This window comes from Stegostoma tigrinum, chromosome 1 (assembly GCF_030684315.1).
Source record: "Stegostoma tigrinum isolate sSteTig4 chromosome 1, sSteTig4.hap1, whole genome shotgun sequence".
NCBI classification, from domain to species: Eukaryota; Metazoa; Chordata; class Chondrichthyes; order Orectolobiformes; family Stegostomatidae; genus Stegostoma; species Stegostoma tigrinum.
Window position 1 is genome coordinate 49,766,586 of NC_081354.1, and position 72,089 is coordinate 49,838,674.

Consider the following 72,089-nt stretch of genomic DNA (forward strand, 5'->3'; position numbering starts at 1 on the left):
GGGGGCTACACTGCTACAAGTAGGAAGGCTGCTGTATTGAGCACGGAAGCCTAGGGCATAGGTCTCAGTGGAGCCATCAAGGTGCAGATCTCAGCGGTAGTAACAAATATTCAAATAAGAACTTTGAAGGCCGAAGTGGAGGACTCCATGTGAACAGCAGTTGAACAAGGGTCAGTTGGCCCTAAGAGGTAGGCAAGTTCCATTCCGAAGGGACAAATGACGCCCTTAGCTGATCAGCCAAACTGTTCAAAGGACAGAACATATGATTTGATGTGTAGTCAATTCCTGAGTGTAGGACATACATAAGCAAGACTGCAGGAAGATAGAAACAGAACCAGTTGTGATTCTCAGCAAGGATCAAATTCACCAGCAGTATCCTATCAGACCAGAAGTAATATTTTAAGAAATCAGTTAAAGAACTAGGGAAGACAGAGTTTTGCAAGGGATAGTTTCCATGACCAATTCACCTTTTGCCACCTTCAGTGTTCCTCCAAGTGTTGATCAATGTGGATGAAGACTGAATCATTGGCTGACGGAGTATGGTACGTGGTCTTTCCTGTTTCATTCTTCGTTAAGATTTTGTAGTGATTGTTACAAGTGAAGAATATAATGAGCCAGATGGTTTTTCTGACGATTGATATTGGTTTCACAGTCATCAGTAGATTCTTTAATCCTGATTTTTTTAAAATGAATTCAAATTCCACAACTTGTCATTGCAGAATTCAAACATGGGACCCCAGAACATTAGCTGAGTTTCAGGATTAACACCCTAGCCAAAATTCCATCAGGTGATAGATGGAATCCTTGCAACAGTGAACCTGCCTTCCTACAAAAGCATGTCCCATTGTATATAGGTCATGTCCTGCTAGCATCTCAGACTGAAGGTGGACATTGAGGAACATTAATCATGGTGGCAAGAGAAGATAGGATTCAAAGTTAATCCTAACAAGATACAGTTTGGACAATCTGTGGACACACTGCTAACTAAGGGCGTTGGTCTATTTCAGACAATCAATGTGCCCTATGACCAGCTTGCCCCAACTGTGAAAGGCAGGAGAGTCAGGAAAGTTTAGGGACTTTTCAGTTGTTGTCAGTATTTCATCCTTAAATCTGCATCATTGATAGTGATCATACAGCACCTGGTGAAGGAAGAATTCATGCCCTTAGAGCTGGCATAAGGTAGAAGAGCAGAAAAAACTTACACAGAGCTTAAGCAAGTACCAGCCAAAAAGCACACCAAGTTTAAGATTGACAGATGTGGACAGACTTCTGCCTTTGTAGTTTGGAAATGATGGAGGTGCCACTTACCCATCCAAAGACTTGAAATCTTTAAAGAAATTACCCAAACACAGCAGCCAATGTCACAGGATGTGTCCTCTCTTCACCCAGCTCATGCTGTGTTCAACAATCTTTCCTTTGAAAACTACCATCACTACTACAGCAAGGTAAGAAGTCAGGTGAAAATGTGAAAAATGAATAAGGCGTACAAATCTTCATGGACAGCAGCAACATACCCAGATTTGACACCGACCAAATGATCTAGGTAAATGTTTCCAATAGGAATTCCTGAATGATTGTCTGCATTGGAAAATTCTGAATGTCATCATATGGGTGGTCACGGAGAGTGAATTAATCTTCAGAGGACTTTTTATATTTACTCACCACCAGGTTCCCACTCTGCTCATTCTTTGCCATGACATTGTGTCATTATTACTCCAAGACTCATGAGCAATTCCAAGTACTTAGAACATTTGCCTAACACAAAGCTTCATTTTCTCAGATCTTCCCACAACAGCAAATTCACACTTCTTCTGCCTTCATATGCTTTGAGCTATTTAACTATGGCAGACACAACTTGATTTGACTTACTGTTGATATCACATGTACTAAGATACAATGGAAAGTGTTGTTTTGTGTGCAATATAGGCTTATCATACCACATAGAGTGCATCAGGGAGCAGAACAGAGTAGAATACACTGTTACAGCTGCAGAGATGGGGCAGAGAGAGAGGTAGCAGAATTAACATTTGAGAGGTCCATTCAAAAGTCTGATAACAGCAGGGAAGAAATTGTTCTTGAATCTGTTCAAATGTGTATTCAAATGCTTATATCTTCTGTCCGACGGAAGAGGGTGGAAGAGATTATAACTGAGATGGAAGGGGTCTTTGATCATGTTGGTTGCTTTCTGAGGAAGGAAGAAGTATAAAAGGAGTAAATGGATGGAAGGCTGGTTTGCGTGATGGACTGGGCTGTGTTCAAAATTCTGTAGTTTCTTGCAGTCTTGGAAAGAGCAGTTGCCACACCATGCTGTTATGCATCCCAGATAGGATGCTTTCAATGGTATACCTATGTAGACATGTTGAATTTCTTTATTCTCCTGAGGAAAAAGAGATGTTGATGTGTTTTCTTGACCGTCATGTCGATATGGGTGTGCCAAGGCAGATTGTTAGTGATCATTACTCCCAGGTACCTGATGCTCTCAACCATCTCTACCTCAGCATCGTTTATGCAGACAGGGGCGTGCCCTCCACTCTGCTTCCTGAAATCAATAGCCAGCTCCTTCATTTTGCTGATGCTGATGGAGAGATAGCTTACCTAGCAGTCTGGTGTAAAGGTAACAATCTCTTTCCTGCTTTCTGTCACAGTGTTTTTTGAGATCCAACCTACAACAAGGTGTCATCAGCAAGCTTGCAAATGGAATTTGGGTCGAATTTGGCCACAAAGTCTTGAATATATAAGAAGTGTAGTAGGGGGCTGGGCCCACAGCCATACACAAGTGTGAAGGGCTATGGTGGTGGTGATGTTGTTGTCCATTCTTACTGATTATGGTCTATGTGTTAGGAACTCAAGGATCCAGTTACAGTGGGGAGCTGATGCCCAAATCTCGAAGTTTAGAGAGGAGTTTGTTTGGAATTATTGTGTTGAAGGCCGCGCTGTAGTCAATAAGTAGGAGCCTGATGCAGGTATCCTTTTTATCCAGATGTTCTAGGGATCAACACAGGGGCCCTTACAGTCTCTTCTGTATCCAGGTTTTCCAGCAATTAAGGACCATAAACCATTAGTTATCATCCCCAAATGCACTGATTGCCTGTTTTTGCTAAAGTCACTTGACTTTCTGTAGCTAGCAGATGGATCACAGTGCATATTTAACTGTTGACCTAATTTCCAAGAAATTTCAGATTCCCTTCACCATTGGTGAAAACTTTAGTTAATCCAGAATATTTCTAAACAGTTCTATATTTTACACTTTTATACATAGTCCTACATACAGATATGTAGTCCCAATGTGCCTCAACCCTTGTGAATTTAAATGCCACTTCCAATCATGTTACATAAAAACACAAAAATTTGCACTTACCTTTACTCATCCTCATTCACTCATTTTACAAAGTCTATACAGTATTTAATCAACTTTTTAAATTTCTAAACAATTCCAACATTATTACATTCCTGATAATTCATCAATGTTATTGTCTTTCCCTACAATATAAACAATTTTTGTTATGAGGCTGAATTAGCAAGATCTACCAAAATAGCTTGGCATTTTAATTCTTCAATCTTTCTACAATAGCTTGTGTTTTCTTTTTGGGCTATGGCATATATGAACTTCAAATAGTTCATCACCTTCCAGTTTTTTTTTCAAAACTTATATGTATAGCTATATAGTCCTAAAAATGTTTATACTTGCTGTGTCTTCTCTTCATTAGTTCTTGCAGTTTGTGATCGCTGAAAAAGCGGTCTACCTTGTTAACAAGGGTGCGAAATTCTAGCCAGTTCATCATCTAAGAGATGAAGATGGTCATCAAATATCATCATGTGATTCTGCTTGCACTATATTGTACTCACACATATCCTACAAAATATTATGCTGTACTTTCACTGGTCCATTTGGCTTGTATCTTCAATTCCATAAACATAATTGGTGATGCTTTTTTGGGTAATTTTTAAAAATACATTCACAATACATGGGAATCACTGGCTACACTAACATTTATTGCTGATCCCTAATTGCCCAGAGGGTAGTTAAGAGTCATATATATTGCTAGGGGTTCAGAGTCACATGTAGGCTAGACTAGGTAAGTATGGAAGATTTCCTTTCCTAAAGGACATTGATGAACCAGAATTTTTTTTAATGACAATCAACAATGGTTTCATGATTGCCATTCTTTTACTGAATTTAAATTTCTCCATTTGTCAGCCCTACCCCCAGAACTTTAACCTGAGACTCTGGATTTCTCGTGCAGTGATGTTATACAACAATCAAATTAATATTACACAATGCTGATTCAAATTATATGATACATGATCATCCCTGGTGGAATGGCTCATAGGAGTTTTATAGACCAGACCAGACCCCCTCAAAATATTTTAACAAGAACGTTTTCTTATTTTGAAGGCAACTGTAACGTGCTGTGTTCCAGATGCAATTCAGTTTGTCAAATTACTTGACTTTAAATGAACACAATTTATTTAATCACTATAGTTAAAACGTTACAAAACAAAGAAGAACTTGGAATAACAACCCTACCTGAAAACTTAACAGAATAATAGATACAGTAACTATCACTAATTAACTGTTCCATTATAGTAACATCCCATCAATACACCCCTGGGCAAAAGGGCAAATTCAGAAAAATAGATTTGTCTTACAGGTAACCTAGCAGCAAAAAGAAACCCAGATTCTCCCTGTGACTGAGAGAGTAAGAAGATAACTTTTACTTCTTCAAAACTCCAGTGGCTTCTGCCCTGTTGAGACTCCAAGAGTAGTTGCTTAAAGCTAAACATAAAAACCTCAAAAAAACTCCAAATCCTAGAGATAATAAGAATGCCAATGCTGGAGTCTGAGATAACACAGTGTGAAGCTGGAGGAACACAGAAGGCCAGGCAGCATTAGAGGAGCAGGAAAACTGATGTTTCAGATCGGGACCCTTCCTTGTTTTTCTGAAGAAGGGTCCCAACCCGAAATGTCAGTTTTCCTGCTCCTCTAAGACCGCCTGGCCTGCAGTGTTCCTCTAAATCCTGGTGACACCTGGCTGCACCCATTCAATTTTTAAAAAGCCCCAAATCCTCACAAGCTGTCAATGGCTTTTTCAAGTAGGTAGCTCAATACCTTCATCTTAAAATCTCTCTTTAGAATAAAAAAGGATGAAATAACCTTTTAAAGCCACTGCATCATCTCATAAGTCTATCACTCAGAGAGTGTCTTGCCAGTTACTATAAAAACATTTCAGTTCAAAAATCACTGCTAGTTGTCCATCATTCTGCTACAAAAATGCATTAAATCAGTCTGTTCATTAATGATGCATGATTATACATTAAAAAGGGATGACCTAAGTTCAAAAAACAAGAATATGGAATCAGTTTGGGTAGAGATCAGAAATGATAAAGACAAGGAGTCATTTTTGCAACTGGTGTGCAGGTCTCTTAAAAGTAAGCAATGATTTCAGTTAAATTTGGTTTTGATCATTATTTTTGTGGCTTTTACTTTTACCTGTGGACAAGTGGACACTTATGATCAATGACAAAGGAATGATAAGATTTAGGACTGTTGGTCATTACAGAAATGCGGGTTTGGTTACTGGTAATGCATTTGAAAGCATCCTCCATGGACAGCTCAAGGAGAAAAAGCAAACTAAATTGTTTCTTAATTTCCTCTTCATGCCTTTTAGCCACTCACAGTAAACTGGCAGACAGCTACTAACCAGTCATGCTGGTAATGTTGTACAACATGCAACAGACTAGCAAGCTCTTGACATCTGCTCTGTTAAGTACTGCAGTGCTCTTCTGAAGACATCCAGGCAGCAAAGCATTGTTTCAGTGCAATAATGATCTGCTCAATTACATTTTGCATGGCAATATGCCTTTTGCTGCACATATGAACACCACAATCATCAGCTATGTGGGCCTTGTAGCCCAGTTTGGTTAGCCAAGGAAACTCAAATGCAGTTGGCACAGACTACGTCCAGATGTGGGTATCATGACTGCAGATATCTTTAATGTGCATAATCCACTGCTTGTGGCCACACATCGGTTAGATGATATGTGCAAGTAATCACTCTCCATTTGATACATGGCAGAGTTGACAATTATGTGTGTGTAGCCAGTAGTACCCTGTATCATAGGGCAATGTGGCAAAGTTGTATGCCATATCTACCTGCACATCTCTGGCAAGAGGAAATGAATTGTAGTTTACTTCTCATTCGCTACAGCATATCTGTGACTGTCTTATCACAACAACAGATAGCGAATTGAGAGATACGGCAAACATCTCCAGCTCCAACCTGAAAGGAAGCAGAATCATTGAAGTTCATTGATGTGGTTGCCTTAATGGCCAGTGGGAAGACAGACTTTGGCCTGTTCTGGGTGTGGCAAGTGAAGATTTCAATTAGAATCTACCTACTGAAGCGCAGAGATCTCACACATCATTCATTGCAGAAGTCCAGAATGAACTTCTTCTTCACAGACCTGTGTATGGCCTCATGCTGAAAGCCTATTATTTCCTTCCTCCTTCCTCTTCCACTTGCATGACCTGCACTGCTCATTCTCTAAAGTCAGCTATATTTCAAAAGACTGAATACTAGTGCACCCCAGGTCTGGGAGGAAGTGATTTATGTAGCAAAATATCTTTCAACATAAGCAATAACAATAGACTTCAATGTGGGGAGTCAATTAATGTAAATTCAGTTGTGCACACTTGCACTGTAGGCACCAAACTCCAAAGCAGCAATATGCTCATCAAATCAATGTCATACACTGATTAATATCATTGTCTGCCTGCTCTGCTTGTTGCTGACAGACATCAGCTCCAACAGCTAGAGCAATATGGCCCTTCACACAATTCACAACAGAAAAGTTCACGTGAAAAACAGACTCATTTTTCATCCCTAAAGGACACCTGTTGCACCCAAATCACAAATATTACTGCGTGCAATCTCATGATCATAACCTGCCAGTACAGTGTATTAAAAACTGCGATCCTCATTTTGTTCATTTAAAGCTACCAGAAATAGGGAGTTCGCTAGAGACTGTGGAAGCATAAAATAAGCTATTGTTCACTCTCGCAATTTACTTCTGTCTAACTCTGGACTGCTTTATGTCCAAAGAACTTTACACAGCCCATTATTACAAAATATCACATTAACATTACTGGAACATAACTTCTGAAACTGGCTTTTATTTAAATAAGTTTGAAAACCAACTCTGTAGCAACTGCTAGAAGCTGGAGAGGTTTGTTCCAATAATTTAAATATCGAATGATTTGGTTCATGTGGGCAAAGGGAAGACAATTTTCATGTACAGACCTGCAGTAAATAATTCAGCTAATGAGTCACAGCTCACGTCAAAATAGATTCAAATCCAAAACCAGGCTTGCTGAAAAGTCAATGCCTTCACGACATGGAAGAGGTTGTTGCGATAATGTAGAGATGAATTGACCAAATCTTTTGTGTCTCCCTTTCTCCATGAGGCCTCTTTCTGACCAACTTTCCTCCACAGACAGTCTACTCAACAACTCAAACTCCCCTGCTAATTCCCTCCCTCACTGCCACCACCTGCTTCAGAAGGTTCTGTTAGATTTCGTTGCCCGAGATTCATGATCCCGGCAACTTCATATAGTACAGTGACTATTTACTAAGCAGTTGCGTTATCAGTAAGTTTGATTGTACCATCTGGCTACAATGTTCAGGTCATATTAGTAGCACATTCTCTTCTTACATCACTGATCTGGGAAAATGGATGGAGTTAGGATAATACCCAGCATTTGTACTGGCAATATCTACAGGATTCACCTCTACGGCAGATTAGACAGACTGGATCAAGGTCAGTCACTTTTCTAGGAGTCACAGGATTGGCACACTTGTCACTTCAGTTGCCGCTGCCCAGCAGATCACCCATTCACTGTCATGCAGGCAGGAGTAGGCCTCCAACCAATAGTGTACCTTCTGTATTCACAACACACAGGTCACTCCAGGATTCCTCATTGCTCTCTGACTCCACTACGCGTGAATCACTACAATGCTACATTTCAGGTTTTGCAATACCACTGTGTAAACTGTTTACGACCATCAGACATATGGCCTCAAGCAACTCCCCTCCCTGAACCATTTTTTGAAGCTGCCCCCTAGCTATCATTCAATGACAAAGGTGTGGCCACCTGCGTCCAACCATTTGATGACTGAGAGGTTCAGGATCCCAGGCATCCTGTATTTTGTTCCAACACAATATCCTAATTTCAGCTGTATATCCTTGTTCTGTCTGAAAGATCAGTGCTATCAGTCTTGCAATTGTTCAATGTTTCTCTTCTCAGCACTTCTATATCAGTCCTCTTGGATGCCACCTTAAACACCTGGCTTAGCAACATATGATGTTTGGCTATCCACTCATTGATGTAGCCATCCCCATCAGAAGGTGTGGTGAACTGAACAAAATGGTCCTAGGGAAAGATCAGGTCTCATTGAAAGACGAAAATATGGAGAATGGCCTATCATCTCTGATCTTAGGCCAACTGTGAATTTCGTAGTCTGAGGGAATGACTGCCCTCTGGAGCAAGGTGTCCAGGTAACTTACCCCTCCTCTGATGTGGTGCAATATCTGTAACTCAGGCTCCAGCTCCTCAACTCATCTCGGAAGTTCCTTGAGCTGCAAATGCAGACTATAGATGTGCTCACTCTCGATCACATTGGCATTCAGCAGCTTCCATGTGTTGCAACAGTAACACAACATCCATCCTGCCTTCATTATCATATTTGATTTAAGCAATAAATTAATTACTCACAATTCCCTGTGCTTTACACTTCACTGTAATGATATTACATTTCGTATAAACTAAAAAGAAAAAAAGTCATCAGCAATCTAGTACTTATGCAGTTATTTTTAAAAATGGGAAAAAACACTCTTGAACTAAACACAATCTGAACACCTTGCATTTACTTTAAAGACTATAAATATTCACCAATCCTACTCACTAACCAGACTGAAAACAGCAAAAGCTAGAGATCACGGCTGGTCAAACAGCATCCATAAAGACAGCAAGCTAATGTTTCACATCTTGATGACTCTTCAGCAGAGCTGAATGCATCCAGCATTTAAGATAATAAAATGTGAGGCTGGATGAACACAGCAGGCCAAGCAGCATCTCAGGAGCACAAAAGCTGACGTTTCGGGCCTAGACCCTTCATCAGAGAGGGGGATGGGGGGAGGGAACTGGAATAAATAGGGAGAGAGGGGGAGGCGGACCGAAGATGGAGAGTAAAGAAGATAGGTGGAGAAGGTGTGGGTGGGGAGGTAGGGAGGGGATAGGTCAGTCCAGGGAAGACGGACAGGTCAAGGAGGTGGGATGAGGTTAGTAGGTAGCTGGGGGTGCGGCTTGGGGTGGGAGGAAGGGATGGGTGAGAGGAAGAACCGGTTAGGGAGGCAGAGACAGGTTGGACTGGTTTTGGGATGCAGTGGGTGGGGGGGAAGAGCTGGGCTGGTTGTGTGGTGCAGTGGGGGGAGGGGATGAACTGGGCTGGTTTAGGGATGCAGTGGGGGAAGGGGAGATTTTGAAACTGGTGAAGTCCACATTGATACCATATGGCTGCAGGGTTCCCAGGCGGAATATGAGTTGCTGTTCCTGCAACCTTCGGGTGGCATCATTGTGGCAGTGCAGGAGGCCCATGATGGACATGTCATCAAGAGAATGGGAGGGGGAGTGGAAATGGTTTGCGACTGGGAGGTGCAGTTGTTTGTTGCGAACTGAGCGGAGGTGTTCTGCAAAGCGGTCCCCAAGCCTCCGCTTGGTTTCCCCAATGTAGAGAAAGCCGCACCGGGTACAGTGGATGCAGTATACCACATTGGCAGATGTGCAGGTGAACCTCTGCTTAATGTGGAATGTCATCTTGGGGCCTGGGATGGGGGTGAGGGAGGAGGTGTGGGGACAAGTGTAGCATTTCCTGCGGTTGCAGGGGAAGGTGCCGGGTGTGGTGGGGTTGGAGGGCAGTGTGGAGCGAACAAGGGAGTCACGGAGAGAGTGGTCTCTCCGGAAAGCAGACAGGGGTGGGGATGGAAAAATGTCTTGGGTGGTGGGGTCGGATTGTAAATGGCGGAAGTGTCGGAGGATAATGCGTTGTATCCGGAGGTTGGTAGGGTGGTGTGTGAGAACGAGGGGGATCCTCTTGGGGCGGTTGTGGCGGGGGCGGGGTGTGAGGGATGTCTCGCGGGAAATGCGGGAGACGCGGTCAAGGGCGTTCTCAATCACCGTGGGGGGGAAGTTGCGGTCCTTAAAGAACTTGGACATCTGGGATGTGCGGGAGTGGAATGTCTTATCGTGGGAGCAGATGCGGCGGAGGCGGAGGAATTGGGAATAGGGGATGGAATTTTTGCAGGAGGGTGGGTGGGAGGAGGTGTATTCTAGGTAGCTGTGGGAGTCGGTGGGCTTGAAATGGACATCAGTTACAAGCTGGTTGCCTGAGATGGAGACTGAGAGGTCCAGGAAGGTGAGGGATGTGCTGGAGATGGCCCAGGTGAACTGAAGGTTGGGGTGGAAGGTGTTGGTGAAGTGGATGAACTGTTCGAGCTCCTCTGGGGAGCAAGAGGCGGCGCCGATACAGTCATCAATGTACCGGAGGAAGAGGTGGGGTTTGGGGCCTGTGTAGGTGCGGAAGATGGACTGTTCCACGTAACCTACAAAGAGGCAGGCATAGCTGGGGCCCATGCGGGTGCCCATGGCCACCCCCTTAGTCTGTAGGAAGTGGGAGGAGTCAAAAGAGAAGTTGTTGAGTGTGAGGACGAGTTCCGCTAGGCGGATGAGAGTGTCGGTGGAGGGGGCCTGGTCGGGCCTGCGGGACAGGAAGAAGCGGAGGGCCTTGAGGCCATCTCCATGCGGAATGCAGGTGTACAGGGACTGGACGTCCATGGTGAATATGAGGTGTTGGGGGCCAGGGAATTGGAAGTCCTGGAGGAGGTGGAGGGCGTGGGTGGTGTCACGGACATAGGTGGGGAGTTCCTGGACCAAGGGGGCGAAAATGGAGTCCAGATAGGTGGAGATGAGTTCGGTGGGGCAGGAGCAGGCTGAGACGATGGGTCGACCAGGGCAGGCAGGTTTGTGGATTTTGGGAAGGAGATAGAAACGGGCCGTGCGGGGTTGGGGAACAATGAGGTTGGAGGCTGTGGGTGGGAGGTCCCCTGAGGTGATGAGGTCATGAATGGCGTTGGAGATGATGGTTTGGTGCTCGGGTGTGGGGTCATGATCGAGGAGGCGGTAGGAGGTGGTGTCGGAGAGTTGGCGTCTGGCCTCGGCGATGTAGAGGTCAGTACGCCATACTACCACTGCGCCACCCTTGTCTGCGGGTTTGATGGTGAGGTTGGGGTTGGAGCGGAGGGAGCGGAGGGCTGCCCGTTCTGCGGGGGAGAGGTTGGAGTGGGTGAGAGGGGTGGAGAGGTTGAGGCGGTTAATGTCTCGACGGCAGTTGGAGATGAAGAGGTCGAGGGAGGGTAGGAGGCCTGGGGGTGGTGTCCAGGAGGAGGACTTGTGTTGGAAGCGGGTGAAGGGGTCAGTGGAAGGAGGGTTGGGTTCCCGGTTGAAGAAGTAGGCATGCAGGCGAAGACGGCGGAAAAACTGCTCTGTGTCCGACCGTGACTGGTATTCGTTGATGTGTGGTTGTAGGGGGACAAAGGTGAGCCCCTTGCTCAGGACTGACCGTTCGTCCTCAGTCAGTGGGAGGTCTGGGGGGATGGTGAAGATTCGGCAGGGCTCAGGGTGGCTGTCTCCTCTGGGGTTGCAGGCTGTGGAGGTTGTGGGCGGAGCGATGATGTCGTCGGCTGTGGGCGGGGTTCCGTCGGGCGGGGTTCCGTCGGCCGTGGGCGGGGTTCCGTCGGCTGTGGGCGGGGTTCCGTCGGGCGGGGTTCCGTCGGCCGTGGGCGGGGTTCCGTCGGCGGTGGGAGGATCGGGGTGGGTGGCAGCAGCTGAGGTGAGGGTGGTGTGTGGGCTGTAGTACCTGGACGTGGAGGTGGTGACTGCAGCAGCGGTTCCGGAAGTTCTGTGGCCGGCGGAGGCCGATGTGACGTCATCGGTGGGAGACCACTCTCTCCGTGACTCCCTTGTTCGCTCCACACTGCCCTCCAACCCCACCACACCCGGCACCTTCCCCTGCAACCGCAGGAAATGCTACACTTGTCCCCACACCTCCTCCCTCACCCCCATCCCAGGCCCCAAGATGACATTCCACATTAAGCAGAGGTTCACCTGCACATCTGCCAATGTGGTATACTGCATCCACTGTACCCGGTGCGGCTTTCTCTACATTGGGGAAACCAAGCGGAGGCTTGGGGACCGCTTTGCAGAACACCTCCGCTCAGTTCGCAACAAACAACTGCACCTCCCAGTCGCAAACCATTTCCACTCCCCCTCCCATTCTCTTGATGACATGTCCATCATGGGCCTCCTGCACTGCCACAATGATGCCACCCGAAGGTTGCAGGAACAGCAACTCATATTCCGCCTGGGAACCCTGCAGCCATATGGTATCAATGTGGACTTCACCAGTTTCAAAATCTCCCCTTCCCCCACTGCATCCCTAAACCAGCCCAGTTCATCCCCTCCCCCCACTGCACCACACAACCAGCCCAGCTCTTCCCCCCCACCCACTGCATCCCAAAACCAGTCCAACCTGTCTCTGCCTCCCTAACCGGTTCTTCCTCTCACCCATCCCTTCCTCCCACCCCAAGCCGCACCCCCAGCTACCTACTAACCTCATCCCACCTCCTTGACCTGTCCGTCTTCCCTGGACTGACCTATCCCCTCCCTACCTCCCCACCCACACCTTCTCCACCTATCTTCTTTACTCTCCATCTTCGGTCCGCCTCCCCCTCTCTCCCTATTTATTCCAGTTCCCTCCCCCCATCCCCCTCTCTGATGAAGGGTCTAGGCCCGAAACGTCAGCTTTTGTGCTCCTGAGATGCTGCTTGGCCTGCTGTGTTCATCCAGCCTCACATTTTATTATCTTGGAATCTCCAGCATCTGCAGTTCCCATTATCTCTGCATCCAGCATTTGTTGTTTCCGGTACAGATTCTAGGATCTGCAGTAATTTGCTCCCACGCACTAACTAGCTTCTTTCCCTGAACTCATATCACACTGTTTGTGACATCACTCTGACACTGGTCTCACTGCAGGTCAGCATCTCAATCCACATCTTTTATCCTCTCCCACTTCCCTGTCATTCTGGTGAGTTCACTTCTTGCAGTAAACCCCAGTTAAAATACCTCTATTCCCCTTTGCACTGAATTTCCACTTTGAACCAAATTTCCAACAGTATAGTCAATGACTCACTCAGCCTTCATCTCACTCTGCTGTAATCCCACAGTTAAACCCAATAACTGATGATTAACAGGCACAAATTGGAAGATCTGCAGCAACATAAAGAAACTTTTACTGTCACAAGTAATTTACCTTACAAGACACGGGGAAAGTGTACAGCAGTCAGGCGAAGTTATATGGATTTGTGGGTGGAATGACCAGTCTGTTGTATACTCTGTTATTGTATAAAGGCAGTTGCCTGACAACAAATACATTTGACACCCTTTTAAATGTAACTAGAAGGCAGCAATTTCTTACCTGTGATGTTAGTAAAGCTTTTATTTTTCTGTCTGTTGCATTCATTTTTCCACTCATGCTAAAAGAAACAAACATTAAATACTAATTATGTGCATTACATTACATGTTTTATTCACTAGAACAGCTTTTTTCCTGTGTAGTTACATTTTTAAAGGAATAGTTACTAAGTACTGAATTATGGTATGTTTTCTCATTTCTAGAATCACGTGGCACAACATTAATAGTTGATTTTTATTGGTGAGATGCAATCTACTATGTCATGCTTTTTCAGAATATGTTTATAACTCTATATAACACACTTGTACAATTGTGTTCTTCCAAATGGCAAATCTCTGAATTGAGAAAAGTCACCCTTGTAAGAGGAAGGGACAGAACTGGTAGGGAGCTGCTACTCCAATCGCAGTCTGGTTCCCTCTCACATTGAAACTTTCTACAGTAAATGTGGAGAGACACAGCCTGTAATTGAAAGAGTAACAAGGAGTTAGTTAAGTAAAAACAGTGAGGCACACAATATGCCAGCTGTCATGCTGGAGGCTAAAAGGCTATTGCCAGTGGCATAGGGACCCCTAAGTCAGGACACCTTTGAGGGGCATGGAGAATAGGAGACAGGAAGGAAGCTCTGAGAGGAATAGGCAAGCAGCAGGCATCTCTTAAGTGGAGTGGGGTGAGGAGGAATTAGCTGTAATGGATGAGGAAGAAGGTCGCTCCAGGGACAAGTAGGGGAAGAGAAGCTGGCTGCAAGCAATGTGACTTTGCACTGAGTCGCAAGTCTCCCAAAGTTCCATTGGATTGTAAACTTTCTACTGTAACCTATTTGTTTACTTCTAAGGTGAAAGGTGATCGAAGACGGCTAATTAGTATTTATACCTGGATGTAAAGTTAATGTGCTTCACACTGCCATGCAAAAGACAAAGAGAAAACCTTTCTGAGATCAGACTACAGGCTTCCCGAAATGAATATCCCAAACAGGCTTCAAAAGTTCTGTGCAACCCGCAGAGAATAGGGTTGACTGGTGCAAGAAGGACACGGTCTCTAGCTCAAGTCATGCATCCTTTACCCTACAGTGGATCCCAGATCTCCTGAAGTATGATCAAAAAAGGAGGAGTCCTCAGGACAAGAGGGCAGTTAAGAGTCAGCAAAATTGCTGGGGTTTTGGACTCTCATATAGGCCCAATCAGATAAGAATGGTAGTTTCCTTTGAGATGTTAATGGGATAACATCCCATTGATTTCTATAATTCTATAAATTAAAGTCTTTTATCTGCCTTTGATTTCCAAACTTCTATAAATTAAAATCTTTTATCTGCCTATACATAGGTATGCAGGCACTGCCCTGAAGCTTCCTGCCCAGCTAGGAATTCAGTGTAAAACTTTTGTAACTGCTTATCTTCCCACACATCGGTATGCAGACACTGTCTTAAGCTTCCTGACTGAATAAAATTAGAATTAAACTGTTTCAAATAAGGTTTAGTAAGGAACATTTGTAAAGGTGTGAGACTTCTAAGGCATGTAACTTCTGTCGCTGACAAAGAGGCCAGGGCACTGACTTTGTTCTAGCCAGACACACTGGCAACTTGAAATCACAATCTATCCTGATTACAACATGAAATTGCCTCCTGCCATTAGCAGCCACTTCACTAGCAATCGATACTATATCCTGGTCTTTTATGCTCTTGATGTAATAATTGTTTGGTATCCTTGTAATAATTGTTTCATGTATCATGTCATTGTAAAATGTGAAATTGTTTTACGTATCATGTACTTTGTAAAGTACAAAAAGCGGGGACTGTCCGCTGCTTGGGAAGAATTACTTGCAAGACTCTGCGCTCTGTACCGGGTTAAGTACAGTGATTCTCCACAGCTTGTACTTGCTTGGTAGTAAAAGGATTTGTGTTTTTCTAAACAGGTCAGTGTCTTGTTATTGCAGCAAGTCCGTGAGGGTCTCCAAAAATGAACTTGACACCTTCCCTAAAGGAAATCAGTGAACTAGATTTTTTTTCCTCGACACTGGACAGTGGTTTTAAGGTTATCATTGTAATTTGTTATTGAACTCAATTCCACTATCTGCTTTGGCAGTATTCAAACCTGGGTGTCCAGAACATTAGTTCGGTCTCTGGATTAATACCACTAGGCTATTGCCTCCCCTTATTGATGAAAACCAAAAGTGCTTTGTCATTGATCGCCATTTATTACAGCAGAAGTTTTAATACAAGCGATTTTGCCATGTCATTCCTTTAGCCAATAAATTTAAAACTATTTCAAAACACAGCCACATAAAAAAGCATGAATATACCAGTCAACTCTTTGAGCCTGCTCCACCATAGAATAAGATTCTAGTTGATATTATTGTGAATTTAACTCCACCTTCCAGTCTACCATCCCCAGAATGACCCTCAACTCTGCTGTCAAGCAAAAATCTGTCTAACTCAACCTTGAGAATATTTAATAATCCAATCTCAACTGCTCTTTGGATAGAGAACTTCAAATATTAATGACTTTCTGAGAGAAGAAATTCCTTGATATCTCCATCTCAAATAGAATAAACCTGATTTTGAAACTGTTTTCCCTGCTTCTAAATGCCATAGCACTTCCCCCACCCCATGATCATCCCCCAGTTCCTAAGGGAATGTACTGTCAACATCTACAGCATTAAGCCCCCTCAAAGTCTTATATGTTTCAATAAGCTCACCATCCATTTTCTAAACGCCAATGAGCATTGGCCCAGCTGCTCAACTGTTGGTCATAACACAAACTCCTGTATGACTGGAATCAGCCTAGTGAATTTTTTGCTGAACTGCTTCTAATTCAACTATGTCTCTCATAAATAAGGTGACCAAAACTGTACAGCACTCTATGTGGTTTCACCAATGCCCTCTCTGGTTGCAGCAAAACTTTCCTACTTTTATACTATAAAGCCAAAAGAAGTGGGAGGAGAAGTCAGCCATTCAGCCCACTGTGTTTGCCCCACACAGATTATAGCTGATGTGATATTGCTCAACTCCACTTTCCTGCCTTTCCCCCATAATCCTTGATTCCCTGACAGATCTCAGCTTCGAATATGCTTAAAGACCCAGATCTCTTCAATAAGAATTCCACAGATTCAAAACCCGTGGAGCAGTAATTATGTTCACGTGCAAAACACTCAGGTCTATTTGTACCACAGCATTCTGTAGTCTCTCTCTATTTAAATAATTTTCCACTTTCTACTTTCCTGCCAAAGTGTTTCAATATTACTAGTCTTTATGGAGGTGAAAAGTAACCAGAGCTGGCATTTTTTTTTCTATTATCCTCCTTTCTCAGATGGTCATTGTGACATCTGCTATCTAATTTTCCTGTATTAGATTTAACTTGATGTAGTAATCAAATGCTGTTATTAGAACTAATTATCATTCAACTTGAGCTATATAATGGCAAATACTGAAGCATTCACCTTTAAAAAGGGATTTCAAGATAAATCTCAAAGTAATGACTAATCTGAAAATTTATTTGTTTGACTCCATCCCTATAGAATATTTAAGGTATACATTTAATTGTTCTTTTTAATTTGAGGACATTACCAAATCTAACGTTAAAAAGGAGTACTCTAGCATTAGAGAACAAAGCTTCTTTCTGAGTGTCTATCTCTGCAACTTTCCAATGCATCTCTTAACATGAACAGTACTCCCAACAAAAATATCTTCAGAAAAGAATGAGATAATTTTGCAATAACTGGATTTTTTTTTAATGAGGAAGACAGAGGAGTCACTCCAACATATAATTTTAACTTGGAAACTAGGGGCACCCAAGGTATTCATAACAACTCTTACATCAAAATGCTGTCTCTACCAGATAAGAGATACATTTGGACAAAATATTCAGGATTGTTCACATGCATGGATAAGTCCAAATAAGATATGGAAGGTACAGCAAGCAGATGAGTCAAATATATCAGGAATTACTGAATCTTCAACAGTGCTGCATCATTTCCCTCACCTGGAACTGCGACTGACTTTGGAATCCTGTTAGAAGAATATGATTTCTGTTTGATTTCATCTCTTCTGCTTCCAACTTCATTGCCATCACAGGATCTGTTGAGGAAGAAATGTCCTGATCCTGGAGTCTACCACTTTGGCAGCCTGAAGGAGGGCAAGCTGGCACTGCAGGATCAGGGTGCTTGGGAGATTCCAGACAATGTCATGGACCTTTTTTATTCATATGCTACACTTTTTAACGCATGAAGCCGTGGCATAAAGTATGAAATAGTTAGGAGCTGATTCAGCCAGTCTCAAATTTTCATTTGACTTCAGAATGTGTAGCTCACACCCCAAGCCCATTGCTCACAGTCTGACCTGACTGTAAACAACCTTATCAATCCTCCTTGGTTCTGCACTTGGTCAACTTTAAAGGTCAGAGCTTAATTGGTAGTCCTCTCATCTAAGATGTCCAATGTATCTCTTTTCTGGTAGAGACATCCAACTCCACAGTCATGACCGCAGAAACTAGTCTAACACTGCAGCCCTTTACATGGGACTGAGCTAGTGCTGAACTGTGATAAAACACTAAACAGAGAACAGAGAACCCGCTGGATTTTTGCAGAGACTTCTGTAAAACTGACCTACGCATTTTTGCATCTTTCGAAATGCACACCTTAGCCATATGAGACTTTATCCCAGATGTTTAGTTTTCAAGTGTGGTCGGGAGGGGGTAGAAAGAATATAATGGTAATAGGAGAAAGTATAGTGAGGGGGATTGATGGAAAAGGCTGAACATAACAGGAATTGAAAGGAACTCATGAAAAGCTTAACAATGGGCTGGTATATAAATGGAATTACTCTGAATCAGTCAGGTCTGCTAAGAGTTAAAATAGCAGCAAACCAGGAACTGCTGTCTCTACCAGATAAGACATACATTTGGACAAAACATTCAGGATTGCTCACATGCATGGTTAAGTCAAAATAAGATATGCATTTGGACAAAACGTTCAGGAATGGTCAAGTGCACACATAATTCCAAATTAGGCACACACTTGGCACAGAGACTTGTGTATAAACAGCCTGAGGAAATCCCTTTGTTCCACAATACTTCAAAGATTCACTTTGTCTAAGAAGTACCCTGTGTCAGGAGGTATGGCGAAGACATCGAACAGAGTTTCAGCCTGGCCACCTGCGATCTCACCCAGGTAGCAGTTCCCATTATCTCTAATAACATTTGGGTTTAGTTACAGAAATCAGGGTAGTGAAAGACAATGATTGGGATATCTCTAGTAGTTAAACGTGTGTGCTACTCGTTTAAGTACTTAATAAATAAATTGTTGTTTTGCAGAGCTCAGAGTATCTCTGCTGTATCTTCGTCTTTGTATTGTTGTCTCCCAGAGACAGGCAACATAACAGTGGCGTAACTGGGTGGGCATCAACAAGAAATAACTTTAAGTTACTCCAACGTTGGACAGGGTAACCTCTTAATTTTCCAAAACCCTGCCTCAGCCGGAAAGTAAGCGGGTAGTCGTACCACATTACGACCAGGATTAAGTGCCGGGTGCCGGGAAGTAGGAGGTGGAAATTTGGCAGTGAGAAAGACAAAAACAAAACAGCACACATACAAAGAAAGTTAGGGCTAACAGAGAATCGTGGGTCCAGGAGACTCAGACTGGAGGCGATTTCTCCAACAATATGTGGCTGGGAAATAGCCGAAGTATTATAAGTATACTGATGGAAACAGGAGAGCAACGCAATACTCTCCAGAGTATAACAAAAGATAGTATGGAAAAGGGCACTTTGGGAAAGTGCAGAAAGCTGTAGCAATAGGTTGTATGTTAGAAGACAGGGCAGAAAAGCAGTGGCGAGAGCTGAATCTGTGAACAGAGGTAGCCTAACTTAAAGTGATTAGTTTAGATTCCCTACAGTGTGGAAACAGGCCCTTTGGCCCAACAAATCCACACTGCCCCTTGAAGCATCCCACCCAGACCCATCCCCCTATAACCCACACACCCCTGAACACTACGGGCAATTTTGCATGGCCAATCCACCTAGCCTGCACATCTTTGGACTGTGGGAGGAAACCAGACAATCTGGATGAAACCCATGCAGACATGGGGAGAATGCGTAAACTCCACACAGACAGTCACCTGAGGTTGGAATTGAACCTGGGTCCCTGGTGCTGTGAGGCTGCAGTGCTAACCACTGAGCCACCATGCCGCCCCAAAGAAACTCACTGGGAAGATCAGGAATTTACAAAGGCAGAGATGTAGACCTCATGCACATGAACATGCATTAAATGCAATGTGAGAAATTGATAAGGGAAAAGGAAAAAAGTGAAGAAGAAACTATAAGGGCTCACACGCAGACAGAAGAGTTAAAGACAGTGACGCAATTTGAAAACAGCTATGAATATAATGCATAAGTCAGCACAGAATTGAAAGGGGACATCAGGTGATCATAAAAAATGAATGAACATAGAGAAGTTGCAGAGTCAGATACCTGCACAAAGGGATAATATGTTTGTTTGTGACCCCACTCTTTGAGAAGGGATGGGAGGAAGACGGTGACGTCAACTGGGGAGGGCTAGTAGATAAAGCAGCCAAATATGGACAGGAAGGAGGACATGGGGAAATCGAGTCCCCCTCTGGAGGAAGGGGCAGAGAAAGGGTCAATGTTCCTATGGCCCCTCGATCACTAGGAGACAACAGCCAGCAATGCTACGAGGGCAACAGCCACCCCACAATATTACATACACCATCACTTAAGATGCTCAACAGCGAAGAGATATAGCCAAGTGTATAGGGATTGTCAGCCTGTTATAACCTACCCACAAGCAGCGAACCATACACATTAGATAATGAGGAGGGGAAAAATCTAATACTGATGTGTCTCCATCCTACTATACATTCAGATTTTCCCAAGCCATAAAATTCAGGAGGGGAACATTACAGGAATTAAAGCAGGATGTACTGATGGTGATGGCAGCTATTAGTGGAGACCCAGTAGAAGAACTGAATAAGTGCTGACAGAGGAAAGGCGAGCACCCAACTGCGTTTGTCGCAAGGCTCTGGCTAGTGTTCCAAAGTGTATACAGCCCAGGGTTAGATCAGCAAAATTTAGCTGTACCTTTTGAGATGCGTCCATTCACTGGTGTCTCATGGGACACAGGAGTCGCAAAAGGAGTATGATATGTTTGACACCTCCTACAACACACACACTGAGGCACGAATGTTGAGGAAAATGGTCAGAGCTTGGCAGAAGGAGACGAGAGGACATGGGCCTCACGGAGGATGAATGGTACCTCTTAGAGAGCAAAGGGCAACATCGAGAAATGAGGGAAAGGGACCAGTCTCAAAGGGACCACCAACGTCCTATTAAATGGTAGGAAGTGGACGTGGGTGCAGATTAGGAGCCTGCCTGCAGCCACAGGAGGTGGTAGGACCCCTGGGTGCTCATGGAAATGTTTTAATTGTAGCAAAGAAGGGCACTATGCCAGAGATTGTCCAAACCCCAATAGGCAGGGCAAATCAGATGCGGATCCTACCCTTGCCCCAAGAGGATCCCACAGTTGGTACCACGTCTGAACACATCTATTGTAAATAGAAACGACTGGAAAATAGAAACAGACAACATCTTGAGTGGTTTAATGGGACAGTCTCAGGTAGGAAAGTGACTAGCCCTTTATACAAATTGGAGTGGGAGAGTTGATGCATCTGAGTGTATTAACAAAGATCTCAGCAAATCAAGAGTATATCCTGGGAAATGATTACATGGCCAGAGCTGGCATGTGCTCTGATCCAGTTAACTGTACAATATGGCAGATGCTAGGAATAAATGAGTAGCAATTTTTTTTGCTGAAATCCCTGCAAGACAGTATAAGCAGAGAGTGTGTATGGTGGGAGAAATGTGGATCAACCCTACTGACATGAGTGAGGATGTGACAGTGCAAGGAATTATTGAACAAAACTGGAAGTGTTTGCCAAACATTAGCATGACTGTGGACAGATGCATGGGCCCAGATCCAAAGCATCAAAAGCGGTACAGATTCTGCAAGCAGGCAGATGGTGATATAAAAAAGGTAGTGCAAAGTCTCGTAACACAACAGGTGTTAAGGCAAGTCGCCTCAATGAATAATTCACCAATTTGGCTGGTAAAGAACCTGGACAAGAGTTGGCGGCCGACTATTGATTATCAAGAACTAAATAAAGTAACATCCTTAACAGCATCTACAGTGGCTACTAGCCCCAAAACCGTGATAAAACAGAGTGAATCTGCACAGTGGTTTATGGTGCTGGATATAAATAATGGATTTTGGCCAATCTCTTTGTCCAAGGAGTGTGGGTTAAAAGTGAATCCAAAAAAGGCTCCGATAATGAGGCAGGAAGTGAGTTACTTAAGAGCAGTGTTAACACCAGGAAGAAGAGAGGTAGACAAACAAAGAATTGAAACAGCAGCTAGATTTCCTATACCAACAGATGTGAAGGGATTAAGATTGTTGTTGGGGGTGATAGGATATTGCAGAGACCATATTGATGCCACAAAGGCAGCACTACTAATGATGTTACTGAAGGAAAATACCCGATGGAATAGAAGCCAGAACACATGTCAGCAATAATAGCTTCAAAATAGGGTTTGGCGAGTGCTTCTGTCCTAAAAATCCCAAACCCAGCTGAACCTTTCTCCATGGAGGTGGCTGCAACAGACTCCACAATATCAATGGTCTCATTGCAAGAGGTGCATGGTCAGTTGAGACCAATAGCCTACGCTTCACGTGTGCTCACTCTATGTACAGCAGGGGTACATGGCATGTGAAAGGTATTTACTAGCAGTATTTTGGGTGATACAACATTTTATCTACATTGTAGGTTTGAAGCCATTGACAATTTTGGTGGAACAAGGGTCCCAACACGAAACACCGACTTTCCTGCCCCTCTGATGTTGCCTGGCCTGCTGTGCTCCTCCAGCTCCACACTGTGTTATCCCATTCAGATGTACTGGATGGACATATTAATGATGGCACAGTCAGCCAAAATAGAATTGCTAGATGGATGCTGTTAATACAAGGGAGAAACATAGAGGTAAAAAGGACTAAATGTACTACCATGTTAGCAGATAACTTAATTTACCAGGGGAAACCTCATGAGTGTCAAGTGGTGAAAGTAAATGATCCCACGGGACAATGTGTATCAATACCAAAAGGAGGCAATGCTGGAAAAGGGAATACAAGGAATATCCAAGACAAGGCACAGGCAAAGACAAAAACATGAGAACAGCAAGGGAATGCCAAATTACCCTTAAAAATTTTAGTTGATGGCTCTTTATCTGTACAGGATAGAGAATGAAGCACTCACCGTGGGATCTATATAGAAGATGAGCAAAGACGAGTAGTAGACATCATAGTCCTGAAGCTGCCTAAGACCAGGAGTGCTCACGCAGCTGAGCTGGCAGCAGTGGCATATATGGTGAACTACTCAGATAAGTAGCCCCCAGGATCTACTATCTATTCAGACAGTATGTATGTGTGCAACAGTCTGACGAATACCTACCCATACGGGAGGTGGGAAGCTTTCTGTCAGCAGATGGGAAGGTCCTCCCATCTGCCCCATTGCGGAGGTACATCTTTGAGAAGGCAAAAGGGAAAGAATATGGAGTGATGAACGTGAAAGCTCATTCTAAGTTATCACCAAAGAGAAATAGAAAGGCAGGTGAATTCGCCAAATGGGGGGTGATAGCAGGAGAAGAATGGCAGCCACAGATCGAGGAAACAAGAGTGCAGAAAGAGAAAGAAGTGGACCAATCGACTTAGCAGCAGAACAAAGAAAGGATAAAGAATTACAAGAAGTATCACAATGGAGGGAGTCAGAGGACTATAAGAAACGAAAAGGGTTACACATGAAGAAGGTGTGCTACTGTGTGAAGGGAAATTTGTAGTACTATACTGAGAAAGGAATCAGGTGATCAACTGGTACCATGATATTTACAGACAATAAAGTTTGGAAGACACCTTGGAAAGGTTGAAAGAGTGGCCACAATGAAAGGGGTTGTGGAACATTATGTGGAAAATTGTTTGATATCTGCCCAAAGTAACCCCGAAAAAAATGTGAAGGGAGCACTTAGACACACATGTCCAGTAAAGCGGCCCACTACAAATCAACAAATTGACTTTGTGGATCCCCTACACCAACTGCAAGAGAATATAAGTAAATCCTGGTGATAGTAGATAACTTCACAAAATGGGTACAGGCATTTCCCAGTCAAACTGATACTGCTAAAATCACAGCGAAGGTCCTGTTAGAAAAGGTTTTTACTCATCAGGGTTTACCAAGGAGTACTGAATCAGATCAAGGGCCACATTTTACAGTCCAGGTATTGCAAGATGTCATAACACTGCAAGGGATAAAAGAAAGGTTGCATACATCCAATAGGCCCCAATCCAGTGGGATAGTCAAAAAAATGAATGAACTTTGGAAAATATGTTGGCTAAAATGGTGCAGCAACACCAGACCACTTGGCTGACGGTGCTCCGTTTGGTCTTGATGATAATAAGCAGTGCAGTAGCTTTCTTTACAGGATTTACCTCTTATAGGTTGATGACGGGTCAAGAGGTGCGTGAGCTGGAGTCACTGCTAGGTTTAAACCAATTCCGAGCCAGAAGTAGACTGAGAAATGAAAAATAAATCGGTACAGCAGCTGGTTCACAGTGTAAAAGAAGCGAACTATGTGGCTGCAAATAGCCACATAGGAACAACAAAGTAAGGCCCACTCTGACTCCAAGACAAAGCCAATGGAGCTGCAGGTGGGGCAACAGGCACACCTGTACCTCAAGAAAACACCCTTTTTGGCCCCTAGTTTTGCAGGACCATATGAAGTGATAGACAAAGCAAGTCCATCAATTTGCAAGCTGCTAACAGCCTCTAACAAGACTGGTTGATATCATACTAACCAACTGGAACCATTTGGAGGGCGCCAGGATAATTATCATCATTTACACATAAATGTTGGGAGAGGTTTTACCCCAGAGTTAGGAAACTTAGAGGGGCACTGATTTTGGAACACAGACCAGGAGATTGTGCAACCAGAGCAACATGAACAAAATGGAGATCTGGCAGATGCACCAATATCTCCTAACTCCTTAGGGGTCAGATGGACTCTTCAGGCTCACCAATGGAAATGAAAACAAAGGAAAAAGATAAAGGGGAACAAATGGATGAAAAATCCACTCTCCAACAGAACTGAAAGAAAGGATGGGAAGGAAGCCTGCAACCAGCCCTTGATATACATGAATTGGCTGTGGAGGTGAAGAGATTAGCACTATAAGTACAATAAAAGGAATAAAATCAGATCAGAACAGAAACTACATTTGTTTTGTAGGAAGAAGAATAATCATGAGAACACGGAAGATCATTATCATCATTTTTCTTGGAATGGGGGTTCCTTCTGCAGTGAACACTTTGACTGGTATCTTTTGTGAAGGAGACAGAATAACATTGGTTGATTGCTAGCGATGCTTATTACATGTTCAAACAAATGTCACAGTAATGGTCCTGTGTCGGGAAGAAATGTGGGTTTTTGGGTCGTCGTGGCCTGTCTCTGGACAGTTCCAACCCTTCTTTCCAATGTTTGCCCCAGTGGCCAAGAAAGCAGAATTATCCGTTATATGGTCTGCAACAAAATTATCCTTAAGGGACTTGCATGCTTCAAGGTAAAATTTCCTAAAGGTCTGAAATTGTGTGTAATTAGGAGTCTGGTAGATTTATTCATGGTGGAATGTAAATCTGGGATTATCCCAAAGGTCAGACAGATTGAGCAAAATTTAGGTATGTGTTCAGCAACAAGATCATCTTTTATACTTTACAGGGATGATCCGCCCACTACTATACAGCTGAACTCACTATCACAATAACCACTGGAACTACCTCAGAGCTATGAGATACAGGGGAGTAGGATTAGTTCTGGAAGAAACAGAAGATATAGTTACTCTAATACCAGGATATGGATACGTACAGGTACTGTTTAACCTGATGGATACATAGCTGCTGTCCTGGTATGGCAGCACAATCCAGCAGCTCTTTGATCACCTACTCTAAAGATAACTTAGTCATAGTGAATTCGCATCTGAAAAAAACAGGAGGAAGGCAGGGTTGATAGAGAGTTAGCAGGAGCAGGCTATGTGTCTGGGTAGTAACTGTTAAAACCCTTGACATAGCAGATCTGAAGACTCCAATAAGTTCTCTCCAGGAAAAGATGAGGATTAACAGTAGATCTGGAATATTGGGATCAAGAAAAGGGTAGGATAGGACGGCAAGTGACCTATATTAAGAGGTCTTCAGAATATTACTAATGAGATGACAATCAGAATGGCTTAGGAAGCAACTCGTAATAACAAAGCAACATTTTGTTCAACATATTTTGCTGGCTTCTGTCTATGGTCAGTACAAATATGTTGAAATTAGATGCTTATACAGTACCAGACTGAGTGCCAGATGAGCAGCTGAAGACATGGGTGGGGGAGAAGATGCCCCATGTCACCTCAGAAGTCTCACTCTCATCAACCAGATCTTAAGCACCTGTGATGATAATAAAGGTCAGCTTTACATTATGCCGTGCTTCATATATCCAAATATGAGTACAATCTGATGCATGCCCTAAGGCGAGTTCATAATGTGGGTAAACACTGTAAAGGAACTTGGACATCATTAAATAAACCACCAACCTAAACCACAGTTGTAGAGGGATCTAAAAAGGGTTTGGATTTGTCCCAGTGCTATCAACTGGGAAACATTTGAGCACGTCCAAAAGAAATCATCAAAGAGCTAACTCATTGTGGTTTTGCCCATTATGGGAACTGTGCATTGTCTATCATGCCAGCGAATAAGCAAACTTTTCTTAAGTTGGCCTTAGTAGAAGAAATGACAATATGGCCATGGCAGCCTAATGATACAAAAAGGAAGGACATGGTGCACCTTGTGAATAGAATGTGACAATCAGCAATGTCTCTTCTGACTTAACCATTAACCATTAACAAAATTTTGTTTAAGCTAAAACCCAATGAGGAATTATGTATAACACTATCCGTCCAGCCAAATGCTACAGATGACGATTTGAGCCAATTATTAGCTACAGTACTAAACCTAGTCCATCCTTCAAAGCAGTGGCAAAAGAAGTTATCCATAAATGGGCGATGCACGGTAAGTTGATTAAAACTCAAGAAGAAGAGGCAAATAGAAACGTGCAGACTTCAACATTCTTAAGTAAAATTTGTAATTGGGGACTGAAACTCAGGTGCATCCGTGGATCAGAATTGTGCCTCGTGATTTTCGCACTACAATTTGTTATACTTATTGTTGTAATAGTCTTATTTTGTTTGTTAAAATGAAAAGTTAAGAAACTGAAGGGACTGACAACAGGGATTGATCTCAGATGCCAAGAGAAAGTTTGTATGGAAGAGGTTTTGTTATGACTTATTATAGGGAACCAATAATGTAAACATAGCTAGTTCATAGTATTTCTTATTATTCGTTCATTTGCCATTCATATTGATATTATGTGTATCTTACCATATGCGAAAAGTGTACAACGATGTATTTGCAACAGAATGAGACTGATTTGTAACTTTTTTTATGTTTATGACTATAGTTTTGATAAGTACAATGACCTAAATGGCATTTCAGAGAACACATCTGAAGTAATGCTTTGTTGAGAATACATCGCTGTAAGGAAGGAATACTCACCACTGTCTGGAGGTATCCTGATGATTATGGCAATACCCAGTAGAGATGATCCTCAGATAAATCTTTGGATCAAATGGAGGGAGATGTTGGATAAGGCTGAAGATTACAGGGAATGAGAGGAACTGATAAGAAGCTTAACAATGGGCTGTTATGTGAATGGGATTATGCTAGTCAGTCAGGTCTGCTAAGAATTAAAACAGCAGGAAATCAGGAATTCCTGTCTCTACCAGATAAGTCATACATTTGGACGAAGCATTCGGAATTGCTCACATGCATGGATAAGTTCAACTAAGATATGCATTTGGACAAAATGTTCAGGATTGGTCAAGTGCACACATAATTCCAAATGAGGCACACACGTGGCTCAGAGTCTTGTGTATAAATGGCCTGAAGAAATTCCCTTGTTCAACAAGGCAGACTCATAATTCACAGACAGGAATATACACCTGCAATAAGATTACCACTTAGGAAAACACTACAAACAGAAACTTCATGGCATCGAGATGGCAAAATTTAGCTTTTAACTGGTAAATCAGTGAGACTGCAGAGGAAGATTTTAAACATTCAATATTAACTAAGGAAAATATTGCAACGTCTGTCACCACTCCACACATCCCACAATGTGTTTGCTTGACAGAAATTTCACTGGTCAAGGTTGTCAGAAACTGCAGAAGGCCCGGACTTGAAGCCAAACTGAATATCCATAGCAGTCTGTTCAATTACACAATATTATAGCTATCACGTACACAACGGTGAGTTAGGCAGGGTTGTGACATATATCTTAAAAGATTTCATATCAGGGAGACAGGAGCTTACATTTTAAATTTATAATGTGCTGGGGCAACATTTTGTTGCAGCGTCAGCTTCATGTTCCAAAGAATATAAAACACTTAGATGTTCTGAGTGCTACACGGAGCTGAATAAAAACATAAGGAATGGGAACAGGCCATTTGGCCTCTGGAGCCTGCATAACCTTCAAATTAACTCAGCGTCTAATACAGTCAATGAGGCAGAGAATGTCAAAAATTAGTAAACTTCAGCAGAAATTCTTCCTTATGCCTTTCTTAAACAAGAGCTGTTTGTTTTTAACCTGTGCTCTCCAAGTTTTCAATTCCCTGATGACAGGAATTATTTCTGCATCTAATTTGTCAAGCCACTTCTGAATCAAGTCTACTCTTTAAGGATAGATGGCTTAAGGATAGAGCTAGGTTTTCTTCACAAGCAAATACAATTAAAAATATATAACTTCTCCAAGCTTAAATAACATAGATATAAAAAAAGTAAGGAAATAAACTTATTGAACCATATGGCAATGCCACAGTTTATTTCTCATAAATAGTTGAAAAGACTTTCATTCTTTGAACATAATAATGTTTATCTGTAATAAATACTGCTCTCTCAGCTGGACATAAAAGATCCAATGGCCCTAGTGTCCTTGCAATGGTTATCTAATTATCATATTGATGTTTATGGGCTTTGCTGTGCTCGAATTGATGGCAATGATCTCTACATTTAAGAGGTACTTCATTGGTTATAAAGCAATTTGGAACATCAAGGCCATGAAACGCGCTGTATAAATGCAATTGATTTTATTTTTCCCTCCAAGGTTATCTCTCCCTCAAATTTCTTATAACCATACTTTGAAACTTCTGGCTTCAAACTTCAAACTTTTGGCATACAATTCATTATGATACATCTGCCATTATTAATTTGTTCCACCATTCCCACATCTTTAACTCTGATTCCAACAAAACCTTCACCATGCCTATTCCAGTATTGTTAGTGTCAATTTAAGAATTTAATCGTTACAATATCTGATACAAAAAATCTTAGCCAACAGGTCCAATTAGACCATACCAAGTTCTCCTGGAGTTCACACTCCTTTTGCAAAATTACTCACTATTCTCGGATAATCTGGAGTACAAAGACAACCACTGACTTCTTAGCTACAGTAGCTAACACCTGCTTAAATTCCTCTTTCATGCTCTCATCTCGAACAACAAAGACTTGGAGCTCAGGAATGTTTTATTCATTGAGAGAGAGATGACTGATGCAGCAGTCACCACTGTTTCTCATGCCCTTCTCCTTTGCCAATCGAACCAAATTTACTCAAAGCCGTCTACCTCTGATTCTCTCTGGTTTATCCCCCTGTATCTGTACAACTTCCAAATGCATCTCAACCCCTTGCAACTAAACTAATGAACACCTACTTTTTCTTTACTTCACAGCACAATGTAGATTTTGTTTTACTCTATGGTTACACTGCTGCTACACTGGCACAATCCCCCACTTCTTCCTCCAGTACATTGATGGCTGTATCGGCACTGCCTCTTGCTCCCACGAGGAGCTTGAACAGTTCAGCAACTTTACTAACACTTTTCATCCCATACTCAAATTCACCTGGACCATCTCTAATTCCTCTCTGTCCTTCCTGGACCTCTCCATTTCTGGCAGCCACCTCAAAATTGACATCTATTTCAAGACCACCGACTCCCACAGCTACCTAGACAACACCTCCCCTTACTTACCTTCCTTCAATAATGCGATCCCCAGCTCTTAATTCCTTCATCTCAGCCACATCTTGTCCCAAGATGGGGTGTTCCAATCGCAAATATGTTAGGTGTCCTCTTATTTCAAGGACCACAACTTCCCCTCTTCAGTGGTTGAAAATGCTCTCAATAGCAATTCTTGTGTTTCCCACATCTCTGCCCTCACAGTCCCTCCCTCCAACAAAAACAAAGACAGAATCCCCCTTGTCCTCACATCTCACCCCAATAGCCTCCAAATCCAACGTATCACTCGCCACCACTTCTCCCACGTACAATCCAACCCCACAAGCAAAGATATATTTCCCTCCCCACCCCATGTGCCTTTCATTGGGACCGCTCTCTCAGTGACTCCCTCATCCGCTCCAGAGTCCCTACTAGCCCCACCTCCCCGGCACCTTTCCCTGCAACCGCAGAAAGTGCTACACTTGCCCCTACACTTCCCCGGCACCCCTCCCACATCTCCATTCAAGGCACCAAACAAAACTTTCAAATCAAACAGAGGTTCACCTGCACATCTGTCAATGTGGACTACTGCATCTGCTGCTCCCGACATGGCCTCCTCTGCATCAGTAAGACCAAGTGGAGTCTTGGGGACCACTTTGTACAGCACCTGCACTCTGTTCACAACAAAAGACAACACCTTATGTTCACGAACCATTTAAACTCCCCTTTCCATTCCCTGGGTGACATGTCCATCCTGGGTCTCCTCCAGTGTCACAATGACACCACTCAGAAACTGGAATAGCAGCACCTCCTTTTCCGCCTTGGGAGCCTGCAGCCCAATGGCATAAACATGGACTTTCCCAGTTTCAAAATCTCCCCACCCCCAGCCTCATCCCATGACTAACCCTCCCTTTCATCCACGTCTCCTGGGCCTGACAGAACCTGTCCATCTTCTCTCCCACCTATCCAATCCTCCCACCTCAATGACCAGATGCCACACTGCCTACCTGTACTCACTTATCACCATCCCATTTACCTTCCCCAGCCCCACTCCTCCTCTCTATATTTATTTCTGAGCTCCCTTCCCTCTTGCCCATTTCTGAAGAAGGGTCCCAACCCAAAATGTCAACTTTCTTACTCCTTTGATACTGCCTGGCCTGCAGTGTCACTCCAGCTCCACACTGTGCTGTTTCTGACTCCAGCATCAGCAGTTCTTACTATCTCTTCTTCTTCATCTTAATTGTCGGATTTAGATTTGTTTGCCCTGGCCTTCCTCTCAATGAGACTACACTTTGACTGGACCTGGTTGCTCTCTTCTCTAAACATATCCCATTGTTCAGATAGCATTTTGTCTGCCGACCTTTGATTCCAATTCATCTGAGCCAGATCCAGTCTCAATCCACTGAAGTAGGACTTCCCCAATTAGTTATTCTTGTTCTGAATAGCTCCTTGTTCTTTTCTATGACCAATCTAAATTTTACAATACAATGATTAGTGCCTCCAAATATTCCTGTACTTCACTCCTGCAAACCAGGTCAAGCAATGCTCCCTCACAAACAAAGTAAACACTATTTAAATGGGCAACAACACACTGTAGCAGCACAGTACTACACCAAGAGGAAGAATACCTCTTGTAGGTTTTCAAAGATAATGGATATCCAAAAAAAATGCGTCAGAAGATGCCAACACGAACAACACCAGGAAGATACCACACACACCCCAACACACTCATCACGCTACCTTACATCAGAAACATCAGAACTAACCACAAGATTCCTACAACCACTGGGAATCAGAGTGGCACACAAACCCACATCAACTCTACGACAATTGCTCACCTGAACCAAAGACCCACTACCCACTTTGGACGGGGCCAATGCCATATATAAGATTCCCTGCAGAGACTGTGACACAGACTACATCGGATAAACAGGAAGGAAATTAATAACAAAGGTATACGTACACCAGCTGTCTACAAAAAGACAAGACCAATACTCACTCATCTCTATCCACATGGACAAGGAGAACCACCAACTCGATTGGGACAATACCAAGATCCTGGACAAGCAAAGCAGGGACAGGCACGGGAGTTCCTAGAAACCTGGTTACTCCACGAAGAAAGCCTTCAACAAACACATAGAACTCGACCCCATATACACTCCACAGCGAAGGGAAACCAGAAGTGAAGTAATCCAGCTCAACGGACTCCAGAGTTTAAAAACCAGGCAGGAAAATGCAACAGCACTTCATCGGAGGCTGCACCGATGATGTTAACAAGCAAGGTAATGAAACCACTGCAGAACAACAACAAACCAGCTCGGCGAACCAACGAACCACAACATCCACAACCTGAGCTACAAATCTACTCCAAAATCTTATAAATGCTCCCTCGCTCATTAAGGTGGAAACATGCTATTATAGTATGTTTTCCCGAATAAAGAGAAGAGGAGCTCAATCCCTTCACTGCCCTTCACATGGCAACTATATTAGTCTGTATTTGGATAAAATCCTCTGTTATAACTAATCTAGATTGTTGCATCTCCTATTTCCTTGCAAATTTGTCCATCTCTGCCCTTCAATCTTGGCAGCCAGTGGAATACACTGGGAAATTAACTGCACCTTTCTTATTCCTTAGTGCCAGCCAAATAAACTTTGTCCCTTAGCTATTTGGCATATTCACTCTTTCAATATTACTCTTAAATCAATGCCCAATTTTTCACTTTCGTCCACACATTTAAAAACATACACAGTAATCTAATTTAGACTTAATTACCTTTGTCTGTACATTAATAACTTACTAATTTGGAATGATTCCATCTGAACGCTGTCTCATATTCTAACCCAATATCAACTACAGAAATATCTGTCCATTTTTGTAACTATGCATCTCCCACAACAACAGGATTTCTACTCTTCACATTTGCTCCTGTGCAGTTCTTTGGCCATTGGTGCCATGGTCTGGATTGCACTCTGGTGCAGGGTTTGAGAGTAACACGCAACTTGAAGACCTCTGTGGTTCCTGTTCTTCGGTTTCTCCCCCCACTGGCCACCCACCTTGAATCCTGATTTCTTACTGCCCGAGAGGGGATGATTTTCTCCTAAAGTGTACTATCCAGAAAAAAAAAATCCTTCCCGATGATTCGCAGAAACTTGCGCCTCATCCTGAGCGTGAGTTCAGGCGAGAGAGAGAAAAACTTTGTATGTGAAAGTGAATTTGCAGCTAAACGTGATCTCTCTCCTTTCTTCCTTCACATTTCTGTATCCGTAAAACATTTGCTTTTCACCTTATCACAAAACTTCCTTTTTTGTCCTGCCTCTGTATTTGCGAAATTGCTCACTTTTCCCCGTTCTAACTAACGGCCATGGTTCTGAGACGTTAGCTCTTCCTCTTCACAGACGTTGCCTGAACTGATGAACATTGCCAGTACTTGCCAATCTTGGAAACAAAAGGAATGAGCTCAGGCGCAGTTAAAGCAGGTACACTTTTAGAATTTTTATACGGAAAGGAAGTGCATTGAGATTACAAGATTTGACTTTTACATGAGGTCCTGTGGTTACCTGTTGTAATGGATTCGGTTGGAATTTGGGTCTGGCAAAGATGATGTAGCGAGTATGGCCGTCTCACATAAATTGAGGAAAAGATGATGTTGTCCTATCCCAGCCAGGCCGCGCGACAGCCGGCGTCCCTCACGTGGTGTTCTACATCCATTGTGTGCGCACAGCATCGCGTAGCAACCGTTATGTGTCCATGCACAAATCTCCCTACCCCCCCCCTCTCTCCCTTACCCCTCTCTCCTCACTCATCCTAAACAACATTTCGCGCTCTGCCTCAAACCTTATCTCTTACCTCTCTCCTCCTTCATCCTCAAACCCTCTCTTCCTTCATCCTCACTCCTTCTTTCTGTCTGCCTCCAACCTTATTTTCTCCTCCTTCATTCACATTTCTCCCATTAACCCTCCCCTCCTTCATCTTCACCCCTTCCTCCCTCTGTTTCTAAACTTAGTCTCCTTCTCTAACCTTATCCCTCCTCCTCCAAACCTACCCCCTCCCATTCTCCAACCTTCTACTCCCCACTCCACCCCCATACACATTCTGCACAAAGGAGACTGGACATATGATAGAAGATGTGGATCAGGACATGCTGACCAATGAACCTACATGGGAATTACCAGGAGAATTTCAACTTCCAATGGGCAATTCTCATGTTCTGTTGGACCTGCTGTGAACTTCTCTGACAGTGAGCTGGAATCAGACACCTAGAAGAGGCCCTGATACTTTCATAGGGTGATTACCCGTGAAATGTAAAACAGATTAAAACCTAGTCTGCCACCAAGTTAGCTAAATAACTGACTCCACCTGACCATCTGACTACCCCTTCTGACAACCCCCCCCCCCCATTATCCTCCTAGCCACAAATGGCCTGACTACCCCTCACAACTGGTCTCCTCACGCAACTCAAACCAAATACTTCAGCATCTGATCTGACTTCCCATACATCTATCTAATCCACTTACACACACTGCCTATTTACCTACCTTTGTACCTACAATTTTCACCTCGCCTACTTATCACCCTCACCATTTCACCAGTCTACCTATCTCACCACCCAACCCACTTACCCCCCTCAACCACTTACCTATATTCACATACCCACTTACCTACTTACTTGCCCACCTCAACCACCTTACCTACCCACCTATTCATCACCCACACACTAAATCATTCATGCACTCACACTTTCACTCATCCATTCACAAACATTAAAACTACTCTAGAAGGGGTTGGACTCCTAGCCAAGCTGTTCCAGCTGCCATCTATCCAACATTGTGGAAATTTAGAGATAGTGGGAACTGCAGATGCCGGAGAATCCGAGAATAACAAAGTGTGGAGAAGGATGAACACAGCAGGCCAAGCAGCATCTTAAGAGCACAAAAGCTGACGTTTTGGGCCTAGACCCTTCATCAGCTTTTTCTGATGAAAGTTCTAGGCCGGAAGCGTCAGCTTTTGGGCTCCTAAGATGCTGCTTGGCCTGCTGTGTTCATCCAGCTCCACACTTTGTTATTGTAGAAACTTACCCAGTCATGTCTTGTCCTTAAGAAACAGAACAAATCCAACATAGCCAATTACCAAACCCCTATCCTCTGCAACAGCCTACTTCTAAGCATTAACACAGTGACAGATGGATGTTGTCAATATAACTATCAATCAGCACTTATTCAATAATAACTTGCTCAGTTTCTACTTTGCCAGACCCATCTAGCTTTATCCTTGGTCCAAATATGGACAAAAGTGCTGAATTCAAGAAGGATTGACTTGCTCTTGACATCATAAGACCATAAGACCATAAGACATAGGAGTGGAAGGAAAGCCATTCGGCCCATCAAGTCCACCCCGCCATTTAAATCATGGCTGATGGGCATTTCAACACCACTTCCCTGCACTCCCTCCGGAGCCCTTGATTCCTTTAGAGATCAACAATTTGTCGATCTCTGCCTTGAAGACATCCAACGTCCCGGCCTCCGCTGCACTCTGTGGCAATGAATTCCACAAGCCCACCACTCTCTGGCTGAAGAAATGTCATCTCATTTCAGTTTTAAATTTACCCTCTCTAATTTTAAGGCTGAGCCCATGGGCCCTAGTCTCCCCGTCTAATGGAAACAACATCCTAGCGTCCACCCCTTCTAAACCATACATTATCTTGTAAGTTTCTATTAGATCTCCCCCAACCTTCTAAACTCTAATGAGTACAATCCCAGGATCCTTAGCCGTTCATCATACGTTAAACCTACCATTCCAGGGATCATCTGTGTGAATCTCCCCTGGACACGCTCCAGGGCTAGTATGTCCTTCCTGAGGTGTGGGGCCCAAAATTGGACAAAGTATTCTAAATGGGGCCTAACTAGAGCCTTATAAAGCCTCAGAAGCACATCGCTGCTTTTATATTCCAACCGTCTTGAGATAAATGATAACATTACATTCACTTTCTTAATTACGGACTCTCCCTGCAAGTTAACCTTTAGAGAATCCTGGTCCAACATTCCCAGATCCCTTTGCACTTCTGATTTGAGAATTTTCTCACCGTTTAGAAAATAGTCCATGCCTGTATTCTTTTTTCCAAAGTGCAAAACCTCACATTTACTCGCATTGAATTTCATCAGCCATTTCCTGGACCACTCTCCTAAACTGTCTAAATCTTTCTGCAGCTTCTCCACCTCCTCACTACCACCTGCCTGTCCACCTATCTTCGTATCATCGGCAAACTTCGCCAGAATGCCCCCAGTCCCTTCATCCAGATCATTAATATATAAGGTGAACAGCTGTGGCCCCAACACTGAACCCTGCGGGACACCATTCGTCACCGGTTGCCATTCCCAGAAAGAGCCTTTTATCCCAACTCTCTGCCTTCTGTCAGACAGCCAATCCTCAATCCAAGCCAGTAGCTCACCTCAAACACCATGGGCCCTCACATCAAGGCAGCATTTGACAAATATGGCATCAAGAAGCCCATGCAAAACTGGAGAGAGTGGAAATTGGGGAATGACTTTCTGCCAGATTTTCTTATTTACTCATGGGACATGAGCAGCATTTATTGACTATCCATAGTTGCCCCATGAATAGGTAGTGGTGAGCAGCCTTCTTGAGCTACTGCAAAGCATGTGCTGTAGATGGACCAACACTGCCTTGAGGGAAGAAATTCTAGGATTTTGACCCAGCAACGCTGAAGGAACAGTAATATATTTCAAAGTCAGAATGGGAGTGACTTTGACAGGAACTTGCAGCTGGTGGTGTTACCATAGATCTCCTGCTTTTATCCTTCCTGATGGATGTGGTCATGTGTTTGGAAAGTACTGTTTGGTGAATTTCTGCAGTGTATTTTGTAAAATAGTAACACTGCTGCTGCTGAATGTTAGTGGTTGAAGGAGTCAATGTGGATGTGATGCAAATAATGCAGGCTGCTTTGTTCTGGATGGTATCAAGCTGCTTGAATGTTGTTGGGGCTATCCCATCCAGGCAATGAGGAGTTTTCACACTCCCGACTTGTGGAATCATTCTTAGCACAAAGGAAGATTGGAGGCTTTTGTTGGAAGTCGTCTCAGCCACAAGGTGTTGCTGCAAGATTTGCTTAGGGCAGTGACCTAGACTCAGCTATCTTCAACTGCTTCACATATGATGCTCTCTTAAACATAAAGTCAGAAGGGGTGATATTCACTGATGACTGCCCATTTTTTAATACTGTTCATACTGCCTTAGGTTTTGAAGCAGTCGATGTCCAAATTCAAAAAGTCCTGGACAACATTCAGACAAGCCGCTAAAGGCAAAGGTTAAGATGCCAGCTGTAACCTCTAAACTGTATGCCCGTCTCGCCATTCTGACGTCCAATACACCCTAACTGGTGTGCTGACACATTGACTTCCATATGCATATGTTACTACCACAAGTGGGCCTCTGATATCCATGAGGTGAAAAATATTAGGAGGATTGTAGTTCAGCTGATGGTAATACTGAACTGTCGGATTGCGTAATAAAACCTGGCTTGATCATTTTTTAGATTTTTTCTTTGGCTAATATGGTGGTTAGTTGCTTAAACATATTCATGTGAGACTGCAGATTTTCTTTACCAACAGTAGCTAAATGTATGACACATAAGATGAAATAAACAAAGCTTAATATATAGAAGACAATTAGATATTCTAATTATGTCCTGTTTGTTGGAAACAGAAACAAAGGTCTAACCTGTTTCTCAACACTAATCTGTTAAAAATCCACAGTCTAGGAGAAATATCAGTCCTAATTAGTTTTCATAAAATATTTATTTAACCATTGGGGCGGCACAGTGGCTCAGTGGTTAGAGCTACTACCTCACAGCACCAGGGACCAAGGTTCAATTCCACCCTCTGGCGACTGCCTGTGTGGAGTTTGCACATTCTCCCCGTGTCTGCGTGGGTTTCCTTCAGGTGTTCCAATTTTTTCCCACAGTCAAAAGATGTGTAGGTTAGGGTGGATTGGCCATGCTAAATTGCCCACAGCATTCAGTGATGTGGGTTGTAGGGCGATGGGGATAGGTCTGGGTGCGATGCTTCAAGGGTCATTGTGGACTTGTTGGGCTGAAGGGCCTGTTTCCACACTGTAGGAATTATGATTCATTGCTTTTCTTGAGCTGTAGTGTCAAATTTTCATGATGCCTTTCTGATTCCACTGAGATAAACTTCTCACAATTCAGAAATCTAAACATTCACAGTTCCAACAACTTGAAGAATTGTATCCAAACCCTCCTCGCTTGGATGCTGCTTTGCCTAGCAAATACATCTGCTGAAGTGAATGGTTCCCATGACATGAAGAGGAAAAAGCTTGGTTCTCCTACGAAGAGAAAAATTATTCTCTTCTGAACTAAATTCCAAGCTCTTCCCTACTAAAAGTTTAAACCTTCTAATCTGACATCGAACTATATGTTTTAACTTGGCCAGTCATAAACACAACAGTAAAATCATTTTATCCGTTAACACTACAGGGGTTCTCGCAAACACTCTGCTGCAGTCATGTGCTTTCTTGGAACTGATGTAGTAAGTCACATTTCAAATTGACTTACTGATCTTTAAAAAGAAAACCAGCAAAGAACTGTTGCATAGTCATCTCCCTCTGTTTTGAAATCCAAATCCCAAAATATAGTAATTAGAAACATAGGGACTGGGGTAGGCTATTCAGCCCTGTGACCCTGACCTGCCATTCAAAACAATTATGGCTGATCAAACCCTTCAATGATTTTATCCATCCCAGCCTCATGTGCCTGTATCACAGGCAATCAGAAATCAATCAAGATCTACCTAAAGCATACTCAAAGATTGAACTTCCACAGCCCTCTGTAGTAGAGAATTGCAAGGTTTCACAATGTTTCTCCTCATTTTGGATGTATGTCTTATCCACCTTATTCTTAAATTTCTCTCCTTGATTCTAAACTCCCCATCCAGGGGAAACATCTTAACCTGCAACCACCCTTCTGGGTGGGAGCTAGCCGATCCCATTGAGAACGACAGTGACCACATCTGTAGCAAGTGTTGGCTGTTTGAGGAGCTTTGGCTCAAAGTTCGGAATCCGAACTCCAAATACTGCAGCACATCCAGGAGGAGGGAGAAATACCTGGATGCCATGTTCCAGGAGGCAGTCACACCTGGTAGATTAACTAATGTTAATTCGATTGGCGGACAGGGACAGCAGTGTGTGACTGCGAGTGAGGCAGATAGAGGGACCCTGCAGACAGGAACACAGGAGCCACAGCCCTTCACATTGTCCCACAGGTATAAGGGACTTGCTCCTTGTGTGGATGATGAACACGATGCAGGAAGGGTGAGTCAACTGACCATGGCACCATGGACCAGGAGGCCATTCAAGAGGGGGCAGCTAAAGGACAGATTGTAGTTGTAGGGGATTCCATCATCAGGTGGATGGACAGTATCCTCTGCGAGCAGGATAGAGAATCCCACAGCGTGTATTGCCTGCCCGGTGCCAGGGTGAGAGACGTCTCTGTTTGGCTTGAGAGCATACTAGAGAGGGAGGGGGAGGATCCAGATGTTGTGGTTCATGTAGGTACCAACAGCATAGGCAGGACTAGGGGAAAAGACTTGTTTCAGGATTATGAAAAGCTAGGAACAAAATTAAAAAACAGACCTTCAAGGGTCATAATCTCTGAATTGCTGCCCAAACCACGAGTAAATTGGCATACGGAGGCAAGGATCAGGGAAGTAAACATGTGTCTAAAAGAGTGGTTTCATGGGGCACTGGCTTCAGTTCTGGGACAGGAGGGATCTATACCGCTGGGATGGACTCCACCTCAACAGGGCCAGGTCCAGTGTTCTGGTGAAAAAGGTAAATAGGGTGGCAAATAGGACTTTAAACTAGTAAGTAGGAGGAAAGGGAGAAGTGAGCGTAGAGGGAGAATAACAATTAATGTAAGGCAAAGCAGCACGTTAGCAGGTGATGAGGAAGCTTCAACTCCATTGAAAAATTAGGAAAAAAGTTAAAGGGAATGAGGACTCAAGAGCTGTTAGTAATGGAGGTAATAGGACCCAAAAAGAAGGTGCAAAAACTGGTATAAGGGCACTTTATCTGAATGCTCAGAGCATTCAAAACAAGGTGAATGAGTTGACGGTGCAAATCGTGGCAAATGGATATAATTTAGTTGCCATTACAGACGGCATGGTTACAGGATGGTCATGACTAGGAGTTAAATATCCAGGGGTATCAAACTGTTTGGAAGAACAAACAGGAAGGTAAGGGAGGTGGTGTTGCTCTGATTTTTAAGGATGATATCAGGGCGGTAGTGAGAGATGTTGAATCCATTTGGGTGGAAATTAGGAATAGCAGGGAGAAGAAGTCACTGCTAGATGTGGGCTATAGGCCACCAAATAATGATATCGTGTTGGGGCGGGCAATAAACATAGAAATAGCTAATGCATGTAAAAATGGTACAGCAATTACCATGGGGAATTTTAATCTACATACTGATTGGTCAAACCAGGTCGGTCATGGCAGCCTTGAGGAGGGATTCATAAAATGCATCCACAATAATTTCCTTGAACAATATGTAATGGAACCTCTGAGGGAACAAGCTATCCTAGATCTACTCCTGTGTAATGAGACAGAAATAATTAATGATCTCATAATTAGGGATCCTCTCGGAAGGAGCGTTCACAGTATGGTCGAATTTAAAATACAGATGGAGCATGAGAAGGTTAAAGCCAGTACCTACGTCCTGTGCTTAAACAAAGGAGACTATGACGGGATGAGGCAGGAGTTAGCTAATGTAGAATGAGAGCAAAAACTTTATGGTGAGTCAATTGAGGAACAGTGGGGGACTTTCAAAACAATTTTTCACAGTGCTCAGCAGAAGTATATTCCAGTGATAAGGAAGAACTGTAGGAAAAGAGAGAGCCAGCCATGGATGTCTAACGAAATAAAGGGAAGTATCAGATTGAAAAAAAACACATACGAAAAAGCAAAGAGAGGTGGGAAACTAGTAGACTGGGAAATCTTTAAAGGCCAACAGAAAGCCACAAAAAAAGTTATAAAGAAAAGTAAGATAGATTATGAGAGTAAACTAGCTCAGAATATAAAAACAGGCAACAAAAGTTTCTCTAAATATGTAAATCATAAAAGGGTGGCGAAGGTAAACATTGGTCCTTTAGAGGATGAGAAGGCCAATTTAATAATTGGGAATGAGGAAATAGCCGAGGCATTAAACAATTATTTCGTGTTGGTCTTCACAGTGGAAGACACAAATAACATGCCAAAAACTAATGGCAAAAATGTTATAGCAGGTGAGGACCTAGAAACTCATTATCACTAAGGAGGCAGTGCTGGGCAAGTTAATGGGGCTAAAGGTAGACAAGTCTCCTGGCCCTGATGAAATGCATCCCAGGGTACTAGAAGAGGTAATGGGGGAAATAGCAAATGCACTAGTAGTTATTTCCCAAAATTCACTGGACTCTGGTGTGGCGCCCGGAGATTGGAAAACAGCCAGTGTGATGCACTGTTTAAAAAAGGAAGTAGTCAAAAAGCAGGAAGCCACAGGCCAGTTAACTTAACTAACTTCAGTAGTGGGGAAAATGCTTGAATCTATCATTAGGGAAGAAATAGCAAGACATTGGGATATAAATTCTCCTATTGGGAATACCCTGCATAGGTTCATGAACAGTAGGTCATGTTTAACTAACTTGGTGGAGTTCTTTGAGGATATTACTTGCATGGTGGACAATGGGAAACCTGTGGATGTGGTGTATCTGGATTTCCAGAAGTCATTTGACGAGATGCCACACCAAAGGCTGCTACATAAGATAACGTTGTGTGGTATTACAGATGTAGGACTGAGGTCAGGAGGAACTTCTTCACCCAAAGGGTTGTGAATCTGTGGAATTCCCTGCCCAGTGAAGCAGTTGTAGCTACCATGCTGAATGTGTTTAAGGCCAGGCTAGATAAATTTTTGAACAGTAAAAGAATTAAGGATTATGGTGAGTAGGCAGGTAAGTGGAGCTGAGTCTCAAGAAATCAGCCATGATCTTATTAAATGGCCGGGCAGGCTCGAGGGGCCGGATGGCCTACTCCTGCTCCTAGTTCTTATGTTCTTATTTTCTTATGTTCTTCTGTCGATTTAAGTATTTTGTAAGTTTCAATGAGAGAACCTTTCATTCTTCCAATCCAGAGAATACAAACACAATTTGCCCAATCTCTCTGCATAGTGTAGTTTCAACATCAAATCTAGTGGACTTTCACTGGACTCCATTAATCTTTCCAGAGATGAGACCAAAATGGCACACAATACTACAGGTGTAGTCCAATCAAACTCCTACACAATTGAAGCAAGACTTAACTACTCCTGTATTCAAATTCTCTTGCAGTAATGTCTAAACTTCTGTTAGCTTTCCTTATAGCTTGCTACCCATCCTATAGCATTTTATCCTTCAGTGACTTATCAACACCTATGACTCTTTCTACATTTACACTTCCAAACTTTTTAACAATTTCTTTAACATAGACTGTGTGCGTGTTCCTCCTATCAAAGTGGGTAAGCACACATTTTCCACATTATTTTCTATCTGTTATGTTCTTGCCCAATCACTAAGCCTGTCCAAATCTTGCTGAAGCCATTTCTTCACATGATACATCCCCACTTGTATCAACCACAGATTTGGAAGCATTATGTTTGGTCCCAACCTCCAAACCATTGATATATGTTGTGAGAAGATGGGACCCAGTAATGATCCTTGTGATGCCCCATTAGTCACAGCCTTCCAACATGAAAATTTTTTACCACTGTCTGTTTTCTATGTGTTTGCCAAACATTAATCCATGCCAGCACGTTATCTCACATTTTGTGTGATTTAATTTTTCTAACCAGCCTCCTGTGGGAACTTTGTCAAAAGTCTACTGAAAATCTCATTAAGTGTAAGTAGAATCATGCCCTTTAATGTATTTTCGCACTCCACGCCAGCCAATCTGTGCCTCATGCCTTCGTGGTGTATATAGTGTGTTATGTTTATCAGCTGTCCTTTATCAATTTTGATTGTAATATCTTCAAAAAAAATTCCAGTAAGTTCATTGAACATCATTTTCCATTCGCAAATCGATGGTGACTTTACCCAATTAGATCATTATCACCTAAATGTCTATTTAACTCATCCTTTATAATAGATTGTAGCATTTTTCTTAGTATCAATATAAGGCTAACATATCTATACACCATGTTTCCTCTCTTGCTACCTTCAAAGTTTGGAAGATAGTCACCAATGCGTCAACTATCACTATAGGCACCTCCTTCAACACTCTGGGTTCGAGATTATTTGGTTCTCAGGATTTACCAACTCCCAACCACATTAATTTCTCCAGTACAATCTTCTTACTAGTGTTAGTTTCCTTCAGCTCCTAATTCTCTCCAGCCACGTGGATCTCTAGTTCTGGGAGTTAACTAGTATATTCTTCAGTGGAAACAGATACAAAGTAATCACTTAGCTTCCCTGCCATTTCTGTTTTCCCCACTATAAATTCTTCTGACTTTGCTTGTAATTGACAAATATTTGTTTTAGCAAACTGCCTCCTTTTAAGTATTTATAGATGCTTTAACAATCAGTATTTTTTAATGCAGAATCACATTCATATTCTAATTAACCTTTTCTCTTCAGCTTCTTGGTCCTCCTTTGCTATATTCGGAAAGCCTCCGAATCCTCACAATTATTACTATTTTTGGCAACTTTATGATTTTTTTCTTTTAATCTTATACAATCTTGGAATTCCTTTGTCATTCACAGTTGACAAACCTGTTTAGATTTTTCATCTTCAAAGAATAAATATTTCCACTATGACATGTAAATAGTTCTTTAAAGACCGTCCTATGCCTATGTAGAGTCATGCCTTTAACGTATTTTCCCACTTCACCCCATCTGTGCCTCATACCTTCATGGTTTCCCTTATTTACATTTAACACTTTTGCTTCAGAATGAACTATCTTCACTTTCAAACATACTGGAAAATTTTTCATATTGTTGTAACTCGTCAGAAAAGGTTCCTTACAGCAAGTTTGTCAGTCAGCCCTCTTTCATGACATGATACTCGTTCTGAAATAACATGGCTATTACTTCACTCTTTTATATACTGCATTAGAAATCCATTCCTGACACACCCTAGAAACTTGACCTGCACAGCCTTAGTGCTCAGTTGGTCTACCTAAACTATAAGCAGATTAAAGTCATCATGATTTCTATGTTGCCCGTGCCACATGAATCTCTCAGCTCCTGAATAATACAATATCTGCACTACCATTACTATTTGGTGGCTAATAAGTAATTCCTAACCAATGTCTTCTGCTTCTTGCTGTTTCTTAGCTCCACCTACAGAGATTTCACACATTGTTCTTCCAATGTGAGATCTTCCCTAATTGATGTACTGATCCCATCCCCTGTTATCAGTGAAACTCCATTTCCTTTTTCTCCTTATCTGTATTTACTAAACATTCATTTCACTGACCTGTAGCCATTAGATCATATCATATGTCTCTATATGCACCTTTAGATTTCTAACTTGCTGGGAATACTGCATGCCTTCAAATAGAGTGCCCTTAACATTTGACATTGTTCTACCTTTGAAGCATACTCAATATTCAGCTTTGTCTCTCTTGTCTTCTAGTCTTCCAAACATCACTTTGGCTTCCTGTTTACTGGTTTTGCTTTCTACCAATTTGGGTTATCCCTTATGTTCCCACCCTCCTGACAAGTTAGTTTATACCATCTCCAACAGCAAATCACACTGAGAGGCTATCAGTCCCACTCTGTTGAAGTGTAATCAGCCCAGATCATACATGTCATATTTGTCCCAGATCTGGTCCCAATTCCTTGGAAATCTGATGCCTTCCCTTCTATACCAGCCACGTATTCAATTGGGCAAACTTCCTGTTCGGATGTTCGCCAAAACATGACACTGGAAGAAATCCTGAGATTACTGCTCTTGAGGTCCTGCTTTTTAATATTTTTCATAACTTCCAAAGATCTGCCTTTGGTACTTCATTGCTGTTCCTACTTATGTCACTAGTATCAATGTGGACACAACTTCTGACTTATCCACTTTCCCCTGAGGAAAGCTGCTCAATGATATCCTTGACACCAGTAGCAGAGAGGTAACACACTATCCTGGTGCCCATTTCATGCCACAGAAACATCTGTCTGATTCTCTGGCTGTGGAATCACATAGAACTATTTCTTTTCCATCCTTGTTCCTCCACCCCTTACAGCTGAGTTACCCATGTGTCATGGCTTAGCTCACACTGCACTCCCCTAACAAGCCACCAACTTCAGAGACGGTAGGAACTGCAGATGCTGGAGATTCTGAGATAACAAGGTGCAGAGCTGGATGAACACAGCAGGCCAAACTGCATCAGAGGAGGAGGAAGGCTGACATTTCGGGCCTAGACCCTTCTCCTGAAGAAATTTCTGCGGAAGGGTCTAGGCCGAAGCGTCAGCTTTCCTGCTCCTCTGTTGCTGCTTGGCCTGCTGTGTTCATCCAGCTCTGCACCTTGTTAAATAGCAAATTCACCAGTTTACAAAATGGAAAATCAAATAACAACCAAGATAGACTCAGGCAACTCTTCCATTGCATGCCTTGTTTTCTTAGGCTGCCTAATAGTCCCCCATTCCCTCTCCACTGGTACACTTTTAATCTGAGGTGTGACCTCCTCTCTATGTGTGCTACAAATGTAGTTCTCAGTCTTCTGGATAAAACAGTGACGCCAGAAAAGGAAGCATAGGTTATGAATGCATTTCCAGCAAAAGAAAAATATAAACTGACTGTAAAAGCTGGTAACACTTCCTATAGATGCGTTTGCCTGGAACACATGTCCATGATTTCTCACATACTGCAGGACGTACTATCTATGTGACCCTTCTAACTGGCCATTCTACAACTCTAAAAAACATCTGTTATCCTGAGATAACAAAGTGTGAAGCTGGATGAACACAGCAGGCCAAGCAGCATCTCAGGAGCACAAAAGCTGACGTTTTGGGCCGAAACCCTTCATCAGAGAGGGGCACGGGGAGAGGGTTCTGAAATAAATAGGGAGAGAGGGGAGGCAGACCGAAGATGGATAGAGGAGAAGATAGGTGGAGAGGACAGTATAGGTGGGGAGGTGGGGAGGGGATAGGTCAGTCCTTGTCTGCCTTCCGGAGGGACAACACTCTCCATGACTCCCTTGTCCGCTCCACACTCCCCTCCAACCCCACCACACCCGGCACCTTCCCCTGCAACAGCAGGAAGTGCTACACTTGCCCCCACACCTCCTCCCTCACCCCCATCCCAGGCCCCAAGATGACTTTCCATATTAAGCAGATGTTCACCTGCACATCTGCCAGTGTAGTATACTGTATCCACTGTACCCGGTGTGGCTTCCTCTACATTGGGGAAACCAAGCAGAGGCTTGGGGACTGCTTTGCAGAACACGTACACTTGGTCCGCAATAAACAACTGCACCTCCCAGTCACAAACCATTTTAACTCCCCCTCCCATTCCTCAGACGACATGTCCATCATGGGCCTCCTGCAGTGCCACAATGATGCCACCCGAACAGCAACTCATATTCCACTTGGGAACCCTGCAGCCCAATGGTATCAATGTGGACTTCACAAGGTTCAAAATCTCCCCCTCAGGAATTGTCAGGAATTGGCAGAAATATACATTTTAGATTAGAATCAGACCAGTCATGATCTTATTAAACCATGGAGAAGGCTCATTGAATCAAACTGTCTATTCTGTGCTCCTTGTTTGCATGTTGACGTTCAACAGCATTACCATCTCTCAATCCTCCCACTATCAACATGATGGGCGTTACCATTTACCAGAAACTGGAGTAGATTAGCTATTAATATATAAGAACCTCAGGAGCAGGGGAAATTCTAAGAATTCTGCAGTAACTACCTCCCATTCTCACTCATCAAAGCCTGTCCACTGACAAGGCACAAGTCAGGAGTATGTTGGAATACATTCCATTTGCCTGGATGGCTACAGTTTAAACAATGCTCAAAAAAACTGAACACTAACTGATACAAAGCAACATCATCCTTGACTGGCACAATTTTCAACATGCACTGTCTTCACCATGACACACAATGGTAGCAACGTGTACCGTCTATAAGCTATTCTGTAGTGACTCACACAGGGTTAGGCTATACCCCAATGTTTCAAAAAGGAAGCTCACCACTATCTTTTCAAGGGCATTTAGGCTTGGGCAATAAATACTATTTCAACCAGTAACCCTAAAAACAAACACAGATGTAGACAAAATTAATTTCTTTTAAAAATCAATGTACTGAAGGGGAAAGTATTGGCGAAGGGCAATAAGAATGGGGATAACAATAAAAAATAATTTAGTGCTGTAAATGATGTCTATGGATGAATAGTTTAGTAACTTCTATCTGGGGATAAAACCATTGAGAAAGTTGAGCTTAGAAATGATGTCAGATTGGATGGAAATTTCTGCTAATTTGGGCATAAAGAGAGATGATATTATTCAAATAGAATTCCAAACTCTTAGTGATGGGCAGAATGAGGAGTTTGCAAAAAAAAAAGTGATACTTCTAAGAGATAGCAGGAACTGCCAATGCTGGAGAATCTGGGGTAACGAGGTGTAGAGCTAGATGAATACAGCAGGCCAAACAGCATCAGTGGAGAAGAAAGGGTCGGGTCTAGGCCTGAAACATCAGCCTTCCTGCTCCTCTGATGCTGCTTGGCCTGCTGTGTTCATCCAGCTGTATACCTTGTTATCTGTGATAATGGGAACTGCAGATGCTGGAGAATCGAAGATAACAAAGTGTGAAGCTGGATGAACACAGTAGGACAAGCAGCATCTCAGGAGCACAAAAGCTGACGTTTCGGGCCTAGGCCCTGCTCTCTGATGAAGAGTCTAGGCCCGAAATGTCAGCTTTTCTGCTCCTGAGATGCTGCTTGGCCTGCTGTGTTCATCCAGCTTCACACTTTGTTACCTTGTTATCTGTGAGGCTTTTAATCTCGGTTTGCTTTGGAAATGTAGGAATGCATTACAATTTACAAGAAGAATGTAAAAGCAAACTGAAATGCTTATTTACTAACTAGTTACAACTTGATACTCCCTCTGGGTGAAGGTCGCCTTTCTTTGCATTTGAGTTTTTAAGCAACAACTTATTTTGTTATCCAAATCCATCTTATACTCCGGACTTTACCATGTGCTGATTGGTGAATAAGTCCTCTGTTTCTCTTCCTTGCTGTTGAGTTTGCCAAGTTTCTGTCAAGACTGCTCCAGCAATCCTGCCAGATTAATTTGACAGACTACAAGGTAACTGGAAGCAGACAAAAACTTGTGAATGTGGTTCACGAGCACAATGAAAATTATTCATTTGTGCTCTAGGGGGAGCCATGGTATCTAAAATTTACACTTTTCAATTCATTTCACTGTCCTAGTTTCCTAAAAATTGGGTCAGCATATTTGAATATTTCTGGAGGAATTATTCAAATGTATGCATCTTACACCATTCAGTAAAATGTTTTGATATAGAATCTGAAAATCTGAAAAATAATATTAAAGATGTTTTGCATTATTTTAGTTTTGTATTAGTAATGCAATAACAAAATAAACAAAATATAAATAATATTTACAACTTATTTTCTCAAGTGTTTATTTTCACCTGGGTCTTTCCAATTAAATTTTAAAAATGTTACTTTTCAGTCATTAGTAATGATGAAGCAAATAAAAATTATATCTAAGTTGCATGATATGGTTATGTACTAACTGGGGGAAATGCATCTGCAAGTTGGAATTATTTTACATTACTTTTGCTGTTATGGAAAGGCACTGGGAATTTTGATAGATTAAATGCAGTCTCAGACTTGAGTTTAAATTGTTCAGACAAAATGCTTCTCTGTTAATTTTAAACACTTTGTGTAAAATTAATTTAGAAACTCAATCCAGTTCTTCTTGGATGTTAGCTCAAAGTACAAACCACACCTAATTTGATGATGTACTGTCTAAAGTAATATATTATGTGAGGAAGAGCAAAATACCATAGTACAGTACTGCATTAAGAGTTTCTTCTTGACTTTGAAACAGAGGCGCACTTCTGGAGTTGAGTAAGGAAGGAAATTTTAACCCGTGGGATTTTACTTTGAAAAGCCTTTAATTTGCACAAAAAATAAAATTAGTTATATTAGTTCTTATGAATATGGGGCACTCATTTAATGCACTATATAGATGCAGTTTTTTTTATTCTTTCATGGGATTGTCTATCACTGGCAGTGCAAATATTTCATAGGGTAGTGAAGAATGAACAACATTTCTGTGGGTCCGGCATCACGTTAGGACAGGCTTAGTGAGAATGATGTATAACCTTCCGTAAAGGGCATTAGTGAACCAGCTGGGTTTTTCCAACATGACATGATTGCTTTATTGTCACCTTTACAAAGAAGAGCTTGAACTGTAGGTTTGTTTTTAATTAATATGAATTTACACTCCACCAGCTACCATGGTGAGAATTTAACTCATGTCCCAAGGACATTAGCCTGGATCTTCTAAAGCAGTGACACTACCACTTTGCCAGGGTTTCATTATAAATCTCGTGAAATGTCTCATTTCAGTTTCAATAGCCGCCCCCAACTCAAATGATTGCAAAATGAGCATTTTCTTCACTTAAACAGTTACTTTCCAAGGACTGTTGCCTTACCTAACAATAAAGATTGTACTGAAAATCATTCTCTGAAATGAAGACTATCAGATGTTTTCAACTCTAGAATGCTATATAAATGCAAATATAATTTATCATTCTCAGATTGTCTGTTTCAAATAATAAAGGTGAAAAGGCCATGGATTTCTTCATGATTTCAACATGAATGTCATGGCTTAAAACTATCGCCAGCCTGTCAGTCCAATTTAACAATGTCTCCATACAAGTGACAGCTCCAGTGGACCATAAAACATAATCTGATTGGAATACATGCTCAATGAGCTGCATATATACACACAAGGGACTTCCTACTCAGACATTTTTCTTACCTTCAAAGATTTCCTACAAGTACAAGTAAAGGTCATTTGAGATAATGTTGCTGGATCAGTATTTTGAAGACCAAAGGCATTTGTTAGCTGGACTTCTGAAAAGATAGTCTGGAATGTCATTTTATGACTAGCTGACTGGAAACATGTGTACAGAGGGGGATAGAGTCCCTATGTCCTCTCCAAGTTGCAAGATGATTAAACTCATCATATAGGGCAAACAACAGTTGAATATTAAGAATATTTTGGCATATATGGCCAACATAAGATTATTAGACTAAATACCTCTGAATTACCATTATTAATTTATAATTATATCTGATTATACCTATAGCTTATGAGTATTTTCTGTTCTACATATTTGTTCTGCAAGTAATTATAAGCTTTTAGAAATGTCTTTCATAAATATAAAGGATAATAAAAGCATATAGAATAATAACTTGCAAAAAAAGTTAGATTTATTTGAAAAGGAAAAAAAGTACAGGCATAAAAATGCAGAACAAATTGATGGCTCTTTAACAGCTAGCATGGCCACAATGGATTAGACAATATCCTCCTGTATCATAAAATTGCATGTCTCAGCTTTGCTTTTCTATTTACCTTACAAGAGTTTTTCGACAATCAGACATAGAGCAAGTGTTATGGAACGACTGCTTAACTCCTGGTTTGGTTTTCTCATTCCAGCATTATCAGTTTAAGAGTTCTGTATCATTTTTCCTCCAATTAAATATTGCGTAGGTTGCTACCAATTGTTTTAAGACCACACTCCGAACATTCTGGTTACCAACTCCATTTTTGTGGCCGTAGCTGAGATTAAATTCGTCTGTTTGCAACCTTGTATCTGTGCCATCTCTTACACCATCTGTTTCTTTTTCTGTAGCATTGCTCAACTTTGCGTCTGTCTCAGCTGTTCCACTGCTGAAATTCCAATCCATATCTTTATTTCATCTAAACTTAACCATGTCAGTGGCTGGTCTCCCACATTCTACATGTCATGAATGTGAGGTTATCCAAAGTTTTGCGTCTTAACTTGCAATAAGTCTTGTTCCCCTATCACTCTGTACTTGGGTTTCCAGTCACACAATTCATTTTATCATTTCTATTCTTGTTTTTCAAGTCTTGCTGAATGTCTTGCCCCTCCCTATCACTGTCATCTTCTCCAGTCCCACAACCTTCCAGAATAACTATGCTGCCCTACTTGTGGTCTCTTGTGCAAATTCAACTATAATTGTTCCACCTTTGAAGACAGTGTCTTCAACTGACTAAGCCTCAAGTTCTAGAATTTGCTCCCTACATTTCTACCTGCTTTCCTTCTTTCAGATCATTCTTAAATCTGACCTCTTTGACCAAATCTCTGGTCACCAAACTTAATGGCCCAAATGGTCTGGTCAGTAACACTGCTGTGGACATTTCTGCCTTCTAGCCATTGCTACTGCCTGTTTTGTCTGGAAGTTTTCATTCCTTGCTGATGGAGGAATGAACAGTGCAACATCTTCCATCAAACATTAACAAACAGAGTGGAGTTGGATTAAGAAAAGGACATGCTCCCTTTTTAAGCCTTTTAAAAAAGCATTCAAGGTCCAATTTTTTAACAAATGAACATAGGTCAATGAATGAATGAATTAACGGTTGAGTGGATGAATGAATCAGTGTCTCCCGCCCTCTCATGCTCTCTACCCTGCTCTTCTGTGCTCTTGTGTTCTGTCACACTCTTTCCCAGTCTCTCACACTCTCTCCCAGTCTGTCATGAATTAGGTGGGTGAGGTGAGTAGATGGCTGAAGTTGGTGAATGAGTCGTAGGGTCAGGGGATAGTTAAGTAGTCAGAAGAGTTTTGGGCAAGGATTTATTGTTGGGGCTCAGTTACCAAGTTACCCAAATATTAGATAACAAGGTGTAGAGCTGGATGAACACAGCAGGCCAGGCAGCATCAGAGGAGCAGGAAAGGGTCCAGAAACCAAAACGTCAGCTTTCCTGCTCCTCTGATGCTGCCTGGCCTGCTGTGTTCATCCAGCTTTACATCTTGTTATCTCAGACTCCACCATCAGCAGTTCCTACTATCTCTACCCAAATATTAGAGCATGTTTTAAACTGTCTAATATTTCCTAGTTAACCATTAAAGTAAGTTACATCTTTCTAGCCCAGGTCCCTATTGTGAGCTCAGGATCGAAGATGTTAGCACAGGGTCCCAAGGAATTCCCCAACAGAAGTTCAATATTCTAATGAGGCAGCCTGGGACAGTTCACTGGATTAAATGTGCTATATAAATACAAGTTGATGTTATTGTATTTTAAGATTGTGGATAGTTTGAGTTTAGACCTTTTTTGTTCTTCATGGAAGTCTTCCCGAACTCAAGAAAAGGACAGTACTAGTTCATATGTTTAAACAATCGGATATTAAAAATACTGCTTGGGATTCGGGCACTTGGCTTTGGCTCATATTAGTGACATGATTTATGTGCAGGAATCATATATTTTAATCAGAACATGATATATTTATCCAATCATATGAATATTTATTCATATCGTTTATATCCCAGAAATAAAGGATATGTCTTATGAAGAGAGACAAGGGCAGTTAGACCTCTGCTTTCTGGAGTTTAGGAAAATGAGATAAGCTCCAATTGACGTTGGCAAGATGCTAAAGGGAATTGACAAAATAGGCACGCAGGGAATGTTTCCTCTTGTGGGGCAATCTAGACAAGGCTACAGTTCTGGACAAGGGTAGTAGATTCTCTCAAAAGACCTGCACCCGTGGAATTTTGTGCCCAGCAATTAGTGGATACTGGGACATTGGGTACATTTAAGGAGGAGACTGACAGATTTTTAGTTAAGTATATGTTTAAGGATGATGGACAGCAGGCAGGATATGAAATTGAGGCCAAGATGAGATTAGCCATGATTGTATCAAATGGCAGAGGAGGCTCAATGGGCTGAATTGCCTACTTCTCTTCTAGTTCTTGTGTTATTATGTTTTTTTTAATTGAATAAATGAAGTAACTTTGGTATGTTTTTGTCTCTAGTCAGTAGTTGCTGCAACCCACTCAATACTGTTATTATCAAGAATAGAAATGGCTTAGTATCATAATTAACCATTTGCATTCACCTTTGTTTAGAAAAAGTCATACTGCAAATCCTTGAATTTATGCAGTCTTTGTATTTTTATCACTTAAACTGAATGTGTAGCTTTAGGAATTTGATTCCTCAAACTGTACTACCGTATCATGCCTCCACGTGGTGCTGATGTACTATTAGAGTTCTGCACTGGATTTTTTTCAAAACCACAAACACTGGAACTGTGAATTAAAATGTCAAATGCTGCAAATATTCAACAGTTTCTTAAAATGTAAGGTAAGATTAATGTGGGGAGGACCTAGTGGCTTCTGATAAATTAATTCCTTTTCAAGATTTATGGTTCAGCTATGGATAGAATATTTAAGTGAACAGGTTCAGAGATATTATAACATACATACCTTTGCAGCAGGTAGAAGTTGAACTCTGGCCTCCTGGCGCAGAGGTAGTGACATTGCCATGGGCTCTGTTGCAAATTCCATTCTTTTCTACCAACAAACAGGAACAACTGACCTTGTCCTCATGCAGGATACTGAAATAACCTTGATGTTTCTAACTGGTTTCAAACCAGGAATCTTGCATGTTACGTCAACATGATATCCATGACAGGAACACCATGGTTCAGTTGTATATTTCTGTATTTTGTTTTTCTATATATTTAAATAATTTCAGCAATGTAGATTTATTTGACTTCCTCTCTCATATTTATTTTCCTTTGGACTGGGATAAGGTTTTGAAATTATTACATAATCATACAATTCAAATTATGTTGACCACAGCAATTTTTTTTCTCATGCTAAAATACAATTCCACAGGCTTGTTCTAGTGACCACTGTTTGTGCTAGTTGCTCAAGAGCAGATCATCAGATTCCTGTCCAACCCCATTTTTGTCAAATTTGCATACTTGCACTATCATAAATATCAATGATGATGAGTACCCAAGTTGAGTTTTCATTGTTTAGCCGAAGGCTGGCAAAGCAAATTGGAGAACTCCAATCAGCCCTTTGCTAAGATTACCTAAGGGATCTTACAATCAGAAACTGGGGACATTAGAATAGGGTACTAGTAAATGACAGAATAACTGAACAGATACTTTGGTTCTGTCTTCACAAGTAACCTCCAGAAATATTAGAAATACAAGAGTCTGTTCAGAAGACAGAACTGAAGGAAATCAATATTTGTGAGGAAATGATGCTGGGAAAATTAATGAAGTTAGAGGCTGATTAATCACCAGCGCCTGATAATCTACACCCCAGAGCACTAAAGGAAATGGCCCTGGAAATATTGGATGCATTGGTACACATCTTCCAAAATTCTTTAGACTCTGCAGCAATTCCAACAAATTGGGCTGTGGTAAATGAAAACCCCACTATTTAAAAGGGAGGGAGCGAAAGAAACAGAATAACAAACCACTTGGCCTAACATTCAATGTAGAAAATGCTGGAAATAAATATTCAAAAATGTGACAATAGAACATTTGGAAAGTATTAACATGTTTAGACCAAGCCAACATGAGTTTATGAAAGACAAATCATGCTTAAGAAATCTAATGGAGTTTTTCAGGATATAACTAGCAGAATTGTTATGGGGGAACCAGTGGATGTGCTGTTTTGGGATTTTTAGGAAGTTTTTGATAAGGTCCTTCATAAAAAGTTAGTGGACAAATTTAACGCACATGGGATAAAGGGCATGTTTTGAGAAATGGTTGACAGATGGGAACCAGAGCGTGGAATACATGGGTCTTTTAAGTGACAGGTAGTGATTCATGAGGTACCGTAAGGATCAAACTTGGGCCACAGCGCTTCATGATATGCAAAAATGACCTGAATGAAGAATTCAAATGTAACATTTGAAAGTTGCTGATGACACAAAACTGGACGAAATTGTGAGTTGTGAGGAGGATGCAAGGAGACTTCAAGGTGATTTAGATAAGTTAAATGAATGGGTAAATACATGGCAGATGCAGTACAACATGTCTAAATGTGAAGTTATACACATTAGTATACAAAAATTGGAAGAATGTATTTAAATGATAATTTATTAGGAACTGTGGGTGCACCAAGTGACGTTGAAATCCTTGTACATCCGTCAGTGGAAGTAGGCAGACTAGTAAAGCAAGCAATCAAGAAGGCAAATGGCACATTGGTCTTCATTGTAAGAGGATTTGAGTTCAGAAGTAGGGATGTCTTACTGCAGTTAGGGAGGGCTGCTAAGGTTCAATAGTGGATCCAGTGGGATGTCCCAGAATAACTCTACTGGTTAATTGATCTAAATTAACCATTTATTAGCGGTATTAAGTGGGTATCAAGCAGTAAATGTATTAAATAGTAAATTTATATATAAAGCAGTCAAACTGTATTGATAATGAGTCTTATGCCCTTTCGCCCATTGTTGACACTGCTTTACATTGGGTGGTTTAGAGAACTTGAGGATTCTGGTACTGTTCGCGAATCCTGGTCCAAGGTGAAGTCCAGCAGCAAATGACACATGCGTTAAGTTGACAACAAATCTAATTCTCTTCTTATAGTCTCAAATCCCAGCCCAAGGTAATGTCCAATGAATGAGGCAAAGTCATTGATATTAACAGTATTCTGAGTCTAAAATTACATGCTGTATCACCATCTTGTAGTACTTTCAGTACTTTCCCAGACATTCCATCATACAGAAAAATATCTCCAGGTCATTCTGTATGATGGCCCAACAGGTCAGTTCTCACAAACAATTCAGTGCCACATGGTTACCTCTCAGTCAAAAGAGGCTGTTTTCACATTCAGCCTGTTTTCCATGTACTTTTCTACTTTATTTCAATTGCTTGTGGTCTTGTCCAATAAACTCTTAATGATTAACCCTTAATGGCTTGGTCTGAAGATATCATTTTAATCATTCCGCTACAAGGACTTTGGTGAGACCACACCTTTGAGTATTGCTAGTCTCCGTACCTCAGAGAAGATAGACTTGCAATGGAAGAAGTGCAGTGGAGGTTCACAAGGCTGGTAGTAAGGATGGCAGGACTGCCCAAGAGGAGAGATTGGTTCAATTGAACCCGTGTTCACTAAAGTATGGAAGAATGAGAATGAATGAGAAGTGATGACAAAAGCAAGTCAGAAGCTGGGAACTTTGTGATGAGTAGCTCATCTCACCCCACCTACCCTCCTTGCCATCCAGACATGGAATTATACTGTGTTTCTTCACAGTGTGCCAAAAATGTTGGAGCACCCTACCTAATTCTACTCCTATACCTCACCACAGGAAGCAGCTCAGCACGGTAGATCACTGATATCTTGTTAAGTGCAATAGGGATGGGCAAAATAATACTAGCCTGTCCAGCAATGCCCACATACAATAAACAATAAAGCTGCTGACATCCATGAAAATATGTATATAGTACTTCTGATATAACAGCCATCCCATGCAATTAGCAAATAATTTTTGAACAAGATACCTGGTAAAAATTATGGAGAGTGTACCACAATATAAAAAGAAATCAATAGTTTCTGATATGAGAAGACTCAAAGAACAGTCTTAACCCTTTCCTTTATCAGTGTTAAAATTGAAGCTTAAGATAACAAAGTGTGAAGCTGGATGAACACAGCAGGCCAAGCAGCATCTCAGGAGCACAAAAGCTGACGTTTCGGGCCTAGACCCTTCATCAGAAAAGGGGAATGGGGAAAGGGTTCTGAAATAAATAGGGAGAGAGGGGGAGGAGGACTGAAGATGGATAGAGGAGAAGATAGCTGGAGAGGATCTCCGCCTATCTCCTCCTCTATCCATCTTTGGTCCGCCTCCCCCTCTCTCCCTATTTATTTCAGAACCCTCTCCCCATCCCCCTCTCTGATGAAGGGTCTAGGCCCGAAACATCAGCTTTTGTGCTCCTGAGATGCTGCTTGGCCTGCTGTGTTCATCCAGCTTCACACTTTGTTATCTTGGGTTCTCCAGCATCTGCAGTTCCCATTATCTCTGATTAAAATTGAAGATTTATTGTTTCCAGAGCATGAGGGACCATCTGTGATTTCTTACAGTTAATAAATACATTTCATGAACCATAGTATTATGAGATATGGTATTTTTGATAATTTTGACACCTATGTCTTAATTAAGTTGTTACATGTGGAGCCATGTTTGACTTATAACCAGGTGCATTATTTACGATTACAGCATTATATTTTTGGAAGTAGGAAATCCCAAATCCAGATTTTCTATGAATTGACAGCCAATTTCATTTGGGGCATTACAGATACAGGTACTTGAACAATGACAGCAACATTTCAGAGGAGGTAAGAAAGCGAGAAATAAATATAAATCCCTTGTTAAGGAAATTCTGCTAACATTTGAGATCTTAAAAGAGATACTTAAAGTTCAATGCAAGCAAGCCAGAAAAATAAAACCTGTTGATGGAAAATTAAAGAGACAGACACAATTCTGATGTCTTTGGAAGGGAAACCATTGGTAAAATTTCTGAGGGTCAGAATAAGTCTCTATTTGGAAAGGCATGGATTAATCAAGTATAGCCAGCATGGCTTTGTAAAAGGATGAAATTGTGTCAATAAATTTGCTTGATTGTTTTCAAGGGAGTAACTATTTGGGGAGTTTGGAAGAAGGATCACTGGACACTTTACAATAACTCTGTTTTCCTTCCACAGATGCTGCTAGATCTACAGAGTTTCTCCAGAAATTTGTGATTTTGTCTGATTAAAATTGAGGAAAAGTAGAATTACTTATGAAAATGGATAGTGTTACGGAGAATAAAGGAACAAATAGTAAAGGCAATGGATTCAAAGATTTCATATTTTTATACATGATGACTGGAGATACAAAGTCTCAAAAGGGCTTTATAAAAACACACAAGAAGAAACAACCAATGGACCATTGAAATAAAATAAATTGTGACAGAAAATGATCTTTTGGCATGGTATTTTTAATTTGTGTTCTTTAATATGAGGAAGAGTGAGGAAGGGTGAAACAAGTCACACAAGTTAAGTCTCTACAAATTATTCTCTGCAAAATGAAGACAGTTCATTTTATAATTACAGATAAGAACTTCCAGATAGTGCTTCAAAGCAATTCAAGAAATTATTCTAGTAATTTGAATGCTTGATTCATACTTGCTGACAATTCTAGATTGGTAGCATTTCAAGCAACAGAAAAATTATTTTGTTCAGTGTTTTTCTGCTTATTTGCTTTCTGCTGGTAGTCACTAACAATTTTTTTTATTCATTTCAGTTCTGTGAATTGCATGTTTGACCAATATTTTAATAAATAAATCATTATTTCAGACCATAATTAATTTTTGACCTTAGAAGGTGCACCATTTGCAAGTGCGATGCCTTTGATAGTGTAATGAGATGAAGCAGAACTGAATACAGACTTTAATTATATAGACAAGTTAGTCTAGCCAAAATGAAGAACAGACTTGTTAAGTTGAATATTAAATCACAAAATTATTAAAACACTGTGAATTCAAGAACTTTCATTGGTCTTTTGAAATTATAACATTCTTAATTAGAAAGACAGACTATATAAAATTCAGTGTGATGTGCTATTGTAAAAGATTACTGCTTGAAGATTATTTTGATGATATTCACTTTGGTTGGTTGTTGAGAAAAAAAGGATCATATATCTCTAAATAAAGAATAATTAGTTTTACATTTATTGAGTGTTCTGAAATTTTGACTACCTCTAAAGTAATACTTTTGTTCCACATCTCGAGAAATAAGGCAGAAGCATCCAACTACAGATGGTCCACTCAGATTCATTTTTTTTATTCATTGAAATGATGAGGGTGTCACTGACCAGCATGCATTTATTGCCCATCCCTCCTTGCCCAGAGAGCAGTTAAGAGTCAACTATATTGCCTGGGTCTAGAATCACATGTCAGCCAGACCAGGTAAGAATGGCAATTTCCTTCACTAAAGGACATTAGTGAACCTGATGGGTTTTTTCCCAACAATCGACGATGGATTCATGGTCATCAGTAGACATTTAATTCCAGATTTTATTTATTGAAATCAAATTCCAGCATCTGCCGTGGTGGGATTCGAATGCAGAACATTCTCTGGATTAGCAATTCAGCAATAATAATACTAGGTCATCATCCCCCAGTCATGAGAAATCAGTATCTGCTATTTACATTTCTCAATAAAAAGAGCACAGTATTGAGTGTTGTGTAAGCCCTTTATGACTGAAGTCATGGATGCGTTCTTCGCTGGGTATAAATCACACAGTCTGGCAGTGTTAGAAAGATTGGAAGAAAGAAATATGTGCATTGAACCAGGTGGAGTAAGCCAATGAGCAATAAGCATGAGAGTTCACAGAAAGGTCTTTCAATAATTTCTGCCTTCCAGACTTACTTTCCTTTGTTTCAACTTCTAATTCTATCTCATGTTCTCTCCCTGCTGACCTACTTCCCCATCTATCTATTTTAAATGTGCCCCACCACCATGAGAAAACCTCCTGCCAAAGATATTGGTTCCTTTCCTGATCAGAAACCCATCCGTCTTGTACAGGTCTCCACCTCCCCAGTAACATTCCTAATGCCCTGAAAATCTAAAGCCCTCCCTCTGCACTATCTTTTCAGCCATAAGTTCATAGCCTGTAGACTTTTATTCCTACTTTCTCTGGTCCATTAGGTTTACTCTTGGTATAAGTGACCCAAGATAGTTCTATCAATGGAATACGCCCAATGTTCTTTATTAAAGTACACTTACAAAAATACTGGAAAAACACTTACCCATGCATTGTTTACAATCAAAAGAGGCATGTTCATGTGAATTTATCCAAGGATGACACCAAAACAGGTAATCAGCCTGCTTCATCCCACCCTCCAACCAATGATCTGACTGAGCTCCTGAGCTAGCTATACACGTGTCAAAAAACTTTCTGATACTCTTATTTTTCCAGTGTTCAAACTCTGACACTATCCTGTCTCCAGTAAATGATCAGTTTGACTGCTGCCAAATATCACAAATCTGTTATCTACACAGCTGGTTTGATTAGTTAACTCATAAAGACTTGCTTGTTCTTTCTTGGAAATCATCTTATCTTTTGGTGTTAGTAAACATTGACCACAAGCTTACTTATGCTGTTACTGTTATCCGTTCAACCACATGATATTTATACATTTTAATTCTGTGACAGTCACAATTTCAGCTGACAATTAATCCACATTACCACATCTGACTCAGTGTCTAGTTTTAAACCAAACTCCAGTCTTAGAACATAGAACATTACAGCACAGTACAGGCCCTTTGGCCCTCGATGTTGTGCCGACCTGTCATACCAATCTGAAGCCCATCTAACCTACACTATTCCATGTATGTCCATATGCTTGTCCAATGACGACTTAAATGTACTTAAAGTTGGCTAATCTACTACCGTTGCAGGCAAAGTGTTCCATACCCTTACTACTCTCTGAGTAAAGAAGCTACCTCTGACATCTGTCCTATACCTTTCACCTCTCAATGTAAAGCTATGCCCCCTCATGCTCGCCGTCACCATTCGAGGAAAAAGGCTCTCCCTATCCACCCTATCTAACCCTCTGATTATTTTATATGTCTCAATTAAGTCACCTCTCAACCTTCTTCTCCCTAATGAAAACAGCCTCAAGTCCCTCAGCCTTTCCTCATAAGACCTTCCCTCCATACCAGGCAACATCCTAGTAAATCTCCTCTGCACCCTTTCCAAAGCTTCCACATCCTTCTTATAATGCGGTGACCAGAACCGTATGCAATACTCCAAGTGAGGCCGCACCAGAGTTTTGTACAGCTGCAGCATAACCTCATGGTTCCGGAACTCGATCCCTCTATTAATAAAACCTAAAACACTGTATGCCTTCTTAACAGCCCTGTCAACCTGGGTGGCAACTCTTAAGGATCTGTGTACATGGACACTGAGATCTCTCTGCTCATCTACACTACTAAGAATCTTACCATTAGCCCAGTACTTTGCATTCCAGTTACTCCGACCAAAGTGGATCACCCCACACTTGTCCGCATTAAACTCCATTTGCCACCTCTCAGCCCAGCTCTGCAGCTTATCTAAATCTCTCTGTATTCTACAACATTCTTCGTCACTATCCACAACTCCAGCGACCTTAGTGTCATCTGCAAATTTACTACACAGTTACTTACAGATCGGTCCATTACTGCTGAGTTACAATACAAATTTATAATCACACACATATTTCTTGATTAAAGCCACAGACTTTTCTAATCATCACGTCGTTACCAGGCTTCTTTTTTATTAATATTCATCCACAAACTGGGCCACCATTTATTGGCTGTGTCTAATTGTACAAAGGACAGTGAGTCAGCCACTTTGTTGTGAGTCTGGAGCCACATGCAGGCTAGACCAGGCAGGGATGGTAGTTTTCTCCTCAAAGGACATTGGTGAAACAGAAGGGTTTTCCAGCAATGTTGTCAAGGTTATCATATGAGTCATAGAGTCCTATAGTATGGAGACTGGCCTTTTGACCAAAACGTCCATCCGCGCTAAGCCCATTTCCTGCACTTGGCCGATATCCTTACAAAACCTTCCTATCCGTGTATTTGTCCAAATGGATAAAGGACTCATTTAAAGCCTTTGACAATTATTCCCAATTTTCATACTCTTATCAATTGAATAGCTTGGCGATGCCTCTTGTCTAGTCGTACATATGAAATAATAGATAACTAATAAGAGGAGATTCTTGCTACCACTCAGATCATCTCTCCACAAGAATAAGACTAGACAGGACAAGAGAAAATTATTGAGTCAGTGGCAGTAAAGATAAATAATTAAACTCCATTATCCCTTACAACTGTTATTTAAAATCAGATACAATCAACGAGTGTTCACACCACTGCATCAGACTCACGTTCAACCTTTGTTTGCCTTAGCTCAAAAAGTATCGGGCAACAACAAACAGCCAGAGTAGCTTTAGCAGGACAAGGTAGATGGGCTGTGGGCCTTACTCTTAATTTCAGATTTGTCTCGAATTCAACCTCCACCAGCTGACGTGACAGGATTTGAATTTGAGTCCTCAGAACATGACCTGGGTTTCTAGAATAATAGTCTAGTGATACTACTAAGAAATTGCCTCCCCTCATTTTAGCTTTCTCATTTCATTTCAGTTAACCCATTAAATTTTAGATGAGTATCTGCTTTGCTCAATCCCTCATTTCCAATACTTGCAACTTTTTGGAACCAGGAGTAATACGGAGGTTACAACATTTAAAGCCTTGCTTTACTATTTTGTACATAATGCTCTAAAGTTTGCTTAAAGTGCCTCATTATTCTTTATCGATATGTCATTGGTCCCAACATGACCACAACCTGCGGCTGTTCACCATCACCTGCCTTCAGACTGCCCTGCGGGTGATCATTGACATCCTTGATCCTGGCAACATTTTGTGGAGTCATGTCTGTGACTGCAAAAACATCAGCCAACTCCCTTCACTACCAAAATCCCACACCAGTATTGTATTTACCCACTTCTTCTTCACGCCAAACAGTTTGACCACCCACAAAGCCATGGCCTTGACTCTGGCTGGCCTCCACAGAGGAATCATCACTCTTGTTGTTTCTCAAGGCCAAAAAGTTTGTGAGTGAGGTGCACATGGGAGATTCCCTCACAATCTGCCTAGTCCCCTTTGTCTCTCTGGCAGTAACCCAATTCCCGTTCTGCCCGCACTTCTTTAAACTGAAGGATGACCACATCCAGGAACCTGCTAGCCTTGTGAAAGTGCAGTAGTACCCCCCAGCTGCTGCAAAAGATTCAAAACCCAGAGTTCATGTTACTCCAGCCAGAAACGCCTGCTCCACATTTGGTCATCAAGAATGCCAGAAGCACCTAGGATTTCCTGTATAGTGCAAGGTGTGCTCACAACCCTGATCTCCCCAGACAAAAGTAACTAAATAGAATGTGGACATTAGTTTAATTTTACTCTTATACTCACTTAAGAATAGACAAGAAAAATATCATTCTTGCTTATGTCGGACAAACAACTAGAACCCCCTAACTCTTTCTGCAGTCCTGTCACATCCAATTGTGAATAGTGGCAGACAATGAATAACTCACTTGCGGTGGAGGCTCCACAAATATCCCCATCCTCAATGATGGAAGAGACCAGCACATCAGTGCAAAACAAACGGCTGAAGCTTTTGCAGTGATCTTAAGCCAGAAGTGCTCAGTGGATGATCCATCTCGGCCTCTTCCAGTCATCCCCAGTGTTATGGATATCATTCTTCAGCCAATTTGATTCACACAACATGATATCAAAAAAATGGTTGGAGACACTGAATACTGCAAAAACTACAGGCCCTGACAACATTCCGGCAATAGAACTGAAGACTTGTGCTCCAGAACTTGCCACTCCCCTAACCAAGCTGTTCTAGTACAGTTACAACACTGGTATCTACCTAACAATGTGGAAAATTGAACAACAATGTCCGGAACGTAAAAAGCAGGACAAATCCAACCCGGCCAATTACTGTCCCATCAGTCTCCTCTCGATCATCAGTAAAGTGATGGAAAGTGTTATCAACAGTGCTATCAAGCAGCACCTGTTCAGCAGTAACCTGCTCAGTGACGCCCAGTTTGGGTTCCACCAGGGCCACTCAGCTCCTGACCTTATCTCTGTCTTAGTCCAAGCATGGACAAAAGAGCTGAACTCCAGAGGTGAGGTGAAAGTGACAGCCCTTGATATCAAGGCTGCATTTGACTGAGTGTGGCAAAACTGGAATCAGTGGGTATCGGGAGCAAATCCTCTGGTGGTTAGAGTCATACCTGACACATATGAAGATGGACATGGTTGTTGGAGGTCGGTCATTTCAGCTCCAGGACATCTCTGCAAAAGTTCCTCAGGGTAGTGTCATAGGCCCAACCACCTTCAACTGCTTCATCAATGACCTTCCCTCTATCATAAGGTCAGAAATGGGGATGTTTGTTTGCCAGTGATTGGACAATGTTCAGCATCATTCACAACTCCTCAGATACTGAAGCAGCCCATGTTCAAATGCAAGAAGATCTGGACAATATCCTGGCTTGGGCTGACACATGGCAAGTAACATTCATGCCACCCAAATGCCAGGCTTTGACCATCAAGAATAAGAGACAATCTAACCACTACGCCTTGACATTCACCATCACTGAAGCCCCCACTATCAACATCCTGGGATTTATCATTGATTAGAAACTCAACTGGACTCATGAATAAATGCAGTGGCTACAAGACCCAGTCAGGGGTTAGGAATGCTGCAGTGAGTAACTCACTTCCTGACTCCCGAGAGCCTATCCACCATCTACAAGGCACAAGTCAGGATAGAATACTCCCCAGTTGCCTGGATGACTGCAGCCCCAACAACGCTCAAGAAGCTTGACACCATTCAGGACAAAGCAGCCCACTTGATTTGCACTGCATCCACAAGCATCCATTCCTTCCACCACTGACACTCAGTAGCACCAGTGTGTACTATCTATAAGATGCACTATAGAAATTCACCAAATATCCTCAGACAGCATTTTCCAAACTCATGACCACTTCAGTCTAGAATGACAAGAGCAGCAGATACTGTATTTGGGAACACCACCACCTTCAAGTTCCCGTCTAAGTCACTCACCATCCTGACTTGGAGATATATTGTTGTTACTTCACTGTTGCTGGGCCAACCTCCTGAAATTCCCTCCCTAATGGCATTGTGGGTCAATCCAGAGCAGGTGGACTGCAGCATTTCAAGAAGGCAGCTCATTTGGTCTCTTCCCTCACTAAGGCTGAATTCACTGGTTTGGTTCTGTAAATATATTATTTTATGGATAATGCATTCCCTAAATGAATATCTTGTATAAGACATTTTCCTGGCTTATTTACACAAATCGATTTATGAGTTTATGATAGCTTCAGTAATTCACTTTGATTCTTTTCTGAGAGACAGCAAAATATTTCAAGCAACTTTTCAAGCACCCATTTAATGTGATTGCTGTAGGGTCAACATTTGAATACTCAATTTCTAATTCATTCTCAAATGACTAATATTCGTTTTTCACTCCTAACTTTTAACCATTGCAAATACACTTTATTCAGACTGTCCACTCTTTAATAGTATTGCTTCAAAAATAATTAGACACACCCACTGATTGTTCCTCCTGCCTGGAGTACTGACTTTGTAACTCGTATTATTGGTATGATTTGATTTGTCAAAGTCCAATGAACTTTGCTCCTAATGGTTCCCTGAAGATAGGTTACAGTATGAACAATTAGTCTCCAGCATCAAAATTTTGAACATTTTACTTTTTATGTGCTCTAGCTTTCATTGTTTCTTGAGCTGTACCGAAATGCTTTTTTGGCCAATGCACAAACTTAATTTTTCTTTCTCAGACACATAGGTCAGAAAGACAGCCTCTGAGATTTGACTTATAAATTTTTATTTAATTAATTTGAGTAGCCCTTTCGTTTCGTAATAGTCTATTGGTTCAAAAGGATTGAATCCTGCATGGCAGATGCAGTTTAATGTGGATAAATGTGCGGTTATACACTTTGGTGGCAAGAACAGGAAGGCAGATTACTATCTCAATGGAGTCAAGTTAGGTAAAGAGGAAGCACAACGAGATCTAGGTGTTCTTGTACATCAGTCAATGAAAGCAAGCATGCAGGTACAGCAGGCAGTGAAGAAAGCTAATAGCATGCTGGCCTTCATAACAAGAGGAATTGAGTATAGGAGCAAAGAGGTCCTTCTGCAGCTGTACAGGGCCCTGGTGAGACCGCATCTGGAGTATTGTGTGCAGTTTTGGTCTCCAAATTTGAGGAAGGACATTCTTGCTATTGAGGGAGTGCAGCGTAGGTTCACAAGGTCAATTCCCAGAATGGTGGGACCATCATATGTTGAAAGATTGGAGCGACTGGGCTTGTATACACTTGAGTTTAGAAGGATGAGAGGGGATCTCATTGAGATGTATAAGATTATTAAGGGATTGGACACTCTGGAGGCAGGAAGCATGTTTCCACTGATGGATGAGTCCAGAACCAGAGGACACAGTTTAAAAATAAGGGTAGGCCATTTAGAACAGAGTTGAGGAAAAACTTCTTCACCCAGAGAGTGGTGGATATATGGAATGCTCTGCCGCAGAAGGCAGTGGAGGCCAACTCTCTGGATACTTTCAAGAAAGAGATAGATAGAGCTCTTAAAGATAGTGGAATCAGGGGTTGTGGGGATAAGGCAGGAACAGGATACTGATTGTGGATGATCAGACATGATCATAATGAATGGTAGTGCTGGCTCAAAGGGCTGAATGGCCTACTCCAGCACCTATTGTCTATAGTTTATTGTCTATAACTCATTAGGGAATTCTCTAATGCAAACAAAACTGTCCCTGGGGGGTGCAGGGATCAGGGCAAATCACACTATGTGCCCTCCTCCCCTGTTGCTTTCCAGTTTTTCCCTTCCATTCCTTAAGCAAACACCTGTGAGACTGCAAATTTAATTTTGTTGTGATTACTATTCATCACAGTGTTTTATATATTCATCTAGAGCATAGAACAGTCCAGCACAGGCGCACACCTTTTGGCCACCATGACTGTTCTGACCATTTTTGCATTCTAAACTAATCCCATCTGCTTGCACATGGTCCATATCCCTCTATTCCCTGCCTGTTCCTGTATCTGTCTAAATGCCTCTTAAACTTTGCTATTATATCTGCATGTACCATCTGCCCAGCAGTGGATTCCAGGCACCTATACCATCTGCATAAAAAGCTTTCCAAACACATTTCCTTTTAACATTTCCCTCTCACCTTAGATCTATGCATTTGGTATGTATTTGCTATGTTCACACTAGGTAAAAGAGTCTGACTGTCCGTCATCTCCAAGTCTCTCATAATTTTACACACTTCTATCAAGTTGCCCTCTTTTGCACTCTCTCCAAAGCTTCCAATTCCTTCCTATTGTGTGGTAACCAGAACTGCACACAACATACACCAAATGGGGCCGAACTAAAGTTATATACAGTACAACATGACTTTTCAACCGTTATAGTCAATGCATTGAGCGATGAAGGCAAGCATGCCAGTTGCCTTCTTTGCCACCTTGTGCACTTGTGTTGCCACTTTCAGCAAGCTGTGGACTTGGACCCCAAGGTCCCACTGCATATCAATGATCCTGCCAATAACTATATACTTTCCTCAGGCTTTTGACCTCCCAAAATGTATGACTCACACTTATTTGGATTAAAATCTATTTGTCACTTCTCTGTCAACTTTCCTACTGATCGATATCCTATTGTATCCTTTGATAGCCTTCCTCAATATCCACAACTTCACCGATTTTCAGAAAGAGGCCCCAGAACTAACTCTTGCCAAACACCACTGGACATTGACCTTCAGTCAGGAAAACACCCTTCCCTGACTATCTTCTGTCTCCTATGACCAAGCCAATTTTGTATCCAATTTGCCAATTCACATGGATCAGATGTAACTTAATCTCTGGACCAGCTTATCATGAAGGATCTTGTAAACTGCTTTAGTAAAATTTATGTAAACAACATCCTCCTATCATAAATCATCTTTGTCACTTCCTCAAAAAAACTCAACCAAATTTCTGAGACAACACCTCTGCCGCATAAACAAGCTGACTTTCCTTAGTAAGTTCATTCTTTTCCAAATGTGAGTAAATCCTGTTCCTAAGAATCTTCTCCAATCATTTCTTTCAACTGATGTAAGGCTCACCGGCCTATAATTTCCTGGATTATCCTGTTGCTTTTCTTAAACAAAGGAACAACATTGACTATTTTCAGTCTTTTGGGACCTCACCTGTGGATAAAGAGGATGCAAAGATCTCGGTCAAGGGCCCAGAAGTCTCCTCTCTTGTCTCCTTCAGTGTCCTGGGATAGAGCCTGTCAGACCTTGGGAACCCTGGGAATGTTTTTCAAGACACCGAACACCTCCTCCTTCTTAATATTGACATGCCCCAGAATACCAACTACCTTTTCGGAATCTTACCATTATCCATGTCATTATCCTTTGTGAATGCTATTGCAATGAACTCAATAAGGACCTCATCAATTTCCTCAGGCTCAATGCATAAAATCTCTCTTTCTCCTTGAGTGGACCTATCCTTTCCTTGTTATCCTCTTGCTCCTAATATCTGTATAAAATGTCTTGGAATTCTCCTTAATCCTACCTGCTAAGGACATTCCATGGTCCCTTCTAGTCCTCCTAAATTCTTGTTTAAGTTCTTTTCTGCTTCCTTTATATTCACAAGGACCTTGTCGATTTCAGTTTCCTAAACCTTACATATGCTTCCTTTTCTTTTTCGATTAAACTTCAATATCAATTGTAATCCAAGGTTTATGAATCTTGCCATTCTTATCTTTCATCTTCACAGGAACATGTTGATCCTGAATTCTACTCAACTGGCCTTTAGAAGATTCCCATATGTCAGATTTGGATTTACCTTCAATCAGGCACCCCTGATCTAATTTCTCCAGGTCCTGCCTAATGTTGTTGTAATTGGCCTTTCCACAATTTAACATTTTCACCCGAAGACCAGTCTTCTACTTATCCATAACTATCTTAAAACTTACTAAATTATGATCACTTGTCTCAAAATGCTCCCCACTGAAACTTTAAACACCTGGCCAGGCTCTCTCCCCAATACAAGATCTAGTATGGCCCCTTCCCTATTTGGACAATCTACTTATTATTTTAAGAAACCCTCCTAAACTTTTATGCCCCATCTAAGCCGCTGGCCGCAGTCAATGCTGGGAAAGTTAAAATTATCCACTACAACAACCCTGCTGATTTTACACCTTCCCTGATCTGCTTACGTGTCATTCCCCTATCTCCCACGGGGTATTGGGAAGCCATTGAAGTTACCCCACCATAGTGACTGCATCTTTCTTATTCAGAAATTCAACTAATGTGGCCTCTTTGGAAAAGGCCTATAAGATTACTTTTCTCAATACAGTTGTGACATTCTCCTTAAACAGTAATGCAACTTCCCCCTCCCTTTTCACCCATTCTTCTCTATCTCAACTGAAACGCCTAGACCCTGAAACATTGTGTTGCCAGTCCTCCCCTTCTCTCAACCAAATTTCTGTAATGGCTACAATGTCGTAGTCCCATGTATTAATCCAGACTCTAATCTCATCTGCTTTACCTGTTATACTCCTTGTACTAAAATGAATATACTTCAAACTGTCAGTCCTGCCATTTTCATTAACCTGGCCCTGCCTGTTCTTTCTATTGAGCTTACCTGACTTAAAATCAACCTTCTCCTCCAACTGCCGAAATGCTGACCTGCTGCTCTGTCTGTCACTACCCTGCCACATTAATTTAAACTCACCTGAGTGGCACTAGCAAACCTCCCTGTTACGATATTGCTGCCCACCCAGATTAGGTGCAACTTGTCCTTCTTGTATAAATCCCACCCACCCTGGAAGAGACCCCAATGATCCAGTTAGCTGAAGCCCTCCCTCCTACACCAGCTCTTTAGCCTCACATTCATCTGTATTACCTTCCTATTTCTGCCCTCACTAGCATGTGGCCCAAGGAGTAATCACATGTTTACAACCCCAGAAGTCCTGCTTTTCAACTTCCTGCCTAACTCCCTACATTCCCTTTGATGGACCTCATCTCTTTTTCTATGTCATTAGTTTCAATATGGACCCAACCTCTGGCTGATCACCAACCCCCCCCCCCCCCCGCCCCGCTTTCAGAATGTTCTGTACTGTTCAGTGACAACTTTAGCCTTGGCACCAGGTAGGCAACACATCATCCTGGGGTCTTGCTCACGGCCACAGAAACCTGCGCCCTGACTACAGAGTGCCCTATTGCTAATGCTTGCCTGTACTTCAACCCTCCCTGCTGCATGATAGTGCTTGTCATGGTGTCACTAATCAGGCTGCTGCTGCTTTTTCCTGCAAGGCCATTCACCTCAAAAGTATCCAACAACATTGATAGCACATTTAGCTCACAAAATCTGCTATCAATGACATCCTCAATCTCATGGATGCTCCATAGTAAGTCCATCCACAGCTCCAGCCACTCCACATGGTCAATCAGGAACTGAAGCTGAACACACTTCCAACATACGTGGTCACTATGGAGAATGGAAGTTACCCTGATTTCCCACATATTGCAGGAGGAGCATTCAAACAATAAACTAGGAACCAGTTACACAACCTTACCCACTCTTCACCAAAATCAGATTTCTCCTCTCTAACTCTAGCAAACAACAAACCATAACAATAAATACTTTACATTGTATCTTTCTCCAAACACTACTCACTCAGTCTCTAATGTGGAGCTGAAGGAACACAGCAGGTCAGGCAGGCTTCAGTCCTGATGAAGAGTGTTACCCCAAAACATCCACCTTCCTGCTCTTCTCATGCTGCCTGACCTGCTGTGTTCCTCCATTGTATTGACTTTGAATCCAGCATCTCGAGTTCTTGCTATCATTCAGTCTCTAGACATGGCATGTGAGCAGCCAATTCTCCATCACTTTTTAACTTGTGACGCCACCTCTGGAGTTCCACCCCAGATTCAGCTCTGTTCCCACAGCCACCATTCACCCCCAGGTTCACTCTGCTCTGCTCCCACAGCCACTGTTCACCCCCAGGTTCACTCTGCTGTGCTTCTACAGCCACTATTCAGCCCGAAGTTCACTCTGCTCTGCTCCCACAGCCACTGTTCACCCTCAGGTTCATTCCACTCTGCTCCTACAGCCACTATTCACCCTTAGGTTCACTCTGCCCTCCTCCCACAGCCACGATTCACCCTCAGGTTCACTCCACTCTGCTGTTACTGCTCCCATTCAACCCCACGTTCACTCAACTCTGCCCCTACAGCCACCACGACTCCAATTGACCCAGGTTGCCTCTTCTCTTACTTCTTATGTTTAATTGTAATGAAATTCAAAATTTTTTTATTAAATACACACCAATTATGTCGTTGCTGTTTCCTGCCAGGTGCCCACTGACCTATTCAAAGCAGATTGTCCAGGGCAGTCACCCTAATTCGCCTGATCCCACGATTGGTTCTGACAAGGGAAATGCTTAATCAAATCATTACAACATTCTTGACAATATGCCCTAATTATGGTCTCTAAAGTTCGATGCCATCTCTTTAATTCTCCTTATGATTGTGAATGATAAACTGAAAATGTTATAGTGTTTTCACAAACTATTCAGTAATTCTTCAATTATTGGTGGCATGAAGTTTGAAACTTGATCAGGCTATTTAGTTGGGGCATCTAAATCTTGGAAAACAAATTGAACATCTATTTTGCTGTAATTTTCTTCAAAAGCACTGCCTTCGCAAATCTTGATGAAAATTGCAAAAGAAAATATTTATTTTCTCCCTTGGCTTTAAGTAGAAATTCTATGTAATCTTTTAACAGCTTACTGAACAATTCTTCGAAAATGTTATCAGAATTAAAGGCACAACTTTAACTGATGGTTATGTGACAACCTGATAAGGATGGCATGTCAGTTAACATTAAACCAAACCTTTATATAATCCTGGTCACAAAAATGTTACATTTTACTTACATGTTGAAGTCAATGACCCACCATTGGAATCATGTCAACCATTTGTATTGCCAGTACAATACTCAAATGGAACAACCACCTGATTGACCACTGCCCTTCTCTCATCAGCTGATATTTGAGGTGGTCTCCATTTCCACGTTAAAACATATTATTTAAATACTATTGAATACTGGTTTAATAATAACACTTGAGTATTGGTTCTGCTTCACATTCTGAGCCAGATGTTTGATCCAGCTCTCTTAACTCAGGATTTGCTTATAGTATTTCCATGAAAGAAGATGGATTAAACACATTGGAGAGGTGATGACTTCATGTATGTGTCACTAAACTATTAATCCAGAGTCAGCTTTGAATCCCACCATGGTGGAATTTGAATTCCATAAAAATCTGGATTTAAGAATCTAATAATTACCATGAAATCTTTGTTGAAAAACTATCTGGTTCACTGAGTTCCTTCAAGGCAGGAAAATGCTGCCCTCACTTGGTCTGATCTACACATAACCCCAGACACAGCAATGTGATTGACCCTTAACTGCCCTCTGAAATAGCCCAGCAAACCACTCAATTGTAACAATTACTAAGAAGTCTCAAAAAAGAAAAGAAACCAAAGCATCTGGCATCAACCTAGGCATAGGAAACAATGATGACAAACAGTCTTGTCAACTCCCTTGCTAACCACTGGGACCTGG